The 72089-nt window shown below is 32.0% G+C and overlaps 1 protein-coding gene across 1 annotated transcript; it reads left to right on the top strand.

Moving 5' to 3' along the window:
• Positions 1-11556: 11556 nt before the first annotated feature.
• On the top strand, positions 11557-40094 carry LOC127726327 (F-box DNA helicase 1-like). The gene is made up of 19 exons (XM_052233656.1): positions 11557-13464; positions 14563-14690; positions 17023-17146; positions 18130-18323; positions 22900-23019; positions 25301-25398; positions 25596-25674; positions 27304-27393; positions 27831-28053; positions 28322-28487; positions 28924-29060; positions 29538-29637; positions 30121-30248; positions 32288-32363; positions 33121-33309; positions 34499-34642; positions 36530-36636; positions 37041-37166; positions 38550-40094. The coding sequence occupies exons 1-19, from the start codon at positions 12112-12114 to the stop codon at positions 38754-38756; spliced, it is 3789 nt and encodes a 1262-aa protein (XP_052089616.1). The 5' UTR covers positions 11557-12111; the 3' UTR covers positions 38757-40094.
• Positions 40095-72089: the final 31995 nt, after the last annotated feature.

The following is a 72089-nucleotide window of genomic DNA, read 5'->3' as shown; positions in this document are numbered from 1 at the left end:
ACGATGCAAATGAAAAGTGGAAATTAACTATTAACTACTGGACAGACATTCGTGGAAATTTACTTCATGGTCCAATTACTTATAATACATGTTAAATTATCCTCTTCCGACGACCAAACGTTTGGAGAGAAGTATTTGAGAAAGCTTCAAATTTCAAAACTAATACAAAATCAAAAAAAGTAAGCACTGAGAACAAACCTTGTAATGACAACGATGAGGAAACAATACCTCATATCTCGAATAATAACTATCAGACCATGTTAGAGTATCTTACAAAAAACACAAAAGCAAAACGTCAGAAATTATGGAAATCGAAAGACTTAGATGGATTTGTTGATTGTTTTGACAACACCACAGCTATAGACAGGAGTTTTACAAAGGACGAACTGCAAGGAATGTTGAAAGTAAACACTCAAGAGATTAAATCATTTGGACTTAAAAAAGGACTTTCATCAAAATCCAACAAATGCATGTATACAGGCTTCTTTGCAAAAGTGTTTGGCTCTATAATTGTAGCAGTCTCTATCAAACTAAGATCTCCTAAGGCATTGAAAGTTCTATTGCGAGAGACATTTACGTCCGTTCGAAAAGAAACATTAAACCGGATAACTTCGCATATTGACAGCAAGACAGTTGGCAGAAGCAAAACTGTTCACCGATTAATATTTCGGAGCTCCTAGAGATGGGTTATGTTACAAAACACAACTGGTTTACAACTCCATAAAGATCCAATGATGATACTATTTTACTACGGTTTCTAGACCATCATCATTTACTTACAAACTGCAGAATCCACTGTTGTAGAAATGGATTTAAGGCTCTAAATATAAATTATTGTGCATGCAAAATCAAATGGGACAGGACTGAACGTGGCTTATGTGGAAAATCTTGTAGATTCTCAAACAATTTGGTTGCTCAGCTTACATTTAGTAAAGATGTTGAGAATGAAATGAACAAAAACAATGAGGCATTAGAGGCCAACTTTTGCCGTTTGATTAGAGAATGGTACGAGACAGTGGATGCTAAAGGCTTACCAGTGATTGAACGTGTACATAAGCTATTAAATTTGCGAGAATGTCTTCTTGACTCGTGCCAAAAACGTCTTAGACAGTTTCCACCACCTGGAAGTCATGTTTGTGACATACCTGTTGTTTTGTTTACCGGACTTATCACTAGCTGTGAAAGGCTTATTCAGCTTTATCGTCTTTCAAAAACTGGTACATACAATGTCAGATCTATTGGAAGTTTGGACAATGAAACGTTCTTCTCCTCGTTTAGAGACTTGGACCCAAGAGGTGCTGATGTGCTAAAGACATCTGGAATCCCTAAAGCCATGAGTGTAGCATGTGAAATTTGAACAACAAGGATGAATCCAAACAGGTAAATGCTTTAAATTTCTATTCGTAAAATAAAATGCAAAATAGGTGAATTTTTAAGAAATTAATTTGTTTTACATATTTTACCATGTCTTGTGAAAGATCGAACCCAACGGAAGGACTTTCCACACATACATGTATGCTCTTTCTGTCCGTGTTTTCCATTGTGATGTTGGTCAATTGAACGCTTGCTGTTAAACACAGCATTACATTCCATACAGTTTTAGGACTTATTCCCTTGACATTATTTGGCATGCCTTGTCATGGATTGTCTATATGCAAAAGCCTTGCTGCATACCGTACATTTAAAGGGTTTATAGTTCAGGTGTATGCTGTTGCGATGACCTTTAAAATGTGCATGATCATTAAACCGTTGATGACAAATATCACACTCTATTGGACGTGAACTAGCATGATCTCTCAAATGACGACTTAGGCCGATTCTTGGAGTATATTTTTCCCACAAACTTCGCACATCAAAGGGTTTGAATGTCGTGCTTCATGTTCCTTCAAAGCCCATCTATCAGCGAATTTCGCTGGATAATGAGAACAAATCATTTGATCCCCGTGTGTTCTCAGGTGGCGTGGCTGACATCTTCTTTCAATAACTTTAGAACAGATGTCGCACTGAACTTTAGTTGATTGTGGCAAACCCTGTTGTTTTTCATTATTGTTTTCGTCTAACTCGTTATCATCGTTATTCTTTGAAACCACTATTTCTTCAATTAAATCTGTATCATCAACAGCTTCAAATGACCCGTCTAAAGGAGCAATAGATGCAATTGCCTCTGAAAAATCGAAAATCGAATGAGTCCATTTCAAGTGATTTGTCTAACATTTGGAGCCTTATCGTGTAAATTAAATAACAAAACCAACAATAATGAATCGGGCTGCGTTGTTATCCAGTTTTATGCAAAACCTATTTAGTTTCACAAATTAAAAAGAATTTATAAACACAGATACCAAACAGGCATTCATAAGTGAGAGGAGGGGTTAAACATTTAATTTCAATAACATATTTACTGAATTCCTAAACTGCGGCTATCCAAAAAAGTCCGGAACCTCGTGACGCGACAAGTTGTCTTATGTCATATCATACTGTTTTACGCTATATTGAGAATAGTCTGATGGTTGCAGATCTCTGGTTGTTTCTGTTTAATTTTTTCACCAATTTTATAGAAACGGTCTGATTTAGAGCTTGTCATAATTCATTCTATTGTTGAAGACTTCATGTTTGTGTTCTTGGGTTGCTGTCTCATACATGTATTTTCCTCATCACCTTATATTTCATATTACCTAGTATATTGAAATAGGTAGACGTCTTTAGCTATTTGACTAGTTATGCCGCTCACGATATTCCCGGCAGAGTCAAGCAGTGACATACGGAGAAAAAATTCTATGTGAAACAGAAGCAAAGCTTTCTATTTTTGTTGTTGTATTATCATATCAAAAGCTAGTTTAAAAGAGCAGTGACTATTTAAATTATATTGTAGGAAACTTGCGAAAAGTAACCTAAAATGTTTAATTTACGCTTTCTCGATTACACCCACTAAATTTAGTTAAACAGGCTTTTTTTTCTTCTTATGCAGTTGATACATTGTGTAACTTCGTTTAATAACAAGCGCCATCAAACAAACTATCAGTATTGAGGTGAAACACATATATATATTAATTTCGATCTAAACCATGACAAACTTGACCAAAACCATGACGAATTTCTAGACACTTAACCAAACCATGTCAATAACTTAACCAAACCATAGCAATTTCGATATCTTGCTTATTCTGCGTTAATTTCTTGAAACAACAATGCCAATGTAGATCGTTTGACTTATAATACAGATTAAAACATCTTATTTGCTTTTTATTTGCTCGGTTGAAAAGAACTGAGGTCATTGTTCAGGGGAGTAACATAAATTAACCATGTCTAACTTAACCAAACTGACAAAATCACTGTACTAAACGCTCCTTGATATGACGAGGTTACTACCCGTGTTTTAGAATGACTTGGTTATGAAAAAATAATGTTCTTGTAGGTAAAACAATATAACAAAATTATTCTCGAGAAGAAATTAAAAAATGCAGATATCTTTTTTTTTTAGCCAGAACTAATGTTTTCATCATACTTACATATTTACATTTTTTATTTTATATCTTTTATCACAATTTAACTTTACTTAAACAACGTATGTTAACTTTTATACACAAGTCTATTGAAAATATGATTATTAGAAAACATGGAAAAAGTTGAATATATGCTCTATAATATTTATTTACCATGCTTTACATGGAATGTGTTGGTAGTACACTAAAACTCTTTACTTAAACTAATTTAATATTATATATAAAATATAAAATTATTATAATTTAACCATATATGTATAAAATACATCTATGATTTAATAATTACTAACTTATTCGTAAAAATATAAAAATGATTTAAAAAGACAATTTCTCTTCTAAAAATGTAGAAAATCTGACGAAATAAAGAAAAGAATGTACTTTCTTATTAATTTTTTCCAAAATTCGACGCAGTTCGACACCTTAATGAAGCATATCAAAGAAAAGGTGTATTTTAGAAGTTCAACAACGTGCTATTCCCATTTTCAGGAACTAACAGGAACATAGTTTTTATAAAATATAAAGATACAAGCCTTAAAAAAAACATTTTTTAATTAAGTTCAATATTTTCCTTGTAAAATGCGCAATTTCTGACCGATTTCATCCATTTTTTCACCATTTTATTTGTCTGTCCAGTGCGCTAAAAAAAGACATACTCTCACAACAGAAGGGACATAACTCGAGAAGACAATTAAGAAAATATATGCTGTACTGGTCAATACAGATCAACAGACAAGAGATGTAGCTAGAGTTACTTGATTGAGGACAACACACATGAAACATAAAAGACAGTCAATTTGGTCATGGTTCTTTTCATCTAACAATAGAGAACAGTAGGGAACTTTTGACGAGCTTTATCTATGGGTTTATACATCTATGGTTTTATATATAACTTTTGATGGAGTTCACTTTTTCATGATTTCGTAACACGGCATGCATATAACTTAAAGAAGTAGCGCCAGCTTTTTGTGATATTTACTTCTAGGACAAAAAACCAAATTCAGTCGAGTCCGTATATATATAAATTACAAGTTCTTGCACTGAATTTTAAAAAATTAAGAAATAAATACACTATTTGATATCTAAAACACTGTTACACATGTACATGTGTTTCTCTAATTCTTCATCAATTTATCCCTTTCTGCACCCATTGTATAAAAAAAATTTAATCAACGTGTGGTTCGTTTGATCTCAGTTCTTCATTGGTTAAAATCCGATTATGACGTCGAATTTTCTTGCTTTCCTCTGAATTTCCTATTGTGACGGCATGAAAAAAGGCGACCATGCCTGATGACGTCACATAGAAAGAACACATCTTTTTGCAGATCATTCGAAAAGAAGGAATAAATTTGCCTGCGTATTGTTTGAAAATCATTAGAGAAACAGATTCCACCACCAAATCTCGTGTAATACGATATTTATCCACTCTCGGCAGTTTAATTTTAAATATTTAAAACGCTCGGCGAGCCTCGCGTTTTAAATTTGAAAATTTAACTGTCTCGAGTGGATAAATATCGTATCACACTCGATGCAGTGGTAGAATCTATATATATGATCATGTTTCAAAAAATATCGTACATGTTTGGCGATTTAGAATGAACAAAAAAATTAAACTAACGAATTCTTTTATATTTGTATGAAGTAGAAATCATTAAACAACATTTCTGAAACAGTATGTAACAAGGTACATCCTAAAACAGATGTTTCCATTGATAATGGTTATAAATGCAATCTTCATATTTAACAAAGATTTCAGAAATAAAATATTAAAATATTGGTAATATACAATTTGTTTAATGATACTAATGTTCAGTGGCAAATTTTTATGTTTATTTAGGATTAAAAATGATTAAAACAAAATCTATTTCATCCGAAACGTAAGATCAACGCTATAAAATGATATATATATCAGAATTTTCAAAGTAACAACTTACATGTTTCTTTCTCTTTAGATGATGTGATTTCCTCTTTTTGTTTTCTTTTTATCACTTCTTTCTTACAAATACACGACAGGAAATTAATAGCCTCAAAAGTGACCATCCCATTACATTTAGATTTCCTATAACCTTAATTACCATAGCAACTGTCTTTGAAATTTGTCTAACATCTGGTCAACCTTATCAGAAAATGCTTGATTAACAGGAATGTCTGTATCAAATATCATTCTGTATATAATTGCTAATTATGTTTCACAAATTAAAGTTGAATGAAAAAAGTTATAATGAATAATGATAATAATAAATTTAAACTTTTAATCAGGCAATCTATGTTTAAGGAATAAAAGTTATTTTTTTTTATTACAGTATTGATATTCCATTATATATTTTACCTGGCTAATCTATATTGAGTATAAGATAGGATATAGTGGCCCAACATAGAGTAGTAAATCTTATTTTAGTCAATGATCATGTTCAGTATTACATTTACCATGTTTGCTTTTGTATGGATATAAAAGTGATCTTGAAAATGAATAAAGTGAACAAAGGACAAGGTACCATAAGGCCCGTTTTTGGCCCCCCTATTTTCTCATTTTTCAAATTCTGTTTTGGAAAGCTACTTATCATGTTAAAATATTCCCTGAGGTTTGAAGTTTGTTTGAATGAACTTTAAAACCTCTTATTTTAGCAACTGGGTGGGGTGAGGGGGTAAACTTTCTGTTATTATTCAAGTATTGTAATTATTATTCCCTTTGCAGGTGTTCCGTACAACGAATTTTTAGTTTTTAAGTTCCTGCGCCAACGTGACCCTGGATTTTTTTTATTCCAATGGCATTAGCACTGTGTTTGCTGTCTAAATCGCCATAATTTTCTCCGGATCACGTAGGCGCACGCTATAAAATTTTAAGAAACAATGGCCAAAAATCGTAATTTTTCCTTCTTTTGGCGTTTGTGATGCCCTTTTACCCCCCTCAACTCATCCATTTTCTGAAAGTAATGGTTTTGAAGTTCATCCAAACACACTTCAAAACTAAGGGAATATTTTACCGTGATAAGTAGCTTTCCAAAACAAAATTTGAAAAATGAGAAAATGGGGGGCCAAAACGGAGCCTTATCGTACCTTGTCCTTTCCTCGCAAAATAATAATAAAAAACACAACCGCGCTAGGAATAATATTTTGATATGCATATTTATATGGTTTTTATTCTGTTTTGTAAAGATTTTTTTAATGAATTACCTGTAAGTTGTTTACGAGGAGTTTCAAAAACTATCAGCATTGACTCTCTTAAACAAAATAAAGGTTTGATTAATATGCATGATGGCAAAAATCTTACGAAATTGCATTTTTTGCTATTAATTTAATATTTATTTATTTTTTGGAAAGATTAAATTTTCTAAAAAAAATGAGGAACATTGTTCGAACGTTTTAAGACTGTTAGTCAAGTAACATTAAGAAATAACTAATATTCAACGTTTCTACAACGTATTATTTGTACTGGCGAAGTTTCTCGACTTGGGACAGAACTTCAAAAAATGTTGCGTTTTTTACCTGCGTCGCCTTGCAGCCATAAAAATTTGGATTACGATCCCACTTCGCCAGTAATTCTCGTATATCATATCTTTATGTGTTTTATTTGAAGGATCAGGGGCGGATCCAGCCATTTATAAAAGGGGGGTTCCAACTATATGTCCCCATTCAAATGCATTGATCGTTAAAAAAGGGGGGGCGCAGCTGGATACGACCGCAGATGTCCAACCCTGAAAAGTTGGGGCCAAAATGGACACAATATTCACGCTTGATACAGGTCTGAATTTGGATTGTAATTAAATTTTTGACACATAATAGGTTTCTGACACAGAATAACTGTAGTCCCCCCTCCAATTTTTTTTCACCTCCCCCTTTCCCTTATTCCAAAAAAAAATTCTTTCCCTCAAGATATGGTCAGTATCTCAATTCAAATTTCTAATGGAGTTTGCAACCATAATTACCCATTTAAATACATCATAAAAGTCTTAAAATATAAAATGACATACATAGTCATGGCTAAAATTAATATTAATTAATAGTAACTGCTAAAAATAAATTGACAGCTAATCACCCCAAGACAATCATCATTTCTTAATACATAATTTACAAGCAGTGTAAGGGAGGTAATCAAACATTGTTCTTTAAAATTGATTTGGATTACCTCCCTTACACTACTTTTAAATTGTCAATTGTCCTTTACCCAGAAAAACCCTTGTTTTCCCCTTTTTTGCCCATAATTCCTTAATGGTTTGAGCCATAACCCCCCAAAGTCAATCCTAACCATCCCTTTGTAGTATGGAAACTTGTGGTATAATTTCAGAGAGATTCATACACTTTAAGGTAGATAGGGTGTCTTCTTCCATCTTGGATTTTGAAATACCAGAAAACAATCGGTCTAGATCTTTAATAAAAGGTGCAAATTTTTAGAGTAGTAGGTAACTCATGTGTAAGAATTTTCATTTCAATATAGAAAATAACATATTTTATCATATTTATGGTTGTATTTTACAAAAAAAAAACAGAATACTTTTGTTTGATTCTATTTTTTCCAACTTTGCCACATAAGGGGAGGCAACTCAAATGTAAGGGGAGATAATTCAGATAAAGTTACTTTTACAATAGAATGTGTTAAGAATTTACCTATTTATTATGTAACAAGAAAACGGGTCCCGTGACCCTATTTTTTCTTTTTCTTATCTGAAAGAATACTATTAGAGCTATCTTCTCATATTTTATCTCAAAATTCTATGGTGTAGTTTTCGTTTTATGGCAGAAAATTGGGTTTTCCATGCATAATCTATACAAAATCTGTCAATTTTGCACAACCTGTAGCGTGAAAATAAGCCGCGTGACCCATTCTTTTTATTATTTTTTTTTAAAAAGCATGATATAAACTACGTTTTGGCAAATTATTAAAAGATTCTATGGATTATAATTTAGACACCCCATCTACCTTAACACAAGTTATTGTCTGGTAACTACAAAAATGCTTATTTGGGCCCTTTTTTTTGGCCCTATTTTCTAAACAGTTGGGACCATAACCCAATCCCAACCTTCCTTTAGTGGTTATAAACCTTGTGTTAAAATTTTATTGATTTCTATTTACTTATACTAAAGTTATTATCCGGAAACCATCTGTCTTCGGACGACGCTGACGACGACAACGTGATACCAATATACGACCAAAAATTCTTAATTTTTGCGGTCGTATAAAAACATGTCGGATGCTTCCGTTTATAATAAATGATTTTCTGGGTCATTAATAATTATAAGTTGATGTGAACCAGGGGTATGTCAAAGAACATCTCTTCCTTTTTCTAAAAAAGTTCATCGGAAGGAACCAAGACCTTAATTGTTGATAAATATTCCGTATCAACACAAATAATACACGATGTTCTTGAAATATTGATTCTAGGTACTGACGTTGTTTATCATCTTAATAAAGTGTTATAGTATTCATTTATTTATCTTAGTGAATATTACTTTTACTGTTAAATCTATGTTTGGTAATTTATCTATTTGACGTGGCTCGGTACTTATGCATCCCGTCATTGTGTTATTGTGTTATGGTAAATTTTTGTATTCTTGTCTTTCATTTTTGCTAATGTGCTTAGTCTATATGCCTTTTTGTGTTTCTTTGTTGACATATTTGTTTGTTTTTATAGTGATTAAGATTATAACACAATGTTGACTGCTGAACCCCTATTTTTGACATTTTTACCTATTATGTCTGTTTGTTTTATTCACACAGATTGTCAATATAATGGAATTGTATGCGACTGTAATACAAGTGAGAGGTTTAGCTAGCTATAAAACCAGGTTTAATCCCCCATTTTCTACATAAGAAAAATTAATGCCTGTACTAAGTCAGGACTATGACAGTTGTTATCCATTCGTTTGATGTGTTTGAGCTTTTGTTTTTGTCATTTGATTAGGGACTTTCCGTTTTGAATTTTCATCGGAGTTCAGTATTTTTGTTATTTTACCCTTTAACTGTCTACATAAATTATCTAATGCTGTTCTATCCTCAGGGTATTACCCTAAGAAATGGAGAGAATATTTTGTAGTTCTCAAGTATTTGAACAAACAAACAAACAAACTTTGTTAGATTCTCACCTCTTACATTTGATATAAAATACAATATAATAATACCAGATCAATTTATAAAAGAGCCATTCTAAAAGGAGTTCTCAGAGACTGGGCAACAGATAATCCAAAATGTTTTGTAGATTTTCTCAAAGCTTTGGATAAACCGGGAATTAAGCAACCGAAACTGTTCCAAAATAAATGTTTATTTTATAGAATTTTGAATAACATGTATTATAATAGCAACACGTGTGTCAAACTAGAAAAAAACCTGTAAACTGAACCATTTAAGAGTCAATTAGGTGTTTGACAAGAGGATGTTCTAAACCCAAATATCTTTAAAATTAACTTGATGATTAATAGTACAAACTGCTTGAATTTCCCTTCTTAGTTTCAAGATTAATACACCCATAAAGGTGACTGGGAAATAGAAATATTGTCACTCTTGTTCTTCTTCCGACCGGCAGTAAACCCTTGCCATAGTAGGGCGTCCGTATGGCTGTGCGGGATGTACAAAAACCGGGGTGATCTCAGGTGCTCCCGACTGAGAGTAAGCAAATCCTGCTCTGGCACCCGTAGTGTTGATCGTGTAAGTACAAACGTTGATAAGTCTAATTTGGTAGGTCATATTCGATGGATAGGAAGGCGGGATTGTGGTTACGACGATTGGGACATATCCGTCGTAATCTGTGAAACAGATAATCCGTACTAGTCAACCAACTCGTAAAATTTTCAAAGGGATGCTTTCAACTTCACCACTTAGAACTCTTGGGTTAATAACTTCCTTGCGAGCAGCTACCCTTCATCAGGGAAATCATGATAGGAAACATTTATGAGCCCTTGGATATCGTATCAACTGGGAGATATATACTCCATTTGCAGGCGCTGCTGGAATGTTGCTACATAGAAATGAAAAGTTCACAATTGGGAAGCTTAAATCATCTCTTTTGTCGTAAAATTTTGTTTTCGGTCGACCCTCATTGTCAATTTCTAGATGTAAGTCATCCCAAACTTTGAATTAATTAGTGAGAGGACATCGTCTATATATATATAGCGGAAAGTGAAGTTAAAGGATAATGCTAGCTTCTTTTCATTCTTCACAAGAAGACTCATGATTAAAGGAACAAGTCGGCAAGAAGAGGAGCACAGTTGGTTCATTCCCAGAAGTTTCATCAAATAAAAAAAAATAGCCGCATGTTACATAGCGAAAAAAAACTGAAAACGCAGGGCAAAAAAAAAAAGAAAAAAAAAGTCTTGCCTCGATGTTAGTATGTAACAGTAAATTCGATCCGGTATTTAAATGAATCCTACGGACTTCGCTTCTTAGAGAAGTAAGTATATGTTCATAATTCTATCAGTTAAATTAAGTCCCATGGAAATTCTTCCTAGGTATATGAGTCCATAGTTAGTTAAATGAGTCTGGCACTTATTTTCCTAGGAAATTTGTTCAAATACTTCATTTTCTTGCAAAACACGGAACATGGGGACTTAGGAAAGCAATTATACGAGAACCTGTTTACCTACTGGAAGCAAAAACTGGAAACACTTAAAAAAATCAGCCAAGTTTCATTAGTAATAAAAGTCCATGGCTTCACGCCTTCATTTATTAACCTGAATATCTTTAATTGAATGTTTGTTTAGCTCTTGGACTATAGTTTTACTAATATATTATGTCCCAGTTTAGCCTAACATTCAATGGCAAATATTTCGCACATTCAGGGCGATTTTTAAAATTAATTTCAAAACTATATGCAAATGAAGAAATTATAAACTTTAATACACAAAATAACGAAAAATGAAACATTCAAATTCGTTAGTTACAATAAAAGTTCAAGTTATCAATTCTCAGTGCAAATTAATGACACTTCAATATTCAATCACCGTGACCTTTGTATTATTTAAAGCTTTTATAATGAATATTTTAGTAGTAAATTAATGAAACTGGGGTTTCCTAGCAACAAACATGATGAATTCCTTGTTATCAATTTTGGTAGGAAAATAAGTCATATAAAGAAATTATTTAAAAAACTGAATAAACATATTTTGGATATGTTTGAAAGATAAATGTGCACCAACCAAAAAATATTTAAACATAACAATACCAAACGAAAGACTCAATTGTTTAAATTTTAATGACTTTCCTTCAGAACAATGGATTTCCGGGGCCTAGTCAAATTTAGGACCTGTACATTTTTACCTTGAACCAAATACACTGAGTAATTTGTTTAACCATGTACTTTTTATACTCGCAATTTGTGTCCATCCAGACACATTTTACCGAGACTAATTTGTCGCTTGACAAAAGTTTGATCTATATTTTATCCGTGAGACTAGTCTGGGATCCTGGCTCATTGCTCGACGGTAGACTGACGCGAAGAGGAGGTTTGGTCAGGATGCCAGGCCAGTGGAGACAGATAAGTATTTTTCCGGAATAGTTCCGACATTGCACTGGTTTTTAGTACAACCTGGAAAAATGGTGGACGTTTCAAAATTGAAAACTGAAACGCAATATTGAAAGCTGAACGTTATCATTGCCTAGGCAAATACCTGTAACATTCCAGATATGAGTAATAAAGGATATATTGGCTATAACAGCAACAAAATCATAAACAACGAGTATTCAGAGACCCCCCAACATAATATTACTACTAGTTCAGAGAGTAAACAAAATGTATCCACTCTTTCACCTACACGTAAATATCAAACCTCTCCTAGAACCACCATCAATAATATAAATTCTGTTAAATGCATCAATGAAGATGAAGATTCTCTTGACTATTTTGTACCCACACAACCAAAGCGGCGTAAAATCCATATGACATCAGACATGTGCCAGAAATTTGCAGATTCTCCTGATCATGGTGGGAAAATTTTAACAAATCCAGCTGGCAGCCAACTTCCAAACACAGATATCAATCTTCATCATTTAGCACCACGATATCACACAAACAGAAATTCAACTGCTCTTCAGAATGCAAAATATTCTTTTGGGCCTAACACATGTAAAATCAATTCAAACGATGTTGGTGGAGAGATTAATAACTTGTCATATAAAAGTGGATTAACATCAAGTTTTAAATCTGGACATTTTGGTGGATTTACATCAGCTGCAAAATTGCACAATGAAAGTCCAGATCTTTCATCCCATTTTGATATGAAACCATCAACTTCTTTTACAGCAGCTGTTTCTCCTAGGAAAAAGTCCAAGACTTCAGTAAATATTGATTCAAGACAGAAATCAATTACAACTTTCTTTGGTGCATCTTCATCCTGTAATAAAAGAAATGATTCTAATAAATCAGATGCACAAGTCACGAGCTCACATATTGTTGTTTCAGACAGTCCTGTTTCAACACCTGAGAAATCTGAACAAATCAGTTATGGTACTCCTGTTAAGATGTATTCTCCAATAAAAAAACTTCAGGGATCTTCAAATATTTATATAAGTGATGACAGTCCTTCTAATTCACAAAAGTCACAGAAAAGTAAAGTTGATATAGGAAACAATTCAGCTGTGAAACAGCTGTTTGAAGGACAAAAACATTATCAATCAAACAAGACTGCACAGAACAAGAGCAAGAAATTGAACTCAAAAAGCAATAGAAGAAACAGTGTTAAAAAGATAAACTCAAGGGTTATAGCATTAAAACAAAGTACAAAATTTAGCCCTGGTAATATCAGCTCTGAAGATGATGACATTTTGTGTACTGTTGTTGATTTGGCATCTGAAAAATATGGGTTATTAGGGTCTTCATTAAGCTCACAACCAGGACAAGAAATACCACAAATTGACTACTTTGACAGCTTACCAGATGAACTCTTAGAAATAATCTTTGCTCAGCTTCCTATGCTAGATCTTTGCCTAAACAGTAATAGAGTCTGTATGAGATGGAGTCACATAATTTCTTCAGAAAGAGTAAGTTATTCATCACTTTACATTTTTGATGATTTATTTTACATGTTCACATATATGCATGCATATATCATGTATATATACAATAATGATTGATTATGTTTTTTATTTGCAAATACATGTATAAAAATATAAAAGTTCCTGCAACAATGTAGTTAACATGTTGAATTTATCATCTCTTTGGCATGTTGAAATTTTTTTTAGTATTTTATTTTTTTATACGCCCGTTTACGGGACATATTATGGTATACTGTTGTCCGTCCGTCGCATCATGTCGGATATTAACTCAAAAACGCTTTAACCAATTTGCATGAAACTTTGGTGAATTGTTTATATCTATTGAAGTGAGCTCCCTTTCATTTTTTATAAATTTCAGATTTTACGTTTACTAGTTATGGGGTTTTATTCATTAAAAAAAGGGGGATTTTCCAGTTTTCGGACAATATCCTTAAAGTGCTTTGAGCAATTTTCATTAAACTTTGGTGACTAATTTATATCTGTTAAGATAACCTCCCTTTAGTTATTTATAAATTTTGGATATGACATTGAGAAGTTATTCAACTTATTGAACTTTCTTTGAAAACGTGACGGGCGTATCATGTGCTCATGGCGCAGCTGTTTATTAAAAGTTACTGTTGAATACTTTGTATTGAACATTAAATCACCTTACTCTCTAAGTCTTACAATGGATTTCTGAATAAACTCGTAATTACAAAATGTACTTTGTAATACATGTACTAGCGGTTTTGATTATTAAGTGTGGTTACACCAAATGTATTTCTTTAGTCTTCTAAATCTGTTTTCTGTATATTTGATGTAAGGTCTACTAAATTATGACAGGATATTTCCATGATTACCAGACTAAACTGCATAGTGTTTATTGCAGTATTTATAAGAAAAAACTAATTTCCTTGTCAAAAAAATATATACATTGTATAAACTGATTACAATATTCAGTACAATGTATGCTTTTACATGTATAAAGATTTTGGAGAACATTGGCAAATCTCAAAAACATTTGAGTTTAGAACTTCAATTTATATACAACATTTAACTAGGAATTGAAAATAAGATCTATATAACTATTGATGTACTTTCCAGTTTGTTCCATGGAAGAAGAAATATAACCGGTTGAAGAAAGGGCTGCCAGGAGCTATGACAGAAATTAAAAGCATATTAGTAGATGAAAAAATGAATAAATTTGTTGATTTCTTAACTGGTCTTATCAGGTATGAATTCTAGTCTTATATATATATTTGCAGATTTAACATTGTTGTGCTGATATTTAGAGTAGTTATGAATATTTACTTATATATATAATTAACACGGGAAAAGCTTATTATTGTTAAAATAAGTCACACACATGTAAAAACATTGAATAAAAATATCTGTTTAATTTTAAATAGCTGTATCTGGTATTCTGTTTGAGATTTCCCCTTCTGTATTTGATCATATATTTAGTACAATGTTTTAGTATTGAGCATCATTGACAAAATTGTAAATGCTAATGAAATATTAGTGATTTTCAAAACATTGCACATTAAAGCAGATTTTTTATTATGATTGTAGCCTTTGGCTATTGCACCTTAAAGCATATAAAATACAACATTTTGAATATGTAGAACAAAATGTTGCTAGTAATTTGATGTCAGTTTTTAGTCCCCTACCGACGAAGTCGAAGGGGACTTTAGGTTTGCACTCTGTCCGTCTGTCTGTCTGTCTGTCTGTCCATCTGTCAGTCCGGCAAATCAGTTTTCCAGACTTTTTTTCTTCATGCTTGAAGATATTGATTTGATATTTGGTGTATTGTTTTATCATGACAAGTTACAGGCCAAGTTCAATTTTCACGATTTTAGCTTTTCTCCTTGTTCAGTAAAAGCCCTTTCCCTAGAATTAAATTTTTGACAAAATACTTATCAATTACTAGATTTCTGTTCAAAGGGAAATAACTCATATTTTAAAAGATCTTTAAAAGATATTTTTATTACAAATGTAATGATAAATGACATTTTGGATTTGTTCCCTTTTCTTTGGTAAATTGTTTGAAGAATTTAGTGGTAGGTTTGTTTGTTATTGATTCTGTAAAAACTAATTTTCTGAATGCTATATATTAAAAATTTGTTTGGATGAAGTGAACTCTTTTATTTAGATAATAATCTATTTTTGATAAAGGATATATTTCATTTAAGAAATAATTCATGGAAGCCATAGATTTGTTGGAAATTTACACATGGCCTCGGCCATGATATCTAAATTTATCCTGAGTGTTAGCGAGGGATAAATTTAACGAATATCATCGCCCAGGTCATATGTAAATTCACTTGAATAATCAGTTTTCCACACTTTTTTTTTGTCATTCTTGAAGATAATGATTTGATAATTAGTATATAGTTTAATCATGACAAGTTACAGATCAAGTTCGAATTTTGTTCCGGTCTGGTGATTTTGTGCAGAGTTATGGTCTTTGGACAGTTTTTTTCGTCATGATTGAAGATATTGACTTGATGTTTTTATGTAGTTAAATACACCATGACAAGATATAGATCAAGTTAGAATTTCTTTCCATTACAATGAATTTTTAACTGGTAGGGGACTATATATTGCCATGCAATACTCTCAGAATGCTTGTTGTTTCAGATAATTATCAATATTTCTAAAAGTGACATGCTATGCATATAGATGTATTTACCAAAAGATCAGAAAAGAACTATAAATGTAAATAGTCTGTCCTTTCCTTTATAAGCTTAGAAGTTTGATGAAATTGTCAATTTTCATTATAAAAAAAAACAAAAGTTTTTCCAAATTTAAAAGAATTAATCTTTGATTACTTTGAATTGTTAATTTAATAAGTACTACATGTGTATATGCATTTTTGCATATGATAACTTTGCAATTTCTAGCTTTAAAGTATAATTCTGGATACTTTCTTATTTTGGTTGTTCATTACCCAACAGTTCATTGTAATTTTTATAGTTAAAAGTTAACTTCAGATGTGGTATATTAGAATAAGTTCAACTTGAAAGCCTTGAAATATGTTTCCCAACATAATCCGCTTGATTGTTATGAGTGTCTAACCCATTAATACATGTATGTTCAATTTTCTGTCCGGTGATTTTTTTTTATATTAAAAAATGTGTTGGTTGTTGGTCAGTGTTCATATTTAAGGGGTAATCATTCTTGAAAGGTCATTATCATAACATAATCAATGTGAGCAAATAACATTCATACACAATTTGTCAAAATACATTATCTGTCTGAATTTAGAACAAAGAATATCCATATTTTTCTGTACATGTATCTAAAACAGAGTTTAGAAATGGACTAATTCTAAAATTTGAGCTGGGCTACTATTGTTTTCAACATTTTTGATTAATAAGGAAAGCATCTTCGCTAGCCAAGGGTTACGATCCAGTCCCCTCCTCTCCACCCATGGCAGATTAAGCCAACATTTGTGATTACAATGCTAGCGAAGATGTAAGGAGAGTTGTAAATGAAATACTTGAATACCAGGAAATGTTATACAGTGTGCTTCAGATTCATCCATTTTGAGTATTTTTACAGATACATGAAGAAATTCAAACCTATTACAGCAGGAAATATAATTCAATGTTTAGAGAAACATTCAAAATATAATTGGGCCAAGGCTTTAATGAAGGAAAGACTAACAGACTGTTTATTAAATGAAGTATGTATATAGTAGTATCTACTTTGAATATTTTAATATCTTTTTGTATACATTTTCATTGATCCTTTATGCAAAAACTGTCAAATAACCTTATTTCTGAGATCTTGTTTGTATATTAGATAGTAGCAAAAACCTTACTCAGAAAGATATTTTTCTATAAGACCAGTTATACAAGGATATTGATGTAAGTAAAATATCTTTTTATGTCAAGCTGTTGCTCCTAATAAATGTTACCAACAAAACTATGTTTGAGATATCTGTTTTAGTTGATGACAGCACAAACTACATTTCTGCACATAAGTGACGAGACTGCATATTATTCTATTCATTTGTCAACAGTGTTCACATAATTTTGTAAAGATTGAAAAATCTTGTGAAGTTTTAAGGGTCAATTAATAACTTTAACTATCCACCCTTTTTGGGGCAAATTACACAAACATTGAAAAACTTTTCATCTAAGATAACATGCAATGATATTTCAAAATACTTATTACAAATCTAAGGATTTATTGCACAGCCATCATAGATGATATATATAATCAATTTATGTAGAAATAAAAACAATAAAATCATAACTAGATATTGATAAATCATATTTGTCAAATGTTTGTCTCAACCACATTTTATATAGGTTTTGATTATAAAATTCAGGTCTTTTACATATAACAAAACAACCATAGATCATACACACAAATAATATAAAGAAGTAGAGACACAAAGTCCAATATCAGAATCCTCCTGTACAATTATTATAAATTTAAAACTGCAGATGTTGAACAATCATTCTGATAAGAAATTAAAGCATGAATACATAAAATAATTGAGTTTGATATGACCAAAATTCTTTTCAAATTGTATGTCAGTCATTGATACATTTCAGAAATATCACCCTCAAATGAATAATTTTGAGAAATATAATCTCAATTTAAACAAACACTTGTTAGCATTTAAACAAACTTAAAGATGTGACATTTATCTTGCAGGAACCAAACCCTTGGTGCTGTATCACTGTCCTAGTCATTATATCACAAACTGTATATGACATACAGGAGATAATTCAGTGTTTACTGGTACCTATCTCTCAGTGTACCTCTATAGAGCTATTGGAATGTCTCTACTGTATTGCTACATTCCTGTATGCCTTCAAGATGATGAAAAGTGATGATGTGTGGAATGGGTTTGTTCTCTATTTTATGAGATTTTTTGTGTTTGTTTTTGTTTGCTGATTTATAAGAATTTATCATGATGTATTCTCAAAATGTATAAACATAAGTGTGAATAAAGCGGATCAGAATGAATCCATGCAGCATTTAAATAATGAAAATGTTTATTATAGGTGTCTACTTTATGGACATCAGTGGAAACTTTCAAACATTTTTACAGAAATATGAAAATCCTTTTTGGAGAAAAAGCTCCTTTAATATTTCAACATTATTTCATTTATAAGTAGTTGTCAATACGAAAAAATGTACAAATTATTGTCAAACCTTCGTGTTTTTACACACTGCAGAGTGTCTTAACTTGAAATTGTTTAGCTAGTTACCGATTGAATACTTATTATAAAAATATTATGAAAATCAACATGGAATTGTTTCTACAACTTATCTTCCTCAAGTAAATTTTTCCAAGAGGCTGATCTTCCAATTTGGATGTTTGAAAGTTGAAACCTATGTATTCATGCATAAAAAGAAAGTATAAACAAATTTCAGAATTTCAGAATTCTTGACCAGGGTGAAACAGCCCTTTCCATGCATGTATTTACATTTTTGAGATCAACCGGCAAGGCTGGATTCAAAAATTAAACATTTGAAATTCTGCTTTATTTAAAATGTTTGTTGTATTTTTATGGACCCATTAAATTTTTGACAAGGACTTTTTAGCTCATATTGCTCCTGTGATCAGTGCTACAATGAGCTAATGCCATCACAGTTGATATGTCATTGGTTGTTAACTTTTTACAGACAATAGATACAGATTTAAATGTCTATTTTGTCGAGCCTGCGACTTTTGTCGCAGAAAGCTCAACATAGGGATAGTGATCGGGCGGTGGCGGCGGCGTTAGCTTACTTCTTAAAAGCTTTATATTTTAGAAGGTGGAAGACGTGGATGCTTCATACTTTGTATATTGATGCCTCATGTTACGAAGTTTCCCTCAGTCACATGTCCAATGTCCTTGACCTCATTTTCATTGTTTCGGTGACTACTTGAAAATAAAGTTAACATTTTTTGTAATGTTCAATTATCTCTTATTATAAGTAGTAGGATAACTCTATTTGGTATGTGCGTACCATGCAAGGTCCTCATGCCCGTCAGACAGTTTTCACTTGACCTCGACCTCATTTCATGGATCAGTGAACAAGGTTAAGTTTTGGTGGTCAAGTCCATATCTCAGATACTATAAGCAATAGGTCAAGTATATTCGGTGTATGGAAGGACTGTAAGTTGTACATGTCCAACTAGCAGGTGTCATCTGACCTTGACCTCATTTTCATGGTTCAGTGGTTATAATTAAGTTTTTGTGTTTTGGTCTGTTTTTCTTATACTGTATGCAATAGGTCTACTATATTTGGTGTATGGAATGATTGTAAGGTGTACATGTCTAGCTGGCAGGTGTCATTTGACCTTGACCTCATTTTCATGGTTCAGTGGTTAAAGTTAAGATTTTGAGTTTTGTTCTTTTTTTCTAATACAATATACAATAGGTCAACTATATTTGGTGTATGGAAATATTTTATGATCTATATGTCAGTCGCGCAGGTTTTATTTGACCTTGACCTCATTTTCACAGTTCATTGCTCAGTGTTAAGTTTTTGTGTTTTGGTCTGTTTTTCTTAACTTATCTACCACAGGTACCTTTACAGTTAACTACTACACACTGCTGATTAGTTAGCTACTGCAGCTGAATTGTAGGTTAACTACCAGAGATAATTTGAAGTGAGAGAATTTTTCACAAATTGTTAAGGCTGTGTTATGAGCAAGGGTCCGGAAACGGTCATATATGCCAGACATGACCGATTTGGAAACTGAAAAGACCGAAATGATTTATTGGGATTTAGGTCTTTTTTTTTTTTTTACAGAAATAATTTCGGTCATTTCATTGAGGTCAGGGTTTTATCGGTCGCCATTTTGAACTTATTTTTGTTTTCAGGTCATCAAGAAAAATAGATTTGTTTGAGACAAAATAAAAATTTTATTGATTTGTGTTAGTGATTTAATAATATTTATCATTAGTCTGTTGTTTATTCTATAATGTAAGTAAAAACAATGTACAGGACTCTGTCGAGTCACAGCGTGGGGTAAGTCTGGGTTCAAGCCACTAGGTTTGTTTACATAGTAAGGATAGTAATCAATGTCCAGGAAGTTTGAATTCGGCTTGGGTGTCGTTATTGTCTTGATTAAAGCCATAAAGGCCATGTACACAAATCTCACCTGTAAACACCTGTTAAGCAATAAAAACAATATGGCGATTTGCTGTGCATCAAATTCAACGTTTTAACCATTCTGACCTAGATTTTCCCAAACAGATATTATTTTATTCATTAAAGAAGACAAATAACACTGTTGACCCGAGAATCTGTCTATTTTTATCCAAATAAAACATATAATCCATTTATAATCGATCAGCTGATTTGGTCAACGTTTGTTAAATATAGATTTATGTTTACTGAGTTTGCGCATGGAAAATGGGGATCAACATGGGTTAATTGATAATCTTATTTGAAAGATCGATTTTACTGTTAACTTTTCGGTAGGAAATGGCAGATAAAGATATTAATAGATTTGCAAAAGTGGTAAAGCGTATAATTTATAGGAATGCAGAATTAAAAAAAAATGTTTAAAAAAGGAATTAAAACTAAATAACGTAATTTAGATTTGAAGCCATACAGCCTATTTATGAAATATACTCAGCGAATGAACAATCTCGATTTTTTTTTGTTTTTTTTGCACTTCCGATTTTTTGAAACCATCTTACTCACAGAATGTAATGGGCGTTATCCTTTCTTTTGTTTTCCTGGCTAAACTTCCGATTTTTACCCAAGTGAAGCCATACATTCTCTCTGTAAAGACCAACAGAATTCATGGTTTCCCCTTTTTGATCCTCATATCGTAAACCAGGTGAATACACATTATCTTGTTGTGTATTAGGTAATCACTTACACTCATCCAAACAGCAGCAATTTGAACAATACAAACGATATCTTGTACATGCAATAAGAAGCTCAACACAGTTTATTAATTGGTTTACATAACTTTTTTTCAAAATGATGAAACATGCCGTATTTTATTCCTCTTTTAATTTATGCAAATTTAAAGGGTTATGCATACGACCTCAGTGATGCAATACACAACAACAAAACGTCTCCTCGTGTAGTTTCTAACTCAGAGACATCACTGTTACTGTTAGATCAAGGTACAGTTACACTTGTTTGACCCAATACCTCACAAAAAAGGACTTTACTTGTCCATGTGCAAGACTTGTCACCCTCAGAAAAATGCATTATTGTGCATCACGATATTATTACATCACAAAAAAAAAAATGACTGAAATGACTGGGGAAAATTTCCGGATCCTTGGTTATGAGTACTCTAATTAAATATTTAATTAATCAGTATTTATTGTATATTAATTGAAAAATGAAACAAATACCAAATCAATTTCTTTCTTTTCCTTATCAAGCTTGAAAGCTGCCGTAAATGGACGTACAAAATTTCAAAGTATTTGTCCATGTTTGGCTTCTTCATCCTCGGAAGACTCGCAATCTTGTTCCGACAAACTAAACTATCCCTTCCTATACTTCCAATTTTGCTTTCTAATTGCATAAATCCTTCAAATTCCTCACTTTCGCTATCCGATTTGAACAAAGAAGCCCGTTCATCCGCCATTGTTTTAATTGCATTCCGAACACGTGTAAATTTCATCATAATTAAATGTAAACACACACAATTTATAGAAAAGGAATGTACAAGTTGAAAGATTATTCATTTGTAAAACCGAATTTCATTGGTTCATTTCGGGATTCCCCAACAGTTTTGTCCAATCTAAAGGGTTTAAACAGTGGTATATTTTACGGAAATATCCGTCACCAGGACTGCGAAGTGTATGTTTAAAGCGGATCTATCAGTCACTGCGAATACACACTTGATTATGCAAGTGGATTTATCAGTCACTGTGGACAGAACGATGATAAAAACCGCGTATATATCCTTCAGTGGTAGATAAAGAGTTAAACTATAAGCAATAGGTCAACTATATTTGTTGTATTGAAGAATTGTTAGCTGTACATGCCTGCCTGGCATGGTTCATCTGACCTTGACCTCATTTTCATGGTTCATTGGTCAATGATTATTTTTCTTGGTTAATGTTAAGTTTATGTGACAGTTGTAATAAAGCTTTATATTTAGGACTATCAACATAATATCAATGATTAGTAATGAAGGCGAGACATTTCAGCGTGTGCACTCTTGTTGTAAACCCTTTTGGAAATTATTAGTTTGATCTTTTAAAATCATTGATATTTATTTTTCAATACATTAGATTTTTGAATCATATTCTGAAAAGGGAAGCATACACAGGAATAAGTGAATGAAATTTCCTAATATAAATGTACTTTTAATATTTTAAATGGTTGAAGAGTGAACATCTTATATTCTAAACTAACATACAATAATTTTGACTATTTATATATATAAGAATTACCAGTTTATATTTGTTTTATACAAGTATTCTAAGAGACTTTTTTTCTGTTTTTCAGAATGCATTACAGGCTATTTTATGCTCTATACTTGTATGAGAATGCATCTGCCACTAGTCTTGGTGATTTACAAACTGCTATTACCAATAAATCTGGACAACAAAGTCTTTTAAAATACAGGTATTGCTTTTTCATTTTCTGTTGCTGCAATTGATTTTATTTTAATGAGACTATAATTAATGTTATTATAAGGTGTATCATGAGGTGACAACTTTCTTAATTTGATTCTGCATACCATTATAGATAGCCTTTGTGTATAGTATATAGGTAGCATCAAGGTTATTTATTAGATTAATATTAAAAAGAAGATGTGGTATGATTGCCAATGAGACAACTCTTCACAAGAGAACAAATGACACAGAAATTAACAACTATAGGTCACTGTACAGCCTTCAACAATAAGCAAAGCCCATACTGCATAATCAGCTATAAAAGGCCCAGAAATGACAAATGTAAAACAATTCAAACCAGAAAACTAACAGCCTAATTTATGTACAAAAAAATGAACGAAAAACAAATATGTAACACAGCAACAAACGACAACCACTGAATTACAGGCTCCTGACTTGGGACAGGTACATACATACAGAATGTGGCAGGGTTAAACATGTTAGCAGGATCCTGACCCTTCCCCTAACCTGGGACAGTGGTGTAACAGTACAACATAAGGACGAACTATAAAAATCAGTTGAAAAAGGTTTAACTCATCAGATGGATACAAATAGAAATACATCTAACAAAAACGGAATGGACATGGCTGGGTACTTGTACATCCCAACAACAAAAAGACACTAAGTACAGATCTGAGAGTACTGGCAGTTACTGACAGCTAGTTCAAAGCCAATAACAACTAATAAAAAAAAATCATGCATCTAAGACTAAATAATCAATCATTACACATCCAACGGATTTAGTGTAAAGACGTCATAAACAGTCAGAGAAAAACATGACCTTGTGCAATGCCAAGATACAGGTATCGATAGATTGTAGAGCCATGAATGTGCATATCTATATAACAATAATATTTAATTTGCTATTAATTTACTTGTAACCAAATCATTATTGATACCAATAAAAACAATATTCAAAGATCTAATTACAGTGTTGAATTGGTAACCTTTTAGAATAAGTTTATTTAAAGGATCAATAAGTTTACCAGGATCGTTTCTAAATTTCCAGGCACAGTAAACAACATCTCTGTAAAAATGAGGATGTGCTATCCCGTTTGAAATAAGTTTTCTAAAGGTACAACCAAACTTCAAAACCAAATCTTTATATTTATTGAAGAAATTAGTAAAGGTTTTAAGTAATTTGTGGTAAGGAAATCCCTGACTTAAGCATTTACCAGTAATACATAGATTACGTTCATTAAAATCCAAAGCGTCACAACAGACACGGGCATAGCAAACGAGTTGTGATATATAAACACTGTAAGATAGTGCCAAAGGAACATCTCCATCCAAAAATGGAAAATTAACAATAGGGAACGAAAAATCGTTCCATTTGTCGTAAATTTTAGTGTGGAGTTTCCCGTGTAAAACTGAAATATCTAAATCTAGGAAAGGACAGTTATTACCGTTTACATTTGATTTATTTAAAGTAAGTTCCTTTGGGTAAATTTCGGCAGTTTATTTAGAAAATTCTTGATTATTTAACGAAAAAATATCATCAAGATAACAGTAAGTGTTGTTGAATTTATCAATTAAATGCAATTTGGACGGGTCTTTACTGAGTTTGGTCATAAACTGTGATTCATAACAGTATAAACACAAGTCTGCTATTAAAGGGGCGCAATTAGCATGTTCTATAGTAACTATGATATATTAAACAATTCATTGATATTTTATCACAATATATGAAGAAGAGTTTAACATGTAAAATTGCAATAAGCACATTTAATTATTCTAGAGTTTTGCCATTACTATTTTGGAATACACCAAAATGTAGGTTTCATCTTGGTCCCTTTTATAGGTTACTAAGTTATACTCATTGCTCAAGGCCATACAATGACCTGTATTTGTTTACATTCTTGTCCTTTGGTCTATAGACAATTGTCTCATTGAAAATCATACCCAATCTCCATATATTCGTATGTATCATATATATGGAAATGATAAATTTCTGCCAGATTACCAAATGTTTTTATCTCTTTTTGAACATTTTCTCTGTTAGGATTTAAAATCATTGAAATTTTAAAAAATCTTTTAACTACTTCAAATAGTGTTACATAATATCTTATAGAAAATAATGTAACAAATTACTTCTGAGAATGTCATTCAGAATTTTATCTGATAACACAATTAACACCTTGTTGCTTCATAAAAAAAAAATAAGATAAAGTCTACTTTAAAACAGTTCTATTTAGTATGGTTTAAGAAAGAAATCAAAATTTCTATTTCAGTCGCTCAGATTGTACAGTAAAAATGACACATGAACAGAGCAGAATTGTCAGCTATAATGTAGAACCAGGAGAAGTTATCAAAATTGTGGCCTTTGCAGGTAATATTTCAATTGAATTATAGATGAGTAAAAATGACACATTTTACAAAAAGAACAAAAATACCCATACTACTTTGTATGTCCTCTTGCTCATTAAGATAATTTTTGAAAGGATTTGAGAACTTAACATTTTTTGCAATTTCATTAGGCAAGTTATATTTTTTTCTGTGGCATAATAAATCTTCCATGTTTTATAGGTACTGGTAAAACTACAACATTAGTCAGATACACTAAGATGAGACCAAGCATGCGATTCCTGTTGGTAGTTTATAATAAGTAAGTCATTAGTCAGATACACTAAGATGAGACCAAGCATGCGAATCCTGTTGGCAGTTTATAATAAGTAAGTCATTAGTCAGATACACTAAGATGAGACCAAGCATGAGATTCCTGTTGGTAGTTTATAATAAGTAAGTCATTAGTCAGATACACTAAGATGAGACCAAGCATGAGATTCCTGTTGGTAGTTTATAATAAGTAAGTCAATAGTCAGATACACTAAGATGAGACCAAGTATGAGTTTCCTGTTGGTAGTTTATAATAAGTAAGTCAATAGTCAGATACACTAAGATGAGACCAAGTATGAGATTCCTGTTGGTAGTTTATAATAAGTAAGTCAATAGTCAGATACACTAAGATGAGACCAAGCATGAGATTCCTGTTGGTAGTTTATAATAAGTAAGTCAATAGTCAGATACACTAAGATGAGACCAAGCATGAGATTCCTGTTGGCAGTTTATAATAAGTAAGTTAATAGTCAGATACACTAAGATGAGACCAAGTATGAGATTCCTGTTGGTAGTTTATAATAAGTAAGTCAATAGTCAGATACACCAAGATGAGACCAAGCATGAGATTCCTGTTGGTAGTTTATAATAAGTAAGTCATTAGTATGTTAAGTGTACTATTTCATTGATATGATTATTATACCCCTGCATACAAAGTTTTTGTGTGGGGGTGGGGCATATATGACTCACCCTGTATGTCCATGGACCTAAAAAGCACAATCCTAAACAGGTGGATGGATATTGAGACTTTACACAGTTGAGGAACCTAACCTCCAAAACAGCTAGACTGATATTGATGAAAATTTATACAGTTCTAGACTACTTGAGGATGTGTATTAAGGAATATAATCCCGGTCAACATGATAAAGGGGAGATAATCAAATTTTCTTACTTCAATATTGCAATAAGTGGTGAAGTAATAGTCTCCCTTAGTGCAACTTATCCTAATCATTTAGACTGATATTGACAAAACTTTACAAAATGGCAGAGTACTATCTGGGGATGTGCATTTAGGAATATAATCTCCTAAACAGCTATACTGATATTGATGAAACTTCACAAATTGGTAGAAAACTTCCTAGGGCATAAGTGCATAAGTGAATTTTATTCCTTTTCTTACATGTTAATGGGGAAATAATTGAATTTACTTACTTCAATATTACAATATGTGGTATAAGTCTCCTAAACAGATAGACTGATATTAATGAAACTTAACTCAGTTGTAGAACACAGGCTGCAGATGTGCACAAAGGAATATATACATGTACTAAATGTTAAAAGCAACTGTGCTTCCTCGTAGAGTGTAAAATTGTTTTGCTCAATTACCAATACAAATCGTTGCATGTGACCTTTAATCCAAACTAAATTTAAAAGCAGTTTTGTAACAGATATTCATTTCTTATTTTGCCCAGCGTAAAATATTTTGAAGTTAATATTTGCTAAAAATAAAAATTGATTTTAAATTTTATGCAGAATCCTGCTGAGTATGTTGAATATGATATTAAATAGATATCTCATTTATATTTATCTGATTCTATATAGTATACTGAGTCTGATATAACCTATTGATAAAACAATATGATGATAATAGAAACTATTGATTTTTTTCTCTATATAGGTCTATTAGTGAGTATGCTAAGACACAGTTTCCAGGCAATGTGGTGTGTAAGACAGGTCATGGTTTAGCATTTCAGTACACAGGTAGAAGGTAAATAGATAAAAAAAAATATCATGCTTAAAAATAGAAAGGCAGTGTTTTTTATATTGATGTTGTATGTTATTCTCAGTCAGAGGGACTTGATCATTTGTTCTATTTGAAAGTAATCTTCCAGAACACAATATAAGCTCACCAGTTCAATCAAGTTGACACATTTATAAGTTGTTGACAACTTTTAGACTAAAATAAAAACATTAACTGCATATTCTCTATTTTTATTGCCTTTCAAGATTTCATTTACAGTTTTTGCTGAAAACTAATTGAAATTCTCATTTTTTTTGCACACAATATATCACTTTTATTAAGATTTTTGATGGGCATAAAGTCTGATACTATATTTCCCTGTCTGTGAAATACATATATTAAACCCCTCTAATAGTTTCATTCTATTGAGTCAGATATATAATAATATTCAAAATATTTTTTAGATATATAGCTGCCAAGAAGTTGAGGAATCTGAAAGTTTATGAAATAACCCAGGCTCTTCCTCCCAGAAAGGGAGATAACTTGTTTATAAGAGCTAAATTTGTGATGGACACAGTGAACACATTTGTAGCTTCAGCTGACCCCTGTATTACAAATGAACATGTACCAGAGAAAAGAATGGATGACAATGGACAAATGACATATATAGATTCTGAGAAAAAAAATGTAAGTGTAAACTTTTGACTTCTAAAATGAAGTAATATAAGAAAAAAGCAAATTGTGATTGCACATCAAACCAATCAATTTTAGTTTTTTAAAGGACTAAATGATTATAACTTAAGGTTTTATGGTAATATTGATTCAGCCATAATCGATACTTTCAAATAATAAAATGTTCAAGCCATTCGGCTCTAATTTTATTTAAAGTGTCAAAGATGTATTAGATATCTAGTAGCAAATGTTGATGAGGCAACCATCTTTTTTATTTTTTCAGCTGTATGCCAAAGATGCTGAGATAATTTGGACCAAGATGTTAGATTTCAATTGTAAAGAGGTAGGAATGACTCATGATGGCTATCTTAAGGTGTATCAACTGTCCAAACCAAAATTATATAATTATGACTGCATTTTGATTGATGAAGCCCAAGACATGTCTCCAGGTATACTATAGTACAGATCTTACTCATATTTTATGCAGATGCATTAATTATTTTTTTCTTTCAAATATTTCGAAACTGAATTTTCTTTTAAAAGTACAAACAAATCTTCCAGATATTGCTAACTTGTGTTGGCAGAGTTCATAGAATTGAAACATAGATATAAAGAAACTTTAAATTATGGACACAGTGGTAAAGGTCTGTGAACAATTGCTACATTTTCCAATGTATAACAATGTTAAGATCTTTTTTAGACAAATTTCATTCAGCAATTTTAAGGAAAAATAAAAGTTCAGTCATTTTATTAATCGTATAGGCTACTCTTCTATCAAATAATTTGATATCCAGAATTTAAAATCATGGATGAAAATATTTTTTTCACATTAGATGGAAATATTTTAAACTTTTATAGACAAATCAATATAAATTTTAATTGTAGCTCTTGCTGATATACTTTTGAACCAACCACAAGCTAAGATTTTAGTAGGAGATCCACATCAACAGATTTATGCATTTCGTGGAGCTGTAAATGCAATGAGTCGTGTGCCAGCTACTACTATCTTTTACCTCACACAGGTAACGAAAAAATAATATTTTAAGAGCAATAAAGTAACCCATACTTGGAGAGAAAGATTTTGACATGAAAATAATAGACAAAATTTCACAAACAATGTAACACTTCTGCAAACTGCTGTCTACATAGTATATTTGGACTAATTTTAAAGTTTTTTTTATTTACATTCAAAGATATAGTTGGGTTTTGTTTTCTCATAAAAGCAAGAACATATATTTAACCTCCTGACTCAAAGTACTCCTTGATATATTATGGATATGAAAGAAACCAAATACATGTAAAAGTAATGCAAGACCGTAGTTATTTGCATAAAAAAAAAATTGTTGTTTAATATAAAAAATTGTGGTAAAAAAAGAGAAACCAAGAGCCAATCAAAAATCAAAGAATAACAGAAACCACAAGAGGCTCTTGATTCGGGACAGGCACATTTACACTAATTCATTCATATGATTGTATTTTGCTTATAGATATGTTTTTAGTCTTTCAGATTTGGACCAGAAATAGCACAAATAGCTGCATGCTGTCTAGAGACATTGAAAGAGGAAAAAATGAAAACACTTGTTGGTAATGGAAAAAAATGTAAGTTTAGATCACATCATAATTTCAATTGAGTGTGTTACAGTATAAAGTCATTTTCCTCTAAATATATGCCTGTGCCACAGTGGATTGAAGTTATTGGTCTATAAAGGGAAGTAAATGAGTACTTCAATATAGTTCAGAAATTGTAGTGCAGTTAAAAATTTACTAGGTCAAGCAAATCTCTGACATATATTAATAGTACTTTATGAGAAGAGTGCATATGTGTGATCCTAATGAACTTTAAGTTAAATTCATGTGGTTGTTTTGCAGTAATCAGGTTGGTCCTTAGATGAACACTATAATACTTGAAAAGAAAAAAAATTATAAAATTAAAAACCTACTAAAAGAATGAATGTATGATCATTAAGAAAAAATATGATAAAACCCAAATGAAAATAGTTGAAATTAAGTAAAAATTAAGATAGAAATAAACTGATATATCAAGGTATAACATGTTATTCTTATGTTCATTGACGATTTCAGGTGAAATAACAGGTAAAACAGTTGGCCAGGTAGCCATCATCTGTAGAAGTAATTATACTGTGTTTAATGAAGCTGTCAAGAAATGCTGTTTTATAGACCAAGACAATATTAAAATAGGATTTGTAGGGGTAAATATAGATTTGGTTATCTTATAGATTTAAGACCTAATGCTAACTCTTTTTCTTCCCAACAAAATCAGTCAGTCCCTCCTGTCATTTAAGCTCTCTCCTGCCTTATATATTGTCTGATTTTTATGAAATATATATCTGCAATGCCACGACTCAAGTTTATATTCAGCTGAAAAAAAATCTGTTAATTTGATGATATTTAAAAAAATAAAGTTTACCGTAATTGGCAGTGTAGAGTCGGTATTGGTACATAATATGTACACACTTTATTGCCAAGGGAATTCAGAAAAAAATATTTTTGTCACTTGTTGAATATACGTCTAGGGAAACTGGTAATTTTAAGTTGTGTTTGATCGTTTGTGATCACCAAAAAAAACACCATCAAGTAGAAGTTGTAATGATTTTAGATCATTTTACAAGTGTTACAATGAGCCAAATTGAAAAAAAAAATTCAATCACCATCAAATACAGTGAGAGTGTGCTGAACACAAACAGCAGTCCAAAACACCAAAGCTGAATGAATAACAGATTATTCTTTGTGGTAAATACATTGTTATGCAATGCATATAAAAAAAAAGAAAAGAGAAAATTTTAATTAAGCATTTAATTTTGATATTTTTGTCGAGCCTTCGACTTAAGTCGAAAAAGCGAGACATAGCGATCCTACATTCCGTCGTCGTCGGCGGCATCCACAAATATTCACTCTGTGGTTAAAGTTTTTGAAATTTTAATAACTTTCTTAAACTATCCTGGATTTTTACCAAACTTGGACAGAAGCTTGTTTATGATCATAAGATAGTATCCAGAAGTAAATTTTGTAAAAATAAAATTCCATTTTTTCTGTATTTTACTTATAAATGGACTTAGTTTTTCCGCTGGGAATTTACATTCACTCTGTGGTTAAAGTTTTTAAAATTTTAATAACTTTCTTAAACTATCCTGGGTTTGTACCAAACTTGGACAGAAGCTTGTTTATGATCATAAGATAGTATCTAGAAGTAAATTTTGTAAAAAAATAAATCCATTTTTTCCTTATTTTACTTTTAAATGGACTTAGATTTTCTGCCAGGAAACAACATATTTACTCTGTGGTTAAAGTTTTTAAAATTTTAATAACTTTCTTATACTATTTTGGATTTGTACCAAACTTGGACAGAAGCTTGCTTATGATCAAGAGCTAGTATCTAGAAGGAAATTTTGTAAAAAAATGAATCCATTTTTTCTGTATTTTACTTTTAAATGGACTTAGATTTTCTGCCAGGAAACAACATATTCACTCTGTGGTTAAAGTTTTTAAAATTTTAATAACTTTCTTATACTATTTTGGATTTGAACCTAACTTTTACAGAAGCTTGTTAATGATCAAATGCTAGTATCTAGAAGGAAATTTTGTTTTCTTCCAGTTAACATTACATTCAGTCTGCAGTTAAAGTTTTTAAACATTATTAGATTCATAAACTCTCCTGGATTTTTACCAAACTTGGACAGAAGCTTCTTACAATCAGAAGATAGTATCAAGAGGAATATTTTTATTGATTTGCTACCTCATTTTTGTTGAGCCTGCGATTGACAGAAAAGTAGGCGAGACACTGGGTTCCGCAGAACCCTTACAAATTTTTCTATTAATATTTGATTTTTAAATTAAAATTGCATATTAATATGAATAAGATAAATTATATTATTATTTAAAAACAAATAAGTAACTGTGTACAAATTCAAGAACAAACAGAGCCGAATGTAAACAAACATTGCAAAATCCATTTTCTCTTATTTCTTTCTCATAGTACTATATAATCCACACCCTTTGGGACTGGTAAATTTACTTTTGGAGTAAAAGACTGGGGACAATACATGGCCTAATTCAGTATATTTAATGCCTAAACCAAATATCCAAGAAAAATCAACATTTAAATGACATTGCTTTAGGAGAATAAAAATAATCATGATAACTTTTTTGAATAAGCTAAAGGTATTTACATCTTTATTATAGCTAACATGTATTGTATTTAATGTTAATTGTATTGCAATTGTTTTTATAGGGAACTGAGGGTTTTGGATTTCCAAAATTACTAGATATATATACTCTGATGATGTCACCTGAACAAAGAGAAAAAGGTATCACAATAAATTGGATATCAGTAAAGATCTGTTACTGTCACATCCAAGTTAACTAGCATTTTCAGTGTACTGTAAATTCAGAAATTTATTCTATTGCGAAAATGCAACAGGATAGGTTTCACAAAAATTAAAAGTTGTATTTTGAATTGTTGATAGCATTACTTGTATGCAGCATTTCCTCAAATTGTAATAATTGATCTCACATTTTGCCCATTGTTCAACAGTTGCTATCATTAATGCAAGCAGAAATCTCTGAATTTATTGTATGATGCTACAGATTGCTTATTATAATTCAATATACAAAACTTTTGTTAGAAATACTATTTAGTTCTTAGAAATTTTAAAAATAGAATGTAATGTCAATTGTGTAGCAGAAAAATTTCTCACTTACAACATTTTAATTTTGATGTTTGATTTTATTTGGTTAATATTTCCCACTTAAATATAAGAATAATATGTATATTTGTCATTCTTATGTATAATTTTTATAAGCTCAAGGAAGAAATAGTTATCTAATACTAGTAATAATATATTGCATGATCTACAAAATTTCCTGCCAAATGTGAATTAAATATTTATATCAAATCTTCTTTAGTTTAAGTGCTTGGGTCAGGGGTTCAGATTTGAAAAATAGCATGATTCAAGTGATCTTTACATATAAAGACCTGTGCAATTTGGTTTCAACACTTATGCTGTCATTTCAAACAGTTACTGCTAAACTCTAACAAATTTTGGCATTTATATACACTTTCAGAAAATAGAGTTGTTGAGGACAAATTTATACAGAAATTTCACAATATGGGAGAATTGGAGAAGTATGCCAACAAAACCCAAGACACTGAACTATTGGGAAAGATTAAAATTGTTAGAACTCATCATCACTGTCTTCCTAGTTATATCAGCAAAATTCTCAGTAGATGTGTGAGGGATCTCAAGGCTGCAGGTAAGACAAGGGTTGTATGGAAGCAACTAAATTCTCAGTAGATGTGTGAGGGATCTCAAGGCTGCAGGTAAGACAAGGGTTGTATGGAAGCAACTAAATTCTCAGTAGATGTGTGAGGGATCTCAAGGCTGCAGGTAAGACAAGAGTTGTATGGAAGCAACTAAATTTTCAGTAGATATGTGAGGGATCTCAATGCTGCAGGTAAGACAAGGGTTGTGTGAGGACTTTATGTGTCGTATAGATAATAAGAAAAATAATTCCATTCATTCATTTAGACTTAAGGAGTATGTCAATTCTTTCAAATCTGTATCAATTGCTGTTAAAATTTGCCAAGAAAGTAAAGCTATAACAGAAAAATCATAAATGCTATTTTGAAAACCTTATGCTTTTTATTTTATCGACATGAAGTATTGCATGTGATTTCAGAGAAAATGACGATTCTTTGCAATTTTTGGATCCAAATATTATGAATTAAAATAGCCACCAGCATGATACAGATATACAATTTTGAAAGATTAATTGAAGGTTTCTTACTTGCTGATCTATGTAATGAAATGATATATTACTAATAAAAACTGTTACCAGTCCTTATAGTAAAAAACTTTAAACATTTATATAGTTGAACACACCCATTCAGATGTAAAATAAATACACATTGTATTAGAATAAAAATAAAATATTTGTAAAAAGTTTAGAAATGAGGAAAGAACAAGGTTCTGTCTAGCTTTTCTATCCTGTTTCAAGCCAAGTACAGATCAATTTATTTTTTGAGACAATGTGTGGTTCATCTTTTTATACAGCAACTCTTGAAACTGTTCCAAATGAAATACTTCGGGTATAATCAGCAAGTGTGAAATTTGAAGCAACCTGCATTCTTTTATGACTTTATACCAGTATTCTCTACATCTCTGAATGTATTGTAACATCTCAACTTTCACAATGAAACTTGTGTGCAAGAGTTTTGGAAATATTTACCTAAAATAATTTATAAAAATAAATTAAATGAAGAATTAGGATGTTCACAAAGAAACTTCATTACTAGATACTATGTGCAAAATGGATCATAATTCAGCCTTCTTTAAATTTTAAACATTTTATGGTATAAAACAGTACAATTATTTATTGCATTTCTCTGAAAACCTTTGGTGAATTTCCACTAAGAAACAAAAAAAATGTATATTCTTTTCAGATTTTATATTGTCGACTGCTCACAAGGCCAAGGGATTAGAGTTTAGTACAGTCAGAGTTACAGATGATTATGGTGTTAATCCTATCCTACAGATGTTGTTTAGGCATGTACCAGAAATAGCACAGGCTATGCCTGCTAATGCAAGTACGTAATCAGTTAATAAATAAACCACTCAGTGTATAATTTATAACACAGGCTTTGCCTTTTATCCAAGTACCTATTTAGTAAATAGATAAACCACACAATATTTATTTATAGCACTGTCTATGCCTTCTTATGCCGGTATGTAATCAGTACACTCAATGCTTAATTTATAGTATATTTCACTCTACCAAAAACTTTGGACCCAATCATGTTACCAGTTTTAGAGGAAGCTACTTGCAAAAAGCTGGTAAAAATAATAATTTATTGTTATTGATTCTATATTTTAGTTGTTGATAACATTAACAAATATCATCTTCCAAAAGCAAAATTGGCATAGGCTGACTGTGCTTAATTTCAACTGTACCATAGTAAGCTTAAAACAAACACTTACAGGTGAGCCTAGCAGTGTTCAGTTCCTTATTGTAATTATTATCTTATAGAAGTAAGCAAGTACTATATGGTATATGGAGCTTACTGGTAGACTGTATAACTAGATACCTATTTCCTATTTCATTAATTGATTATTGACAGAAAGAAACAAAGAAGAGTATAAATGGGAAAAGGCTTTAGTTTACAAGTATAATGAGTACCTAGTGCAAAAAGATGAATACAGATTCATGCTGTGCCTATTTATTTTTTTTATCAGTTAATTTCCAGGAATGAATCAAGAAATTTTATTTGTCAACTTGCAAGAAAAATGAAAGAAAGACAAACGAGATATAAGCAGAATGTTTAATCTACCTTAATCATGGATGATATTAAGAGATCCAACATCCATTTTCATACGCCCGTCAATTTTTGACGGGACGTATTATGGTATACAAATGTCCGGTGTCCGTCCGTCTGTCTGTCCGTCTGTCCATCTGTCTGTCCGGCGTAAACATGTCGCACCGTGACTTGAGAATGACTTATCCAAATTTCATGAAACTTAATATAGTTGTTTCTTATGATGGTCAAACGATCTGTATACTTTTTGGTGAAAATAAGATTAAAACTTTTTGAGTTACGGGACTTAGTAACTAAAACAGGTGTGTGTTTTTTTTCACATGTCGTGCCGTATCTCAAAAACAATTTATAATTATTGCTTAAAACTTTACACACTTCTTAGTTATATTAATCTTAAGATCTGTTTACTTTTTGGTGATGATTCAAAACTTTATTTTAGAGATATTGAGTATTTTGTTAAAAAAGGGGGAGGGGTTTTTCACATGTCGAGCCGTATCTCAAAAACAGTTTATGATTATTGCTTAAAACTTTACACACTTCTTAGTTATATTAACCTTAAGATCTGTATACTTTTTGGTGATGATTCAAAATTTTATTTTTGAGTTATTGAGTATTTTGTAAAAAAAGGGGGAGGGGTTTTTCACATGTCGTGCCGTATCTCAAAAACGATTTATGATTATTGCTTAAAATTTTACACACTTCTTAGTTATATTAATCTAAAGATCTGTATACTTTTTGGTTTTGATTCAAAATTTTATTTTTGAGATATTGATTTTTTTTTTTTTAAAAGGGGGGTTTTCACATGTCGCGCCGTATCTCAAAAACGATTTATGGTTATTGCTTAAAATTTTACACACTTCTTAGTTATATTAATTTAAAGATCTGTGTACTTTTTGGTTTTGATTCAAAATTTTATTTTAGAGATATTGAGTTTTTTGTTAAAAAAAAAGGGGGTTTTTGCATGTCACGCCGTATGTCAGAAACTATTTATGCTTATTGCATAAAAATTCACACACAAGACGACGGGCGTATCATGCGCTCATGGCGCAGATGTTTATTAAACATTTTATACCAAACTTTTTTAACAAAATTTGTTTTTTTTTTGTATGTCACTTAATTCAATGAATATTTTCAAGGAAATGATGTTTCCATTTTTTCCAGGAGAAATTAATATGGATGAAGGCAACCTTCTTTATGTAGCTGTAACTAGAGCCAAGCATGCTGTTCAAATGTCTTCTACAGTAAAAACTATTTTACAGTTATGTGGTGTAAGTTTTGCATATATCTACGTTTATAGTTTATTTTGGTATAAGAGGTATCATCTATTTATATAAAAATCTATTAAAGAATTGTTCTTAAAAGGAGTGCAGAAATGTTATGTGTGTGGTTTTAAATCTTTATAGATTTGTTAGCTATATAAAAAGAAGTTTATTCTACTGTAACCAAAGGTTTCCCAAACAGTAATATTTTCCTGAATCGTGGATTGTTTGAAATAAATGTCTGTAAAAAAATTCACTTAAGGAACTTTTCCGAGTACAGGTATTTCAAATTGTTTAAAAATAACATTTTAAGTTTTAGACAATTTTTTTTTAAATGACAATATTCCATTCCTCATGCACACTTTTCCATTTATAAGAGTAACTGCATTTTAAGATTTATTTTGTATTTGTAGGAGAGATTTGAACACCCAGTGTGTAGTCAAGTCCTTCAGCAACAGGGTGTTACTATGAAATGTAGAGAAACTGATCAAGAATTTAAACCTTATGCTCTCACCATACAGAAAGAAACTGTAAAACTGGTAAAATGATTATTGCATATCAGTTGTAATTGTTACATTTGTTCTATTGATTTACATTGATTACAATGATATGTTCAGAGAATACTTAAGACTTTAGCCACACACAGCAAATATTCAGTTTGATAATCTTGTGAAAGATGAAGCATCAAGTTTGCTCTGTGACATTAGAATACCAATGAAAAACAATAGCATACCATTTGATCATTAATGACCTTAAATTTGGTAGATACAATGTTTATCAATCTTAGAATATTAATGCTACCCTCCTCTGTTAGCCTCTGTTTATAATTTTGCTTTGGTTGATAAATCAAATAATACTCCACTATATGTAAATATTGATAGAAATCATAATGTCCCCTTTAATATTCTTTAAAGTGGCATTAGCTGTCAAATTAATGTTGACTGAAGTTGACTAACATATATCTAAATTACAATAAGTCTGAAATAAACAGTTAATAAAGCATGGACTCGATAATATATATCAACATTTTGTGTGTATTTAAGGTTAGTCACCATCTAATTAAGCATCGAATGACCTCTGAAGACTGCTGACGGTCACATAACCCGATATAAACATAAACATAAATATAAATAGACTGTAACCATGTGCAATTGTATTTTTCACGGTCTGTTTGATTTCATGTTATGGGTTAAAAATATATGTTAATCATCGATTTTACCTGTATAAGAATGATTTTTTGTGGATTGAATCAGTCAATGAAATGGTTCAACTTTGTTTCACTTTCAATGTTGACATTCTTTTCCTTTTAATAACTGAACACGCCTAATACATGCTTAACCAATCTCTAGCTAAGGGGTTAAATTGAAGGTCACATGAATACGGATTCAATGAGGTCAAATTATTCACTTGCAAGTGAATAATTCATCAGCGATGTTTCTCAGCTTATTTTGACAAAATTGAACTAAACTGGCTGCTAACGGCGAATGATTATTTCACTTTAATTAATGACTGAACAAAAAAAATCATATTTCAATAAAAAAAATCAAATCTCGTAGCTAATGCCATTTTAACATGGACTTGCTCTGGATTTTTTTTTCTTGTAATTTCAAATATATATTTCGTGACAATATATTGTTGTCCTCTCTATACTGAAACTCTTACAATGGTTTAAAATTAAATATTTTGGGTAAAAACCATAAAATTTTGAATTTGAAGCAGATGACATAAAAATTCAGCGAACCTGTATTCTTTATTGATGTCATAAATAAAACTCTATGGAAACACATTATCAATGTCACAAATAAGGTTATTATACTGTCAGTGACTGTCAATGCAATTTTAATGCACAAGTAGCACAGTTGCAGTTTAAAAAAATGAATATATATATATACATATAATGTAGATAATAATATTACTTTCAGAGTGACGAGAAGTCTGTGGAAGGTGGAGTATTATCACCAGATATAATTACTGATCAGAGAGCAAATATACGCCAGCTGTATGGACTATTAGACGAGGATAAAAAAGCTAGACCAAAAGAAAACAGACCTGCCTATGTTATTATGGATCAGGATGAATATGAAGAAGAAGAAGAGGAATATGGTGGTATGATGGGTGGACTCTTTTAACTCCACTGGAATGTTTTAGGAGTACCTGTAAGGCAGATATTTAGCAAAGTTTTTTTTAATATACAGTGATAGTGTTCGGTTATTATTGTAGAGACTTTATATGTTTTAAATACTTCAGAAACCATAGTCTTTCATTGTCCATAAGTTATTTAATGATTTTACAACTGTTTAATTAGGACCAATTTCTTTGTGAATAGTACTGTAATTTTTTTTTTAAAGTTTTGTACTGAAAAATGATTACAAGTTAAGTATTCTGTTTTCTTTAGCCATGTGCTAATTAATTTTCATTAGGTTTAAGATAGATTATATATTACTAAGGGAGATAACCAGCTGATACTCTCTTGTGTTGTCTGTTGTAAATACAACATGATAAATTTAAATAATTACCAGTATTGCAAAACAGATTTTAATTTCATATGTTTTTATCTTACAAACTACTTTGGAGAGCTAAAATAAATCTAATAGACATATGAGACTCACTTCACAAGAATAAATATTCAAGATAGGGCATTATTTCCCATTAGTTTACAAGAAGAATCAATATCTTATTCTATACTGATTGACATTTTTATTTTAGTTTAGAATTAATGTTTGGTTCATTTCTATATCAGCATGGCTTATATTTTAATCAAGATATCATGTGTTAATTAAATTATTTTTACACATTTTTGTATTTATAGTCCTAACTTTCACAATCTGAGGTGTTTCCTATCAAACATTTCCTGAATGTCTCATGATTATCATACTATTTAAATCACTATGTAACATTTACTTTGTCATGATTATCATACTATTTAAATCACTATGTAACATTTACTTTGTCATGATTATCATACTATTTAAATCACTATGTAACATTTACTTTGTCATGATTATCATACTATTTAAATCACAATGTAACATTTAACTTGCAGTGAAAACTGTTATCACTTGTGATGCATGGTGCTATCATAAACTTTTTGTATAAAGTGATTTGTTTACCAACTTAATGAAAGATATCGTTTCAAGTAAGCAACAAATTTTGTCCATGATTTAGAACTATTTAGAGTTATTTTTCCGAGTGAAAACAAATAAAAGTGGCTTTAATGATTATTCATGACTATGGTCTGCAAAATGTAAATGAGTTTCATAGTCTTTAAAAGTTCACCTTTTTTAAAGCTCTTTTTACCTTTTCTTACATAGAGACTGCATTAAGATTAAAACCTCTCATAGAAAGCTATTATGGTCTGAGGAAATTCTAATCTTTAGTTGTGTTTTGCGCATGAATTTTCCTATAAAACTTATCGGTTATAACTTAAATAAATATGTGCAATAAAACAAAGATTTTATTTACATCTATGCATGTTGTATATAATTTGTTTATGTAGTTTTTATACGACCGCAAAAAAATTTTGTGGTCGTATATTGGTATGACGTTGGCGTCGGCGTCTTCGTCGTCGGCGTCGTCCGGCGTCGGCGTCCGAAGACACATTGGTTTTCGCACTCTAACTTTAGTTTAAGTGAATGGATCTTTTTGAAATTTGACCATAAGGTTAAATACCACAAAAGGAAGGTTGGGATTGATTTTGGGGGTTATGGTACCAACAGTTAAGGAATTAGGGGCCAAAAATAAGCATTTTCTAGTTTCCAGACAATAACTGTGGAACGGTGTATGGATCTCTCTGAAATTATACTACAAGTTTCCATACCACAAAGGGATGGTTAGGATTTGCTTTGGGGGGTTATGGCTCAAACCTTTTAGGAATTAGGGGCAAAAACAAGGTTGTCCTGGTTAATGGACAAATACTTTAGTACAAAACATAATTTAAAGCAGTGTAAGGGAGATAAATCAGATACATCATTGAAATTATCTCCCTTACACTGCTTTTAAATTATGTATAAAGTAATGGTTAATGAACAATAAAGATAATTTAAAACAGTGTAAGGGAGGTAATCCAAATACAACGTTTTGGTTACTTCCCTTACACTGCTTTTAAATTATGTTTAAAGATATGCATATTTATAAAGGAAGACCAGTAAAAATATCTGCAAATGTTGCATCTTTTTTTTTTACAAAAAAATCCATATGAAAGATTTGACACTATATTTTTATTAATTCTATTATAAAATAGATTAAGTTAGCACTATGGTAAATTTAAATGGGTAATTATGGTTGCCAACTCCATTGGAAATTTGAATTGTGTTATGACCATATCTTGAGGGAAAGAATTTTTTTGGGGAAAAAAAGGGGGGAGGGGATAAAAAGAAATTGTGGGGGGTCAATTTTTTCTCATTTCAGATTTCAGAAATTAAAAAGAATTATTCTTCAAATATTTTTTTTTTTCAAATTTCAAATATTGAAAAATTTCAAGAAGTAATCTTTAATTGCACAGTATGGCGCATTAGATTTGTAAAATCTTTGATCACATTTATTAATTTGTTATGCCGAATCTAACAGTGTATTTACATTTTTAATTTTGGGTCCAGTTTTCAAATTGGTCTACATTAAGGTCCAAAGGGTCCAAAATTAAACTTTGTTTGATTTTAGCAAAAATTGAATATATGAGGTTCTTTGATATGCTGAATCTAAACATGTATTTAGATTTTTGATTTTTGGCCCAGTTTTCAAGTTGGTCCAAACTGGGGTCCAAAATTAAACTTTTGTTTGATTTCTACAAAAATTGAATATATGGGGTTCTTTGATATGCTGAATCTAACCATGTATTTAGATTTTTTATTTGTTGACCCCGTTATCAAATTGGTTCATATTGAGGTCAAAAGGGTCCAAAATTAAACTTTGTTTGATTTCATCAAAAATTGAATTATTGGGGTTCTTTGATATTCCAAATCTAACCGTGTATTTAGATTTTTAATTTTGGGTCCTGTTTTTTAAATTGGTCTACATTAAGGTCCAAAGAGTCCAAAATTAAACTTAGTTTGATTTTAACAAAAATTGAATTCTTGGGGTTCTTTGATATGCTGAATCTAAACATGTGTTTAGATTTTTGATTATGGGCCCAGTTTTCAAGTTGGTCCAAGATAGGGTCCAGCGACTCTTTTCACAAAATAACTTACGATTAAAATTGATCGTAAGTTATACTGAAATGTGTATGACTTACGAGTATTTTTACTCTTAAGATTTTTTGTGAAAAGAGTCGCAGTATTTAAACTTTGTTTGATTTCAACAAAAATTGAATATATGGGGTTCTTTGATATGCTGAATCTAAACATGTATTTAGATTTTTGATTATGGGCCCAGTTTTCAAGTTGGACCAAATTGGGGTCCAAAATTAAACTTTGTTTGATTTCAACAAAAATTGAATATATGAGGTTCTTTGATATGCTGAATCTAACCATGTATTTAGATTTTTTATTTGTAGGCCCCGCTATCAAATTGGTTCATATTGAGGTCAAAAGGGTCCAAAATTCTTCACAATTCTACTTGTTTCAATTTAATCATGTGCATATCATTATAAGTGGAAACATTCTCAGAACAACAGCAAATGCAGTCTTGTTTAAACCAGATGTGGCAGGGAGCCTCTTTGCGAGTCTTTGCAGAGTCTTGGTAATTAGTGCCTAGTAGCTATGTGCAATGAAACACCGTTAAGATGTTAATTTCCAAATATGTGTCAAACAATCAAGCCTGCCATTTGGCATGGGCATTTTTGATGTAGGGAGGGAAACCTATTAGTTGCTTTAATTGGACTGATTGTACGTCTATAATTCTATAATGGCCCTCCTTTGTATTATAAAACTAGAGGCTCTATAGAGCCAGTATTTCTCACCTTGGTCTATGTATTTATTCATCAAAAGACACTCCAATATTGTAGTCTAGACTATAGATCATGACTAAAATCTCTTTTTAGTTCACCTGGCCCAAAGGGCCAAGTAAGTATTTCTCATCACTTGGCGTACGTCATCGTTGACTTTTACAAAAATCTTATCTTAAACTACAGGTCCAAATTTAACCAAACTTGACCACTATCATCATTGGGGTATTTAGTTAAAAAAAAATGTGTCTGATGACCCTGCCTGACAACCAAATGGCCGACATGGCTAAAAATAGAACATAAGGGTAAAACGCAAGTTTTGTCTATTATTTTGCAAACTGTTAAAGATAAGGAAAATCTGACGAGAGCGCAAATGTTCAGAATGTTGCGATCTACCAATTGTCCATATACGTTAAAACTGATGGACGACTTCTTATAGGAGTTATTTCCCTTAATTAACAAATTTTACCATGTTTGGGCAGTTAAGCTGCCCTTTTAGCATACCATATTTGCTTTTTTCCTTGGGAATACTGAAATAGGTGCCATTGCCTTTATTTAGAGTTCTAGTATGTTATAACTAATTGGACATTGTTTTCATGCTTTGAATTCTCGAAAACAAAAAATATGTCAAAAATTACCATAGATGATTTTTGAACAACCCAAAATAAATGATGTGGCACATAGAAAATAGTGCTCAATTGAAAGTCTTGCATTGAGTTTTATCTTCTGTGCTTTTGATGAGGATGTTAAAGAACAATTGTTTGAAATATTTCATTGCCGAAACTTTCTATTTACACGTTTATATTTGTCAAATGGCAATAGGTGCTTAAATATTGTTTGGTGGTAATTTTAACTTGAAGATGAAAAGTAAATTTCAAGGATTTATTTCACTTTGTGCATTATTGCAGTCTCAGAAGTAACGTCCTTGAAAAATGTTACACCCATTCATTGATCACTTAACGCGAGAACTTCAATTTCCTATGTGTATAACACTATTCTGTTTTATTATTCATAACTGGCACTGGACGGGAAAATTCTAAGGTCAAGACATTGGTTATGTGATGAAAGAAGAGTTGTTGAAAATCGTTGGACCCGATTGACAAAAAAATAATGCAGTCCGAGTGACAAAGCTACAATGTCTAACTCTTTGTTCGGTAAACATTTTCAATCTCTAAGGTCTGATAAAAGTTCTTTTAAAAGTCCAATTTTAGTGTCGACAAATAATTTTGAATGGTCCCCCAGTTACTTCATACAAGTAGAAAGGAGCAGTGCCAAAGTTGACATCAGGGTATCTATATTTTCTGCCAATATAGGCACACCTTCAGTATGAAGTCAACAATTTCCGTTCACCAGTAGAATGTTATAAGTTTAAAGTACTAGTATCCAATCACCAATAGAATGATATATTACGATGTACACTATGTACAATTGTCAGTATATCCCTACACCAATATCACACACATTTATATTTATAAAATCAAAATAAGTCTATAAATAGCGAGAGTTTTGCAGTCCACAAAGAACCATTATATAAGTTAAACTTTAACTTAAATTAGTTTTTCTAGATCTTTTCTAACCTTAATGTAAAAGTTTGTATCTATGTACATGGAGCTTATATATTAAAGTTCTACAAGCAGGCTCTGTATTGGTGTTAATAAAAATATATAGTTCCCTGGTTAGAGAGTAATCACAGTAGTTCACAAAGTGGTATGGGTTGATAATTACATGGATAAAGTCTACATCTATATTCATTTTAAGTAGTTCTAGCACTTTGATATACTGTTCTCATAAAGTTTTCAGAAGAGAGACTTTCAGGTTCAAATGCTGTACATGAGATCAGAAAATGTGAAATAGTTCCGTCCTCTTTGCAGCAGGGTCTTCAGGTGGTAGGTACCTCATTTTTATTAAATTTAGTTTTATTTGTCTGCAAGATGTAATTGCCAATTGCAATTCTGTTCCTGGTTGGTAATTTGATGATGTCTCTTCTGTTTAAGGTATTTGTTGTTAGGATTGGATGTATTCTCCTTATCTTATATTTTCCTGATATGCATTTTAGACTGGAGTATCCCTCAGAGTCTTTATTTATTTTGTCAAGCTAGTTTGTATGTTTTTTTCTTGTAGTTAAGTTTTTCCACTGCGATTTTCCTAAAGGATTGTTTAAAAAATCCTGGCAGTCTATGACATCATATTTCAGACATTTTCTTGATTTCAATGAACCAGCTATTACTTCGGTTGGTTTTTAATTGTAGTTGTCTTTCTGCCATGCAGTCACCATGCAATTGTAGATTTATCCGCTCTTGTAATATTCCCAAATAAAGATAGTTTTTAGATGTAATTCAGCCTCTATAGGAAGGGATCCACTTAGTATATATACAACTGGATCAGCTGTATTCTTGGCTAATGATAGTATTTGCTTTATCATTTTCTTACGGAATTGATGTATAGAATTCAAAATACGTCAGCTGGAAGTAAAATTTTAAGGCCATAGGTTAAAATAGGCATGACATAAGTATTTAGAATTGTTTTAGCAGTTTCTGGATCCAAACCATTCTTTCCATGTAGGCCTGTTCCCATAAGACTATAAAGTGTATTGGCTTTTTCATGTTCTTTTCAACAGTGAGTTTTGTTGAGGTTTTTTGACATTTTTGTATTCCAATGTGTGAAATGTTCTACAACTGAATTGGATTATTATTGATGTCCCAGAAGTCTTCTTCGATTTCGATAGATTTAATTGAAGTACTAATAGGTAGGACCACTGTAACGGGGGTTCATGTGGCTAACAAAACTATTCCATTAACAGTTGATAAATTCATTATTTATTTCATTATATTGAATACGTCTGGTGCCAATTTGTGGGGCGTTTATTTCATTATATTGAATACGTCTGGTGCCAATAATAAATTTATCAACTGTTAATGGATTGGTTTTGTTAGCCACATGAACCCCCGTTACTCCACAATTTTTGTTGGTTGCCACGTGTAGCCCTCTCTCACTGAAGTTGGCAGCAATGTTTATCAAGATTTGAAGTTCCAGAGGATTGTTAGAAATGATAGCCACATCATCAGCGCACGTTGGGACACAACATCCGATGTCACCAATGTGGCCACCCAGTCCTGTTTCTGATATTTGGTATCGGATTAACATACAGTTTGTATAAATTGGCACTAATGGCTCCACCCTGTCGTACCACCTGTTCAATCTCAAACATCTCTGAAGTGTTGTTTCTCCATTTTATAAATGAAGTTGCTTTTTTATATAAGCTATCTATTAAGATTATAGATTGGTCTGATATTCCTGCTTGATATAATCTTCGTATTAAATTATAAGAACAACGACATCAAATGCAGATTTACCATCTAGAAGGGCTTTATACGTTGAAAGTTTCAGATATTTGCTCTCGCGTTCAAACTCTTCGATGATCAGTTCGCATAATAAAGGGGTGGTGTTTTCGGTAAATCCTTTTTGAAGTGGATTCTGATTTTTCAAGATAACTGGATTTTCCCTTATTTTTATTATCTTTTCTATTAGTTTGGAGTATGTTGGTCTTACTGTAATACCACGATAGTTTTTAGTGTTTTTGTTATCACCTTTATTCTTGTATACTATGAATAGTGTTCCAATTTGAGAATGTCAGATTTGCAGCCTAGTTCAAATGATTTATCAACAAGTAATTGTAGTTGTTTTCCACCATAAATTATGTTTTCCGCCTTAATACCAATGTAATCAACTGCTTTATTTCTATTTAGACACCCCAAGGGTGACTAGGGAATAGAAGTATGGTCACCATTGGTCTTCCTCCGACCGGCAGTAAAACTCTTGCTAAAGTGGGGCATCCGTTTGGCTGTGCGGGATGTACAAATTTGTAGCCACGTCCGGTCAGAATGGGGACGTTAAATCCGATGCCTCGTGTAAAGAGAGTGCCACGCTCTTTGCACGTTAAGAACCCTTGCAACAACTCTTTGAGGGGTCCGTAGGTGACCTGTTGCAAGGCTAAATTTCTGTACCTATCCAATATACCCTCATTTCCCGTGGCAGTCAAAATTTCTCCGACCTTAATCCCGGAAGTCCCTATTACAGAACCAACCTATTGTATTTATTGTTAATTTGTTCTCGTTCTGAATATGCATGAAATATTTGCCACTGGACGTTAAGCAACCAACAATCAATCAATCAATCTATTTAGACAAGTTATTGCTTTTTCCAATTCTATATTTGTTATTGGACTATGCTTGAAACGCTCTTTGCATATATCTATAATTATTTTAGTTTCAATTTCAATTAAATCAACGTATTACGTGTCATAATTAGAATTTAGTATTTTCTTTGCAAGTTGATGAAAATATGTACTCCAGCCATCTATTATATCTTCATTGTAGAATATCTTATCTATTTTGTCCCATTTAATCTTTGGTTTGAAAGTAACATTGATTGACTTTTGCTGCTTTAAATAATGATGCTGTTGAAGGACCATTTTAATTGGATAATGGAGACATTATCATATATTTCTAGTTTCTTGATTTCAAGAACAGAATGTTTATGTGTATCCTGGTATAAGAAATAATCAACAGCGGTGGTAGCATGGCCATTAGAGTGTATGAATGTGCTGCCAGTATATTTCGTTTCTAAAGAATCAATAAATTCATTGATAGAGGCCTTTCTTTGTTAAGGTGGACCATTTATAATATCTTCATTCAGATCACCTATAATAATTTGATGGGTAAGTTTATAGGTACAGACTATTTCATGTAGATGAGCAATACAGTCTTGAAATTAATTTAAATGGTCAGGAGTACCTTTACAAGGCAGATAAACAGAAAGGATGATAAGATTAGGTTCAACATACATTTCAATTCCTTGTATCCTCTCGTTTCCTATAGATAAAGGTGTCTAAATCTTTTTTCCATAAAATAGCAGTGCCATCATAGCCCCTTAGCATTTGAAAAGGGGAAATATATCTAATGTATCAACAGCTTTGCCAACTCAAGTAAGCTTGTCATTAATTTCATTTAGTAAAGGTAATTGACAATCATACAGCCAGTGTTTTTGTAAAAGAAAGATGTCATCATCATCTTCTGTTTCTTTAAAAAATGGACCACAGGTTAATACATTCTTACAGTTAAAATCTAAAATATACAGTCTCATTCGTACGTGAACTTGCATCTCTCACTATTTACACATTTAGCTCCTTGTATCTGCATGGATTGAGGCTGGCCTGGTGTTTCAAAGCATGAGTTGGTTGAGTAGAAATGTGATAATATAGGAATTATAGGAAGAGAATGGTTAGAATTTTGATTTTGAGGTTGGTTTGCGCTATTTCCACTTTTCTGGGAATTTCTGTTCACTTTCTCTGAATTTCCAATTGATTTTGGCAGCTGGTTATTGTCACAATATTTATTTAGCCTGCAGAGTATCCACAGATTTTGGGGTTATTGTTGATGTGTGAATATTTGTGGGTTGGATTTCGGTAAGATGGTCTGTGCAGATATTTTGGGCAAACTCTGTATTTTGGTATGATGAAGAGTCTTCATTATATCCTTGGTACCAATTCTAATAATAGTTGTTTTGAAATTGAGTATCGTGAATAGTCATTGTTGTAATTCCAGTAACTATCGGAGTAGTTTAGTCTTTCGTTGTTGAACTGATGATATGTACTAGTTTTAATGTTGTGATTTGCATGATTATTGTTTGATTCTAATTTCTTCAATTCGTTGTCAATTTTCCTTAGTACAAATTTTGTGACCCTTTTTCTCATTGGTTCAATAATCCGTTCATCTTCCTCATCTTTTTTTAGATTGACAATGTATTGGATTAGAATTTTTTATTGAAGAATGCATTGGTATTTGCTCTATTCTAGTCTGCAAAGTTTAATTGTATTTTTAAGCTCAATGTTTCTTATTACATCTTTATGTAATCTATCCATTATCTTTGTTTTTTCTATCATATCTTCATTGAGCATTGCTTCCTTAATTTTCAATTGTTCCTCTTTCTTTTTTAATTTTTGTCGAGCCTGCGACTTTTGTCGCAAAAAGCTCGACATAGGGATAGTGATCCGGCGGCGGCGGCGTTAGCTAACTTATTAAAAGCTTTATATTTTAGAAGGTAGAATATCTGGATGCTTCATACTTTGTATATGGATGCCTCATGTTACGGAGTTTCCGTCAGTCACATGTCCAATGTCCTTGACCTCATTTTCATGGTTCAGTGACTACTTGAAAAAAAAGTTAAGATTTTTTGTAATGTTAAATTTTCTCTTATTATAAGTAATAGGATAACTATATTTGGTATGTGCGTACTTTTCAAGGTCCTCATGCCCGTCAGACAGTTTTCACTTGACCTTGACCTCATTTCATGGATCAGTGAACAAGGTTAAGTTTTGGTGGTCAAGTCCATATCTCAGATACTATAAGCAATAGGTCTAGTATATTCGGTGTATGGAAGGACTGTAAAGTGTACATGTCTAGCTGGCAGGTGTCATCTGACCTTGACCTCATTTTCATGGTTCAGTGGTCAAAGTTAAGTTTTTGAGTTTTGGTCTTTTTTTTCTAATACTATATGCAATAGTTCAACTATATTTGGTGTATGGAAATATTTTATGATCTATATGTCAGTCACGCAGGTTTTATTTGACCTTGACCTCATTTTCAAGGTTCATTGCTCAGTGTTAAGTTTTTGTCGAGCCTGCGACTTTTGTCGCAGAAAGCTCGACATAGGGATAGTGATTCGGCGGCGGCGGCGGCGGCGGCGGCGGCGGCGGCGGCGTTAGCTAACTTCTTAAAAGCTTTATATTTTAGAAGGTGGAAGATCTGGATGCTTCATACTTTGTATATGGATGCCTCATGTTACGAAGTTTTCGTCAGTCACATGTCCAATGTCCTTGACCTCATTTTCATGGTTCAGTGACTACTTGAAAAAAAAGTTAACATTTTTTGTAATGTTAAATTCTCTCTTATTATAAGTAATAGGATAACTATATTTGGTATGTGCGTACCTTGCAAGGTCTTCATGCCCGTCAGACAGTTTTCACTTGACCTCGACCTCATTTCATGGATCAGTGAACAAGGTTAAGTTTTGGTGGTCAAGTCCATATCTCAGATACTATAAGCAATAGGTCTAGTATATTCGGTGTATGGAAGGACTGTAAGGTGTACATGTCCAACTGGCAGGTGTCATCTGACCTTGACCTCATTTTCATGGTTCAGTGGTTATAGTTAAGTTTTTGTGTTTTGGTCTGTTTTTCTTATACTGTATGCAATAGGTTTACTATATTTGATGTATGGAATGATTGTTAGGTGTACATGTCTAGATGGCAGGTGTCATCTGACCTTGACCTCATTTTTAATGGTTCAGTGGTCAAAGTTAAATTTTTGAGTTTTGGTCTTTTTTTCTAATACTTTATGCAATAGTTCAACTATATTTGGTGTATGGAAATATTTTATGATCTATATGTCAGTCACGCAGGTTTTATTTGACCTTGACCTCATTTTCAAGGTTCATTGCTCAGTGTTAAGTTTTTGTGTTTTGGTCTGTTTTTTTAAAACTATAAGCAATAGGTCAACTATATTTGTTGTATGGAAGAATTGTTAGCTGTACATGCCTGCCTAGCATGGTTCATCTGACCTTGACCTCATTTTCATGGTTCATTGGTCAATGTTTAGTTTACTTGGTTAATGTTAAGTTTATGTGACAGTTGTAATAAAGCTTTATATTTAAGACTATCAACATAATATCAATGATTAGTAAAGAAGGCGAGACATTTCAGCGTGTGCACTCTTGTTGTTCTAAGGTTAGTAAATTCTTTTATCTTACTCGATGTTTGCGTTTCCTTTTAAATGCTAGAATTTGATTGTATATATGAATTTGTTGTTTTTTTGGAAGAGCATGCTAAAGATATTGATGTATTTTGTGCAGGAGCACAATTGTTGATGTCTAAGCTATTGGAATTATGAGATGTTTGTTTCACTTCAGTTTGATGAAAATTTTCTGAGTTCATGACTGTATCTTGTTCTTCAAGCCCAATACATGAGAAACATTGGTCAGTCATTTGGTCTAAACAATAAGAATGAAATGTCATATCACAGTTGACACATCTATTTTCAATTTTATCAAAATTGACGTTGCATCCATGACATTGCATTTCTTTTAATAATAGAGTTTTTGCTAGAGTGAACGTTCCTATTGAGAGTAAGTCTTTATTTCTGACAATTTCAGAGCTAGTGGGTAAAGTTATACACCTGGATGGCGATTTAGCCGACAGATTAGAACAAGTTTTACAGATATAGTTTTGTCCATCTTTTTCAATGGTTTGAATATCTTTTTCAGAGAGTTTGTCACATGAGTAGTGCATTCAATGGCCAGATTGATATAATACAGCTCTAGATTTGCAAGTTCTATTACATTTGTGACATTTTCCAACTGCTTTATGAAACCGTTGTTTCCCTCTTATAGTTGATGTGTTTCCCTCTGTTTTAGTTTGTAACCCAAATTTGTTATCTCTCAATCGATTTATGACTTTTGAACAGAGGTATACTACTGTTGCCTTTATTTATGGAAGTTAGATACAGATGATATTGGTTCTGAAGAGGAGTTTGAATTTTCAATGGAATCTAATGCTGTCTCTAATTTGGAGGCCAAGTTTTGATTCAAAAGTTCAACATTCACTTTTGCTCCTTGAATTGTTGTGTTTGACATAATCTTATGTATTTACATCATTGTGTATGAAAAATTGCATATTTCTCCCATTTATCAATAATGAGCATTTTGTGAGATATACATTAATGGTATAGTTGATCGGGTCTGTACCTTTTTTCTTTACGTGGAAAGTATATTGTACATTGTTACTCTGTCTATCAGTAGCAATTGTTTTAGTAAATTCATGAAGATTGGATTCCCCATAAAATATTTCACAGGCATGGATAAAGAGTTCAAAGCAAACAGCATCTAACTTAGCAGTTACACCACCCCTGGTTTTTTTATATTCAATTTTCGATCTTTTAGTAGACTCTAGTTTTTTTCTTTAATGATTTTTCAATATTGAATGTGTAGTTGTTCTCATATTCATTTGTACATGAAATTTTACTTTCACTTTTGGTTTTTCTCAGAGATTTTCTTGCTAAATCCATTATTGTTGGTTGTTACGTTGTATACCCAAATTTATAATACCAATATGCCCTGTATGGCAGGACTGTTGCCACACAGATCACTAGGACACTGTGGAAGGTTCCACCCTAGCCTAGCTATACTGTGTCAACGGTACCTGTGGAAGGTCCGACCCTGACCGCTAAACAACAGCCTACCAACAGGCGGTCTGGACTTTGTGCGGAATTTTACGGAGCCAACTCTGTCTAGATTAGGATGGATCCCGTCTCGATATAGACTAAAGTTATATTGGTCACCTGCAGTTCGGCTTGAATCTTTTTTTGAGGTATTTACTAGGTGAAGTAGATCAGTAGAGAATCCTGGTGTTCTTGTATCTAAGGTATTATTTGTATACCTGATATGATCGTTGATCTGGTGAATATATTTGACAAGAGTGATATCCTCAGCAATAAACTGATTAACGTCATATGATCGTTGATCTGGTGAATATATTTGACCAGAGTGATATCCTCAGCAATAAACTGATTAACGTCATGATGTGAGTGACGACAACTCCAATCATATATTGAGTAAGGAGAAGTTTAAAAAAAAGTTAATTTACAAGCAGGGTGATTCTTTAGAATTTCTGCAATTTTCTGGAAATTATTGATTACAGATTGAACTTTTTCTTCAGGAGCTTTTCTTAATTTTATATAAGGATGGTTGTTTTATGTAAGATCGCCGTTACCAACCCATATGTAGCCCATAAGTGCTATTTCTGTCTCTAAATTAACACTAACCACTTTAGGCCTTGTGTAGAGTTGCGGCCAGATTTGTCCCACCATCTGATACAGTACTGGTTTCAATAGGTAAGCTACACTGTGATTGTAAATCTTTTCCCTTACTTTCTGTGAGAACTAAAGGGGTGAGTCTTTATACTCCATTTGGTGGCTCAAACTTTTTCTTAAATATTTGAGTAATTTTTTATCTGTCACAAGTAATTGATTACACAGGTATAACTATATAAAAGCTCATTTGCGAACAGCAGGTTAGGTTTAAGGTATAATCAAGCGTAAGCACAAACACACACAGATAAAAGTATATTTGGTGTCAATAAACTAAATCACAGCTATATGCAGATAGAAATTGTTGTGGCAATCGAAATACTTAGAGAAATATCTATAACTATCTACTCTATTGACGGTATCCCAATTCCGAAGCTTTAAAAATTTTTGGCAGTAAAAGTTCTGGATTTAAACTTTTGTATTAAAATGTCTCATACAATATTCATAAAGATAGATTACCAAATACAATGTAAAAGTAGTGTGTGGACTGCAAAACTTTTTTTAGCCAAGGGCCGCCATGTTTCTTTTCGTTTGGCGGGTCACATGTAAACAGTTAATCTTTTTTTTAAATTCGCACAATTACGTTTTAAGAGGTAAAATTCGTCACACCAGTGTTATTATGAAATGTTATTGCAATGTTCCTGTAACAAATAATCGCCAACACCAAAGATAATTTTTCAAGTTGAAGCACTGTATAAAAGTACGTCCGTCACCATCAATACCAAAACCGCATAACCTGATCAATTATTGAGACAGCAGGTGACTGAATGTGCATGATCACATGATGTGTACACTCCAGTGGTCCTAAATCACAGTTCGTACGTACGTTCTTGTAAATCTCTTGTACGTCTCTTCAACACATAATATTACAACGAAACTCGGTTTTAAATACGGAAACAATAATTAAACTAAAGTTGAATCATCGTATATATAGGGATTTCATCGCCTTAAATAGCTTTTTATAAATTGTCTGTCAAAAAAAGTGACCGAGATCTACAGATGAGTTTTGACATTTTGAAACGCGTCGTCACCAATTAAATCAAAGTACTTAAGTACTGAACATCGGATGACCGCAAGTTCTTGTGGATGGTCACAAGCACTTGTCTCCGAAAAAAAATCACATCTCTATACCTGAAAGTGAGGTTAATGTACAGAGATATATTTTTTTCTGAGACAAGTTCGTGCGTGGATGATGAATAAATGACAGGGAAGTCAATTCAACCTCACCGTAATAACTATTATATTGTAGTGATACAAATAAGTATACTCTGCCGGGTTTGTTGTTATATATTATATTAATATTTGTATATAACAGTTACATGTATATAAAATTTTCATCCATTTGGATATCATTCTATCCTACTATTTAATAATAGTGCAGTGCAAGTGCATGGTGGACACTCTTCTGTAATAATTTGACGTTTTTAATAGATTGGATTTGAGTAGGCATTCATATTTTCCCGCAAAACGTTCTTGAGAAATTCTTCCGCATGCGTTAACACTATTTTTCTGTACGTGTGCATAGATATTAATGATTTTTTACTTATATATATATTTCTAACGACAAAACATTTTCATATTATTAATTTATGTTCTAAAAAAAATATTTTTATGAGTATTCATTGAAGAAATGAATTTACAACAAGCGATAAGGAATATTATTTTGCACTCGATAATGTCCGCGTATTTAAACGATCGGTTACCAGTCAAAAATGAAAGTCAAATCTCTGTGGCAACAATACATCGGAATGCCCTCACGGTCATCGCGATGTAAAAATGGCTGTGCCCGACTATTCATCCACCGGTGTTTTTATCGAGTTATAAAAACTTGTAAATGAGAACGAGTTTGCCATTTGACCCAGATAATCTGCCTGTTTTTCTCTGAAGGGTATCAAAAGTCATTTTTAGAGGCACCGATTGGCTCACAATATTTTTTTTCTGTGTGGGCTTTCCTTGTCTAATTATGTAAAAATAGTTGGCACGATTTGACATCAGGAGTTTAAAACCAAGCATACGATCGACGGATTGAAATTCGCATGAACTTTTCTTAGGGGGGGGGGTCTTTGACAAGATAACCATCCGCCCCCTTTTTAGATATTAAATGGAAAAGCTCATTGCATGTTGTTACAACTACCAAAGGTTTATTTTCTACTTTATTATCATCTTTTAACAGCTATGCCCTGCTTGTGATGATTGTCCCAGCTGTCAATAATTCCTTGCAATTAAGAATTCATTCTCTGAAAATGAGAAATCAACAGCAAAATTTATCTTTCTTATTAATTCTAAAAAAAATAAACTGAAATTAAAATTAGCATGAGCAAAAAATGTATAATGTTTTGAAGTTACTGTTGGTTTATTTTAATGGTTCAATGACTTTATCCATGTCTTGTGTTGGTAATTAGGATGTGTATAAGTGTTCCTGTTTTATGAGGAAAAAGGGATAGTGGTAAGAAAAGGCAACACATTTACATTATAAATCCATGTTTTAAAGGGACATAAGCTATCAGATTCATGCTCACCGATTTTACTCAAATTCTCATATTTGATTTATGACATACTTAAACATGTATCCAAATTTTAAAACGTCAAAAATAAACAACTTAAGATGCATGTACTCGATAACATGTATCATCAAATCGTGTGTTTTAGTCTAGACGCCATCTAATTAACCACCGAGGTGACTACCAAAGACTGCCGACGGTCATATAACCTGATATAAACATAAATATAGATATAAATAGATAGCCAACACGTGCAATCGGATTTTTCTAGGTCTGTTTGAGTTCATATTATAGGTTATAAAAATGTGTTAATCATTGTTTTAACCTGTATGAGAATGAGTTTTTTTGTAGATCGAATCAGTCAACCAAATAGTTTATCCTTGTTTCACTTTCAATGTTGACATTCTTTTCCTTTTAATAGCCTAACACGCCTAGTTCGTGCGTAACCCATCTCTTGCTAAGGGCTTAAATTGAAGGTCACATGAATATGAATTCAATGAGTTTGAATTATTCACTTGCAAGTGAATAATTCATCAGCGATGTTTCTTAGCTTATTTCGACAAAATTGAACCAAACTGACTGCTAAAAGTGAATTATTATTTCACTATTCACTTTCAATAATGATTTTTTTCAAATCAAACTTTTATTTTTTTTTTTAATATCTCGCAGCTTATGCCCCTTTAACCATCCATTTTTATGTCGAGCCTGCGAAATTCATTTTTCGAAAGCGAGACATTGCGATCCTAGATTTCTTTGGTGGATGCGGCGTAAACATTTAGCTTCTTAGACAAGCTAATCTTCAAGACCAAGAAATAGCACCCAAAGACAAAGTTTGATTTTTTTTTAATTGTACTTTACTGATAAATGGACTCACTTTTTAAGTCAACATTACACTTTACACTGACAGAAGCAATCGAAGGCGAGACACAGGGTTCTGCGGAATTAACCCATTATAATTTTTATTTTTTTCAAACCCTGTATTAAGTCGGAGGTGTGGCATTTATTCTGTTTGTTGATTGTGTTGAGGAATTCTTGACTTTGTGGATACAGACTTGTATATTCTTCTAGACATTTCCCTTAGAGTCCAGTATTTTTTGTATTTACCTTTTTCTAGTCTATTGTAAAATTTAGAGTGACTTCAATGATGCATACGAGAACATGACTTACTAAAATGGTCGGTTTATATATAATAAAGTGTTGGTCTGGCAAAACCTCAAAGGGTCTGACAAGGAAGGGCGACACGTCTGTCAGACCCATTGCTTACATACTTAAAAAGATTTCAACAGCTCTGCAAATGGTCAGAGTTTACGGTTTTTGTCTCGCCTGCGACGAAAGTCTCAGAATGCAAGACATAGAGATTACAATCCAGTGGCGGCGTAAACTATTTGTATTACGCTTTATATTTCAGAGGGAAGTTGACCTGGAGGCTTCATACCTTGCATACAGATGCCTTATGTTATGAAGTTTCCGTTTATCATATGTCCATTGTCCTTGGCAGGCCTCAGTTTCATGGTTCAGCGACTGTTTAATTTTTTGTTAGTGTTTTTGTTATGTGAATTTCTCAATTATTATGAGTATAAGGATAATTATATTTGGTATATGTGTTCCTTGCAGGTTTACATATCCATCAGACAGGGCAAATCTGACCTCGTCCTCATTTCATGGATCAGTGATCAAGGTTCAAGTTACATGATTAGGTCGGTTTCTTAGATACTGTATGCGTAAGGCCCAAAGTTTTGTGTATGGAATGACTGTAAGGTGTAGATGTCAGTCTGCCAGGTTTTGTCTGACCTTGATCTTATTTTCACGGTTTATTAGTCAATGTTAAGTTTTTGTGCTTTGGTCTATTTTTCTTATACTATAAGCAATAGTTCATCTTCATTTAAGCGTATGGAATGAATGTTAGGTGTACATGTCTGTCTGGTATCATCTGTCCTTGACTTCATTTTCATAGTTCATTGGTCAATGTTAAGTTTCAGCAGTAAGCACCTTTTTAAGATACTATACGCAATATGTCAACTATATTTCGTGTATGGAATGACTGTAAGGTGTACATGTTTGTCTGGCAGGGTCCATCTAACCTTGACCTCATTTTCATGGTTCATTGGTCAATATGAAGTTTTCATGGTTTGGTTTGTTTCTTTTATACTAGAAGCAATATGACAACTAAATTTGGTGTACTCATGTATGTAATGATTGTAAGGTATGCATGTCTGTCTGGCTTGGTTAATCTGATCATGACTTCATTTTCATGGATTCTTGATAATGTCAAGTTTATGTAATAGTTGCAGTAAAACTTCATCTTTATGAATGTCAGCATAAAATAAATCATGAATAGAAAAGCAGGCGAGACAATTAAAACAAGGTTCATATCCATATTAGCATTCTAAAAATTATTTTGTGAAAAAAAATGTATCGTAAGATTGAACCTCCTCATTAAACTCACTAAACCACCTTTTCATATATTCCCTTGGTAGATGCATTTGCTTTATTTCAATTAATTCAGTGGAGGCATGCACACATATGCATGTACCTTCATCTTCTCAGACACTGAATCTTTAAAAAGTATACGTATTTTAAAGTGATTTAAAATCTGGCAATCGACCTCTGAAAACAAAAGGTATAGTAGTTGAGGAAAGTGGAAATAGTACAGTATAGAAAAATGTGATACTTGAGATATAACAATCTGTGATAAATAATCAAACTAACTTTTTCGCAATTTCCATCTTTACTTTTGCCTTTGTTTCGATTAACTGCCCACACCGCTCACAGTGCTTTGATTTTTTCATTTTTGCCTATTATCTTGAAAACTATAATAGATAGAGAGAAACTTTAAATTGCAAAAATGATTAGCAAGACAATGTCTACATGGTCGAAATCGTATGTCGACTCCTTGTTAGAGCTTTTTCTCTTTGATGACGATTTTTTACATTTTTTTTTGCATTTTTACCCTCTTTTGTGTTTTGAGCAAAAACTAAGAAGATAGAGAGAAACTAAACAGACTAAATGATCAGCAATACGAAATCAACAAAATAGAGATTTTTGTTATGAATTCTATTCTCGTCTATATCTATACAATGTGGAGTGTGTTGTTAAATATTTGTTGAATATGCACATAGACCAAGATGAACGGCACAGGCTCTTTTGAGTCTCTAGTTTGTTGATCTTGTTTTGTTGGTCATTTTTTTTGTTACAGTTTCTCTCTATCTTCTATTGATTTTGCCAAAATACACAAAAAAAGAGAAGAAAATTGTCATTTAAGGGCAATAACTTCTATAAGAAGACAACTGACAATTTCATCTTTGCCTACGTAATTGCAGATCTTGTCTTGCTGATCATTTTTGCTTTTAAAAAAATCTATCTGTTGTTATTGTTATCAAGATAATAGCCTAAAAAATTGGTAAAAAATGTCTTTAAGGGCACTTACTCCTATAAAGTGTTGACCAACAATTTCAGCAATATCTACTTACTTGTAGATTCTGGTTTCTAACTTTTATAGTTTAAAAAGTATTGGGTAATAACACAAAAAATTTAAAAAATCGTCATTAAAGGGCAATAACTCCTATAACAAGTCACTAAAGATTTTAGCCGTGTTGGCCTCTTTGTAGATCTTGCCTTGAAGATCGTTTTTATATTATAGTTTCCATCTTTCTATTATAGTTTTCAAGAAAAAATGCAAAAACACAAAAAAATGGCATAAGCCACCATTAAAGGGAACTAATTTCATTATGGAGTCGACATATAATTTCACCCATATTGACTTATTTTTATACGACCGCAATTTTTTTTTTCGTCCGTATTATTTTATGGCGATGTCTGCGTCTGCGTCTGAAGTCATTTTGGTTCGCAGTCAATAACTTGAGTATAAGTGTATGGATCTGTATGAAATTTTAGCACAAGGTTCCATACCACAATAGGAGGGTTGGGATTGAGTTTGGGGGTTATTGTCGTATTTGTTTTGTAATAAGGGGCTAGAAAGGGGCCAAAACAACTATTTTTTTGGTTTGCAGGCAATAATTTGAGTATAAGTGTATGGATCTCTATTATATTTTAGCACACAGTTCCATGCTACAATAGGAAGGCTGGGGTTTATTTTGCGGGTTATTATAGTAGCTGTTTAGGAATTTCGGGCAAAAAAGGTGCTGACAAAAACTATCATTTTTTTCTGGTTCAGAGACAATAACTTGAGTATAAGTGCATGGATCTTTATTAAATTTTAGCACAAGGTTCCTTGCCACAATAGGAAGGTTGGGATTTATTTTGGGGGTTATTGTCGTAGCTGTTTAGTAATTAGAGGTCAAAGAGGGGTAAAACACAACTTGAGCATTTTTCATTTTTCAGGACAAAAATTTGTGTATACTGAGACTATGGATCTCTATGAAATTTTACCACAAAGTTCCATACTTCAAAAGGAAAGTTGGGATTGATTTTGGGGGTCATGACCCAAACTGTTTAATAATTAGGGGCCGAAAAGGGGACAAAAACTAGGATTTTCTGGTTTCTAGACAAATCCTTGGGTATAAGTCAATGGATTGATATTTAAATGTGCCACAAGGTGTTTTACCATAAAATAAAGTTTGGGATTGATTTTAGGGGTTATTGCCCTAACGGTTTAGTTAAAATGGGCCAAAAACAATACTTTTGTAACACTTTGTATAAATTGTTTATTTCTTTAGCAATTTCAATGGGGTTTAATTCAAAGTATTGAATTCGTGGGGTTCTTTAATATGCTGAATCTAATTGGATATTTAGAATTTGGATTTTTGGTCCTGTTTTTGAATTGATCCATATTAAGGTCCAAAGGGTAAAAAATTAGACTTTGTTTGATTTTAAAAAAAAGTTGAATTCTTGGGTTTATTTGATATATGCTGAATCTAAGCGAGTACAAAATGTATTTAGATTTTTGATTTTGGGCACAGTATTCAAGATGTTCTTAATTGGGGTCCAAAATAAAACTTTGTTTGATTTCATCAAAAATTGAATTATTGGTGTTCTTTGATACCCAATCTAACAGTGTTTTATATTTTTTTGATTTTGGGCCCGGTTTTCAAAGTCGGTCCAAATTGAGGTCCTAAATTAAACTTTGCTTGATTTCATCAAAAATTAAATTATTGGTGTTGTTTCAGTAATGTGCCAAATTTAAAGGTTTTTTAGATTTTTGATTTTGGGTCCGTTTTTCAAACTGTCCACATTAAGGTTCAAAGGGTCAAACGTTAAACTTTGTTTGATATAAAAGAAAAATATTGGTGTAGTTTTATATACCCAATCTAACAGTGTGTTTAGATTTTTGTTTTTTGGGCCCATCTTTGAAGTTGGTTCAAATCGGGGTCCAAAATTAAACTTTTTGTTTGATTTCAACAAAATTGAATATATTGGGTTCTTTGATATGCTGAATCTAACCATTTAGATCTTTGATTTAGGGTCCCATTATCAAATTGGTCTATATTGAGGTCCAAAGGGTCCAAAATCGAACTGTGTTTGATTTCATCAAAAATTGATTTCTTGTGGTTCTTTGATATGCTGATTCCAACCATGTCATGCCAAGAAATCCTCGCTCAAAACTCCGGTGGACCTCCTACGGCACCCATTAGTAGATAACGATTTGATTTCATTCAACAAATTAATTTATGACCTGCATGAACGTGTCTCTTAGAACACGACCATGTACCAAATGGTCAATACTAATCATCCGTGTAATTTGCTCTATGGGGTGTTTGCAAATTTTCAATTTTTTGGCATGATTTAGATTTTGGATATTGGACCATAATAGGTAAATGTCTAATTTTTATATTATTTAAGAACTTAGATCACATTCATTCTGTGTCAGAAACTATGCTATATCAAATATTTCATCAGTACTGTATTGCACAATTGATAGAAATTATAAGTAGTCATTGTTAAAAATAGATATAAGTTAGCATCATATAATTTGAAATGTTGTCAAGGAAATTTTACCTATAGAAAGATTGTTACTATACAAATCCTTGGGCTTGGTGTTGTATATATGTTGTATGTTTGTATGATTCGTATATAATTGTTAATTGGTTTTCCCGTAATCGTTTGATAATTTTCCGGAAACAAATGTGTACCCGGCATTGGTCTGGTATATAGTTTATTGCTGGACTGAACGTCGAACGTTTAATAGTTTTCTATTTTCTGAGACTGAGCTCGGTTATTTTAGGAGACTGAGCACTATGAATGTATCTCCAAAGCGCCCTAAAGTTGAAAATGGCTACACTCATCCAGACGTTGCAAATGATAACCCCGTATATTTTGACAGACTTGCAGATGAACTACTTGAAATCATCTTTGCCCAGCTTCCAGTTGAATCCCTAAACAGCATATGCAACAGAGTTTGCAAGAGGTTTAACAGAATCATTTCGTCAGAGAGAGTAAGTACATTTCTATACACAACACCAACCTGTTCAATTGGATTTAAGGCTAGTTACCCTTATTAAAAGTTGTACTAAACAAGCTGACAAGAGAGCAAAGCCAGAGCGGAGGACCAAAGCATCATTTGAAACTATTAGCCTGATATAACATGTCTATCTTATCTTATCTGAGACTACTATAACACAGTATATATGTAACAGCAGTCTCACATATTATGTCCCAATTTGAACTTGATTTCAACAATTAATTCTGCCAAAATTCCAAATTCAGCTGTCCTTGACCTCATTTTTGTCCAGTAAGGATTTATAGTTATAAATCAGTATTCATTTTAGAAAAGTAACAACAAAGAATGATTAAGAACTGAAAAACTTTGTGTTTTAACTGTTTTGTCTGATTATAAGTCCCCTACCTACAAAGTCGAAGGGGACTTTAGGTTTGCACTCTGTCTGTCTGTCTGTCTGTGTCTGTTTGTCCATCTGTCAGTCTGGCAAATAAGTTTTCAACACTCTTTTTCTTCATGCTTGAAGATATTGATTTGATATTTGGTGTATTGTTTTATCATGACAAGTTACAAATCAACTACGAATTTTGTTCTGGTCTGATAATTTTGTGCAGAGTTATGGTCCTTTAACTTAGAAAATTCTCTAAAATAATCAGTTTTCCGCACTTTTTTGTGTCATTCTTGAAGATATTGATTTGATAATTGGTATATAGGTTTATCATGACAAGTTACAGTTCAAGTTTGAATTTTGTTCCGGTTTGATGATTTTGTGCAGAGTTATGGTCGTTGGACTTAGAAAATTCACTCAAATAATCAGTTTTCAACACTTTTGTTTGTCATGCTTGAAGATATTGATTTGAAAATTAGAATATAGTTTTATCATGACAAGTTATAGTTCGAGTTCGAATTTTGATCCTGTCTGATGATTTTGTGCAAAGTTATGGTCCTTGGACTTAGAAAATTCACTTAAATAATTAGTTTTCAACACTTTTTTCGTCATGCTTGAAGATATTCACTTGATATTTGTTCTATAGTTAACACCATGACAAGTTACAATGTACAGATCAAGTTAGAATTTTGTTCCAATATAATGAATTTTAACCGGTAGTGGACTATGTATTGCAATGCAATACTCACAGAATGCTTGTTTTAATGTGTAATTAAAGTCAACCTGAACATGGCAACTGATTAACCTAAATACCATTATTCACAGATCAATCTTAAGTTTAAATGATACATAATTACATATATTGTACATGAAAATAAGACCTTTAAGACTGTCAATCTAAAATCAGTCATAATTTAGCAGATGAAAATATATATTTTTTCCTTTTTTCCCTTTTTTTAGGGGGAGGGGGGAGGTAAGTTCAAATCTAATCTTAGTTTTTGTAAATAATATATATTTAGAGGGTACTGAAGATTCATTATTATTCATGGTATATCAATTTTTGTGTATTTCTTGGGGGAAATGTGAACCATAAAAAAAATTTCAACAGATTACACATTTTCTATATGGTTGTATAGGCTTGTATGCAGACTTTGACAAAAATCCAAGAAAATTAGTACCCACAAAATAAATGAATCCACAGCATATGTCAATGGGACAGCAACCCAATGAAAAATAAATAACCAAAAGACATCTTAATGGAAACATACAGTCTGTACCCCTCGACTGACGTCTTTACAATATTAATGTATCAAGCTCTAAGCCATTCCAAGTCTACGAAAGTTATGAATAAATTTAACAGAAACAATCAAAGATTTGCAATCAACTTCAAATTCTAAAATACATCATTGAACATTAAAAGTTCAGGTATACCCAAGAAACTAACGAAATTGGTATCCAACTAATAATAATGAATCCACAATATCTACTAAAAACCAAAGAACAAGAATATAAATAACTGAAGGTCACCATATAGCCTTCAAAAATGAGGAAAGCTAAACTAGTCCAAATAATTATGAGGTCTTGAAAGGCCACGAAAAACAATTCAAAAGAAAAAAATAGTGGCCTGATTTGAGCTAATAACATAAAATGAAAAAACAATTATGGCAGACAGCAACCATGCAATTACAACAATTGGACTACAGGCTCCTGACTTTGGACCCATATGTAAGTTGTGTAGTTACAGTTTTGTGAAATATATTTTGGAATTTATAAGTATAATCAATTATTTATAATGCTTCAAGAAATAATTTGAAAATAACATTGCTGACTGTTTTCAGTTTGTTCCCTGGAAGAAGAAATATCACAGACTGAAGAGGATGTTGATAGATCCAGTGATATTTTTAAATGAAATGGGTAGCCCTGCTGATTACCTTGTAAAACTTATCAGGTTAGATTTTGTTTGTATTGATAAAAAGTCTGGAATTTGTAAATATTCATTTATATGTTCATGATATGTTAAGAAACTACAGTTTAATATCTTCATTTATTTATGTATACATACATTTTAATATTTGTACACGAAGTCTAGTTGATTAATTTGGTTGCATTCTTGCAGACTTTTAGACATATACATATGAATGAAATTAGGAGCATATTTGTACATTTTCTTGTTACCAGTTCTGCAAGCTCTTTAGCTTTTTAGTCTACAAGTATATCCCTTCCTGACACATCAGTTAATCTTATCCAGTTTTAAGATGAAATCAATGTTCAGAGGTCTTTCTTATGGATGCTTATTTACAGCGAGAAAGATATCACAACAAGAGCAGTATCAAAATGACAGGAAATTAGGCAATAATGCAGTCAGCGATAACAAAGATCTTTACTGTTGCATATATTACAGGATTCAGATTATTTTTATGCCCCGCAACTGAAAGTTGGGGGTATATTGTTTTACCCTGTCTGTCTGTCATTCTGTCTGTTGTATCAATTTAACACTTAAATCATCATTTTATAACAAAAGTTTAAAAATAATCCAAATTTGACAGCATTTCTTGCTTTTTTATGTCATAAAGACTGGAATAATAAATTTTATACCAATTAAATTTTATCTTCTCACTGTTGGACTTGCCATGGCCAAAAAAGACGAGTCCCTGGACTTGCCTTAAAAAATCTTTAGTGAGAACCCTGTTATTCAAGATACCTCCTCCTACAGTTTGAATGCTAGGAAGTTTTCACTTTGCTGGCTGTTTGTACATATATTGAAGGTGTGCATGTGGTCAGGGTTTTGATTTTTGGGTAAAGATTGCATGAAATGCAATCAAAACCCTATGGTACTGACTTGATATCTAAATATTCAAAGGTTTATCACTATTTTTGAAATACACAAAATGTAGTGTATTAATCATAACATTCTATACATCCTATCCATGAACATTTCCAGAAATTTATCAATGAAATATATGCTCAGATATTCAAGTTACTAAATGATGTTATACTTGTCAAGAAAATTACATAACTTTTGTAAGGTGCAGGAATCTAATATCTGTTCTAAAAATAACAATGATGTCATTGTTAAAGTCATCTTTTAAAGTTGGAGTTATCTTCCTTTGTCCAGAATTATAGTTGAATCAACTACAATCAATGCTTTATACAATGCAATATTTAATTTTACTTCCACTGATAAATTAAAGCAATCTTTACCCTTCAGTGCTCACAAGCACTTTGATTATTAATATTTGCTCTATTGGGAGATAGTTGAACTTTGTCATTTTTATACGACCGCAAACATTTTTGCGGTCATGTATTGCTATCACGTTGTTGGTGTTGTCGTCCAAAGACATTTGGTTTCCGGACAATAACTTTGTGTATTTTAAAATAACACTTTGCATATGAGGGGCATCATTTGTGTCTCCCAGACACAATAATATCTCAAAGAAAGTTCTACATTGACTTTTATAATACAGTTACTTCAGAGTGGCGTGTGGGGGCATCACTTTGTCTAGTTTATATTTACCTTTTGTGTTTTGTAGATACATGAAGGAATTAAAACCAATACCGGCAGGAAATATGATTCAGTGTTTAGAGAGGCACAAGAAATATGACTGGGCAAAAGCACTGATGCAAGAAAGAGTCACTGACTGTTTATTGAATGAGGTATATGTTCAATTCTTAATGCATTTTTCAAGAGAATAAATTATATGTAATAAAATGTAGATCAGTATTCTCTCTTTCACAGGAATTCATCAAAATTTTTATTAAAATGCAAGATTAACTTAAAGATTGCTTATCATGCTTATGGTAAAACCTTATCAGGCAACAAAAATCAATTTTGCAATGAAAAATGGAAGCAATCTGTATCCTTCAGTGATCACAAGTACTTGTATTCTCAATAATTTGAGAATTAATCTTATAATTCAACCCTGATCATACATTTTGTACTCTCATTTGTATGTCAACTCTTAATAAATTTCAGTGTCACATGAAACTAAGATAAATTAAAGACACATAAAACATTATAGTAATACATGTACTAATTAAAGTACTATTTCTTTTTTCAGGAACCAAACCCTTGGTGCTGTATCACTGTCCTAGTCATTATATCACAGACTGTATATGACATACAGGAGATAATCCAGTGTTTACTGGTACCTACCTCTCAGTGTACTTCTATAGAGCTATTGGAATGTCTCTACTGTATTGCTACATTCCTGTACGCCTTCAAGACGATGAAAAGTGATGATGTGTGGAATGGGTTTGTATCATAATATCATTTCTTTCTTAATTTACCAAATTTTCTGCATGTTCCTATGAGATAGTATGAGGAATTTACTACACCCATGAAACAAAGTTCCGTAGGGTATAATGTTTTTGACCTGTCTGTCTGACCATCAGTCCGTCCATCCGTCGGTCCTGGTCTTGTCATCTCAACTCCTCTGAAACAAAACAACAGAATTTCATGAAACTTTGTAGATAATAAGAACATACTATATAGATGTGTATATCAACAGGAAATTATGATTCAACTTTTTATGCCCCCGCTGAAGTGGAGGGGCATTAAGTTTTACCCTTGTCCATCTGTACGTCCCAAAGTTGGTTTCCGTTCTCTAACTTTAGTTTGCCACAACCAAATGTTATGAAACTTATACAAAATGCTTATTACCACAAAACACAGATCAAGTTTGAATTTTGATGGCGTCACTTTAACCGTTATAGAGTTATGCCCCTTTATAACTTTATATGATATGCAAGCAGGGGCATCATCTGTGTCCCATGGACACATTTCCCATTTATTTTTCTATGAGTTGGGCCACTTTGAACTTAGAACTTTGGCCTAAATATACTACTGCAACAGTTTGTCATTGCAACTCCTCTGAAACCACAAAACAGAATTTTATGAAACTTTGTAGATAATTAGGATATAATATGTAGATGTGCATATCCACAAGGAATTTAAACAGTTGACTTTTGTAGGAGTTATGAGTCTTTGAACTTCAGAATCTGGTGATAATTTGTTTGACGAGTGACAACAAAGATTCTTTAATTAAAACTATGAAATCAAGTATCAAGGAAAATACAATTTTTACTTTATTAAAATAACTGTACCACTACTGCCATAAAATACATAGTAATTTGTCATTTAAATTATGCTTTTGAAATGGGAAAACTAGGTAAATTAGTCCATTGTAAATCAATTAAGACATAATTAGAAAAATACATGTTTTTCAGAGTTCATTATAGGCTATTTTATGCCTTGTACTTGTATGAAAATTCATGGCCAGTCAGGCAGGGTGAATTGAACATTGAAAATTCATCTCCAGTCAGCATGGGAGAATTTCAAACTACCAACAACAATAAAGCTTCACAAGAAATTCTTGCAAAAAACAGGTACAATATGTTTATATCATACTCACATAACTAATTGAAAACTATGCACTTATTTTAGAGTGCAGCCATTCAGCAAGACACTGGTGAGTGGAGATTTGTCTTTTTTTATCCCTAAATCTCATGCAATTTTTAACCTACTTTTCCACGGGAAAAATCGTTATTAAAATGGTGAAGTTTGGCAGACTGCAAGCTGCCAACAGTTTCCAAGTAATAACTTATGAATCGTTCAATCAATGCTTTTCAATTTGAAGTATGTTGTTAATGATGACTAAATGGATGTTAAGTTCGATATATGCTTTTCACTTCGAGAGTAATGGTCCTTGATAGAAGATTTGAAAATGGCACTTTATGTAATTTCCGTGCAATAATGTATGATATGTTTAACCAATGATTTTGAAATTTCTTCTATATGTTGTTACTGATGACAAAATAGAGGTCAAGTTTGATAGTGATGATTTTCAATTTTGCTTTTCAGGAGTTACGGTCCTTGATAGATTGGAAAATGGCACTTTCTGTTTTTTCCATGCAATAACTTCTGATGCGTTCAATCAATGCTTTTCAAGTTTTAGTATGTTGTTACTGATGACAAAGGGAAAGTTAAGGTTTGATGTTGACGATTTTCACTCTTGCTCATGATACCAGCAATAATTTTTTAAATATTGAGGAAAATCCTAAAATACAATGTAAAAGCATAGAAAAATCTCTGTTGAACTTCTCACACCACACAAAAATCCTAGATATATAATTTTGAATGTTCAGTGCTGTAGTAGATTGCTATGGGAGGGTGAAAAATAAACCAAATCATGCAGGACTGTCGGTTTATACCATATTTATTGAATTTATTTATATTGTACATTTATGAAATTGCTTATGAATATGAAAATACTACTTTGTTAATAAGGTTTGTCTGGATTTAACTTCACCAGGAACGCTCAAATACAAAAAATTGAAAGTCAAGAAAGTTCTTGTATATATACTAATATAGATTTCAACCTTTCATCTGTTAAAAATATATACTTCCAAGCTATAAGTTTGATTGGGGTTCCTAAAGTTTTAGTAGTTGTTAAATTTATTCAATGATTAGTTTGTTTTTTAATATTATTAGATTGCCAAATGAATAACTCGTAAGCAGACATATTAATAATTTTGAAATGTAAATTATCATTTAAATGCCATAGAAAATTTGGATACCACCAATTTGTTCTTTACAATTATAATTATCTTAATTTGTACATGTTAGTCTTCTGATCGTCTTTTTCACAAATTTAGCATTTCAGACAATAATAAACAAATGACCCATGAACAAACCAGAATTGTTAACTATGATGTACAACCAGGTGACATAGTCAAGATTGTAGCTTTTGCAGGTAATAATGATATACAAAAATATAAAATGAAATCAAGGGAAAATTTTAAATTTGTATTAAAGTTGATTTAATGGAAATACTTACATGTACATGATGTACATATGAAGGAAAGGAAATGTGCTGTCAATTTGCAGCGCAGTAACAAAACTTCAGCTATTTAAGATAAGCTTGTGTGCAATTTGGGTACCCCTCATCACAGAATCTTGTATCGTTTGGAGGTCGGTTCAAACCCATTTCATGATTCAATATGGATTCAAAATTGAATTTGTGGAACGTTACATCTACAAAATGAAACTTTTGTCTGTTTCTTAAATAAATAAAGGTGAAAAAAACTGTCAAAATAGTTGTAATTTGTATATCCTCACGTTAGATATATATATACATGTATGTTAAATCTGGTAATTTTCACAGCTACTTACATAGAACTCTTATGGTCTTAATTGTCTCTCAGATCTATGTCAATTGTTCTTGGTCTCATTTTCATAATTTAATATATTAAGTTCTCATAGTTGATATTAAAGTTAAAACATGAATTATATTTGACACATCACAAGTTATCATGACATATTTTAAGTTTTAAAACCACATTATATATGTTTTTATGTATAAACTATAATTTACTTCACAGGTACTGGTAAAACATCAACACTAGTCACATATACCAAGATGAGACCACACATGAGATTTCTGATGGTTGTCTATAATAAGTAAGTCATTAGTTGGTTAAGTACTATATTTTAAAAAATCGGAAGGGTAATTGGCCTGGAGTTAGTAAAACTATTTGTAACAGTAAAAAAGGAAGTTAACGTAGGCCAAGCTTTAAATACAATACAGCTTTCTCCATTTCTATGCTCAATAAGCAAAACATGACATCAGTGTAAAATCTATTAAATCAAAAAGTCCATGAAAAGTTATTGACTTTGATAAAATTTTTAAAATGTGAACAATTCATGATATGAAAAAAAGCCTTAAAAACACTTGATAAGTTGGACATGATTTAATAAGTTATCACATCTGAACAGTCATCATGATTTACCTCATTCTGCATTTGTTAGAGAAATTGAGAACACAGTTGTTACAAAATACAAATTTTATGAGAACAGACATTTTGTATACCTTTTTTAAGGATGTTCGCTCCTCTTTTTTAAAAATTTTTGCCAGATATTCGGAATCCTCTGGTTTTATCCATGTAGTGCTATTAACAAATTTTCCCCGCTAACCCCTACTTTTCTTTTCATTATTTTATTACATATAGTTTAAAAAGCCATATTTGAAAATGCTATAAAGTCCTTATTATTTTTACCTATTTTTTTTAAAGAAAAAGGTGCCAATGTTAAATGTATGAAAAGTCTAGAGAGAATCATTTCCCACCAAATTTTCAATGGCTTATATCTCGAAAACTAGCTCACGGACCCAAAATTTGTTTCCTCTTTTTTAGTTCCTATATTTATATACTATCAATTTATAACAGCCTTTTAAAAATCTTGTTATTTTGAAACAGAGTTGCAAACATCCTAAATGATTTATTTTGGAAATATAGCCACTTTTATTATCTAGTTGTTGATGTGAAAAAGGTTGACATGGCTGTAGTACATTTATTGTTGCACATTTGGGACTTAGAAAAGACTGCAAGTTACACATTTGTTGCAAGATTCTTTTTAGCTGTATTATTAGGAAAGTGATTAGATTGAGAAAGTACCAAACATCCCCTTATTTGTTTCTTTGTTGGATAATGTTCAAAAAGGTATTTTATTGCATATTTTAGGATCAGATGGTTGAAAATACCTTGAATTTTATTATCTTTAATCAGTGGACATAAATACATTCCCTATTAACAATACATAATATGTTAGTTTCTAGTTTACAAACTTTCCAACTTGAAGAAGGCTATATTCATGTCTGATGATTTATAATTTTACAGGTCTGTAAGTGAGTATGCCAAGACACAGTTTCCTAAAAATGTGGAGTGTAGAACAGGTCATTCATTGGCTTATGGTGTTAGTGGCATAAGGTACAATTATGAATAGGGTATAAAGTACTAAAACTGTATTTGCATACTTAGTTTAAAGCATTATTAATTCAGTTTTAACATTGCAGAATACTTTTTATGCCCCCGCCGTAGCGGTGGGGGCATTAGGTTTTACCCTTGTCCGTCTGTACGTACGTACGTACGTCTGTACGTCCCAAAATTGGTTTCCGTTCTCTAACTTGAGTTTGCCTAAACCAAATGTTATGAAACTTATACACAATGCTTATTACCACAAAACACAGATCAAGTTTGAATTTTGGTGGCGTCACTTTAACCGTTCTAGAGTTATGCCCCTTTATAAATGGAAAAATTGCAAAATTTTTAGTTTCCGTTCTCTTACTTAAGTTTGCCTCAACCAAATGTTATGAAACTTATACACAAGGCTTATTACCTACAAAACACAGATCAAGTATGAATTTTGGTGGCGTCACTTTAACCGTTCTAGAGTTATGCCCCTTTATAAATGGAAAAATTGCAAAATTTTTAGTTTCCGTCCTCTAACTTAAGTTTGCCTGAACCAAATGTTATGACACTTATACGCAATGCTTATTACCACAAAACACATATCAAGTTTGAATTTTGGTGGCGCCACTTTAACCGTTCTAGAGTTATGCCCCTTTATAAATGGAAAAAATTGCAAAATTTTTTATTTTCTTCTAAATATCAAGTTATTTTTAAAATTGGAGTTATCTTCCTTTGTCCATGATTATAGTTGAATCAACTACAATGAATGCTTTATACAATGCAATGTTTATTTTTGACTTCCACTGATAAAACACAGATCAAGTTGAATTTGGGTAGTGTCACTTTAACCATTATTGAGTTATGCCCCTTTATAAATAGAAAAATTGCTGAATTTTTAGTTTCTGTTCTCTTCTTAAGTTAGCCTCAACCAAATGTTATGAGACTTACACACAAAACTCAGATCAAGTTCAAATTTGGGTAGCGTCACTTTTACTGTTATTCAGTTATGTCCCTTTATAACTATATGATATGCAAGCGGGGGCATCATCTGTGTCCACATGTGGACACTATCCACATTTATTTTAATCTGAAACACAGAGCATGGTAAAAGATGCTTTTGTCCTCCGCGTAACGTTACAGGGGACATGGAATTACCGGGCATTCTTCTGTCTGTCTGTGCGTCTGTGTGTCCATCCGTCCAGTCTTGTTAGCACTCTCACAGGTACAATTCTTGCCAGATTTTTATAAAACTTATACTATAGGTTAATATCAGCAATATCTCGGACAAGTTTTATAATGGTGGACCATCGACTTTTTATGCCCCCTCCGTAGTGGAGGGGGCATTAAGTTTTACCCTTGTCCATCTGTACTTCCTGAAATTGGTTTCCGTTCGCTAACTTTGGTTAGCCTCAACCAAATGTTTTGAAACTTATACACAATGCTTATTACCACAAAACACAGATCAAGTTTGAAGTTTGGTGGCGTTACTTATACTGCTTTAGAGTTATGCCCCTTAACAAATTGAAAAATTGCTGAATTTTACGTTTCCTTTTCTTTAACTTAAGTTTGCCTCAACCAAATGTTATGAAACTTATATGCCCCTTTACAAATGAAAAAATTGCAGAATTTGTTGTTT

Source organism: Mytilus californianus, unplaced genomic scaffold, assembly GCF_021869535.1.
Source record: "Mytilus californianus isolate M0D057914Y unplaced genomic scaffold, xbMytCali1.0.p SCAF_1, whole genome shotgun sequence".
NCBI lineage: Eukaryota > Metazoa > Mollusca > Bivalvia > Mytilida > Mytilidae > Mytilus > Mytilus californianus.
This window is presented reverse-complemented; position numbering and strand designations above follow the sequence as displayed.

Coding starts and splice junctions, on each gene's coding strand:
- LOC127726327 (XM_052233656.1), top strand. CDS start 12,112: ATGAGTAATAAAGGATATATTGGCTATAACAGCAACAAAATCATAAAC. Junction 28,488..28,923: donor AGCCCAAGACATGTCTCCAG/GTATACTATAGT, acceptor TTTTAATTGTAG/CTCTTGCTGATATACTTTTG. Junction 34,643..36,529: donor GGCTATGCCTGCTAATGCAA/GTACGTAATCAG, acceptor CATTTTTTCCAG/GAGAAATTAATATGGATGAA.